The 70822-nt window shown below is 41.7% G+C and overlaps 4 protein-coding genes and 1 long non-coding RNA gene across 9 annotated transcripts; 2 read left to right on the top strand and 3 right to left on the bottom strand.

Annotated features, from left to right (window-relative positions):
- Nucleotides 1-2470: 2470 nt before the first annotated feature.
- Nucleotides 2471-9057, bottom strand: LOC101485352 (uncharacterized). Of its 3 annotated transcripts, none has more exons than XR_013096095.1 (5): nucleotides 8864-9057; nucleotides 8649-8741; nucleotides 4572-4904; nucleotides 4096-4336; nucleotides 2471-3982 (listed from the first exon to the last, which is right to left on the bottom strand). It is a non-coding gene; the product is annotated as an uncharacterized LOC101485352 (long non-coding RNA). The 3 variants fall into 3 exon arrangements; XR_013096094.1 differs by having other exon boundaries at nucleotides 2471-3985; nucleotides 4096-4333; XR_013096093.1 differs by having other exon boundaries at nucleotides 4096-4333.
- A 1311-nt stretch (nucleotides 9058-10368) lies between these two features.
- Nucleotides 10369-27738, bottom strand: LOC105940483 (low affinity immunoglobulin gamma Fc region receptor III-like). The gene is made up of 6 exons (XM_076881085.1): nucleotides 27662-27738; nucleotides 26809-26844; nucleotides 12038-12301; nucleotides 11713-11958; nucleotides 11515-11637; nucleotides 10369-11384 (listed from the first exon to the last, which is right to left on the bottom strand). Exons 1-6 carry the CDS (start codon nucleotides 27693-27695, stop codon nucleotides 11377-11379), a joined length of 711 nt encoding a protein of 236 aa, XP_076737200.1. The 5' UTR covers nucleotides 27696-27738; the 3' UTR covers nucleotides 10369-11376.
- Nucleotides 27739-36614: 8876 nt separating this feature from the next.
- On the top strand, nucleotides 36615-43256 carry LOC112431061 (Fc receptor-like protein 5). Its single transcript, XM_076881000.1, has 6 exons — nucleotides 36615-36656; nucleotides 39726-39761; nucleotides 41913-42176; nucleotides 42256-42501; nucleotides 42577-42753; nucleotides 42846-43256. Exons 1-6 carry the CDS (start codon nucleotides 36623-36625, stop codon nucleotides 42944-42946), a joined length of 858 nt encoding a protein of 285 aa, XP_076737115.1. The 5' UTR covers nucleotides 36615-36622; the 3' UTR covers nucleotides 42947-43256.
- A 10036-nt stretch (nucleotides 43257-53292) lies between these two features.
- Nucleotides 53293-58716, top strand: LOC143415701 (Fc receptor-like protein 1). Its single transcript, XM_076881089.1, has 5 exons — nucleotides 53293-53400; nucleotides 54040-54075; nucleotides 56462-56725; nucleotides 56805-57050; nucleotides 57126-58716. Exons 1-5 carry the CDS (start codon nucleotides 53334-53336, stop codon nucleotides 57341-57343), a joined length of 831 nt encoding a protein of 276 aa, XP_076737204.1. The 5' UTR covers nucleotides 53293-53333; the 3' UTR covers nucleotides 57344-58716.
- Nucleotides 58717-62699: 3983 nt separating this feature from the next.
- On the bottom strand, nucleotides 62700-70422 carry LOC112430840 (nectin-3-like). Of its 3 annotated transcripts, none has more exons than XR_003022197.2 (4): nucleotides 68870-70422; nucleotides 67790-68143; nucleotides 66521-67245; nucleotides 62700-63769 (listed from the first exon to the last, which is right to left on the bottom strand). XR_003022197.2 is itself a non-coding variant. In XM_076881094.1 (4 exons), the coding sequence occupies exons 2-4, from the start codon at nucleotides 68919-68921 to the stop codon at nucleotides 67001-67003; spliced, it is 651 nt and encodes a 216-aa protein (XP_076737209.1). In that variant the 5' UTR covers nucleotides 68922-68955; nucleotides 69500-70422; the 3' UTR covers nucleotides 65196-67000. The 3 variants fall into 3 exon arrangements, 2 of the variants coding, with proteins under 2 accessions (XP_076737209.1, XP_024655103.2); XM_076881094.1 differs by lacking the exon at nucleotides 62700-63769 and having other exon boundaries at nucleotides 65196-67245; nucleotides 68870-68955; nucleotides 69500-70422; XM_024799335.2 differs by lacking the exon at nucleotides 62700-63769 and having other exon boundaries at nucleotides 65196-67245.
- Nucleotides 70423-70822: the final 400 nt, after the last annotated feature.

The following is a 70822-nucleotide window of genomic DNA, read 5'->3' as shown; positions in this document are numbered from 1 at the left end:
AATCTACAATAGGCAAGCAGCTTGGTGTGAAAAAATCAACTGTGGGAGCAATCATCAGAAAATGGAAGACATACAAGACCACTGATAATCTCCCTCGATCTGGGGCTCCACGCAAGATCTCATCCCGTGGGGTCAAAATGATCATGAGAACGGTGAGCAAAGATCCCAGAACCACACGGGGGGACCTGGTGAATGACCTGCAGAGAGCTGGGACCAAAGTAACAAAGGTCACCATCAGTAACACACTACAACGGCAGGGAATCAAATCCCGCAGTGCCAGACGTGTTCCGCTGCTGAAGCCAGTGCATGTCCAGGCCCGTCTGAAGTTTGCCAGAGAGCACATGGATGATACAGCAGAGGATTGGGAGAATGTCATGTGGTCAGATGAAACCAAAGTAGAACTTTTTGGTATAAACTCAACTCGTCGTGTTTGGAGGAAGAAGAATACTGAGTTGCATCCCAAGAACACCATACCTACTGTGAAGCATGGGGGTGGAAACATCATGCTATGGGGCTGTTTTTCTGCCAAGGGGACAGGACGACTGATCCGTGTTAAGGACAGAATGAATGGGGCCATGTATCGTGAGATTTTGAGCCAAAACCTCCTTCCATCAGTGAGAACTTTGAAGATGAAACCAGGCTGGGTCTTCCAACATGACAATGATCCAAAACACACCGCCCGGGCAACAAAGGAGTGGCTCCGTAAGAAGCATTTGAAAGTCCTGGAGTGGCCTAGCCAGTCTCCAGACCTCAACCCCATAGAAAATCTGTGGCGGGAGTTGAAAGTCCGTGTTGCTCGGCGACAGCCCCAAAACATCACTGCTCTCGAGAAGATCTGCATGGAGGAATGGGTCAAAATACCAGCTACTGTGTGTGCAAACCTGGTAAAGACCTATAGTAAACGTTTGACCTCTGTTATTGCCAACAAAGGTTATGTTACAAAGTATTGAGTTGTATTTTTGTTATTGACCAAATACTTATTTTCCACCCTGATTTACGAATAAATTCTTTACAAATCCTACCATGTGGATTCATGGATTTTTTTTTTTCACATTCTGTCTCTCACAGTTGAAGTGTACCTCTGGTGCAAATTACTGACCTCTGTCATCATTTTAGGTGGGGGAACTTGCACAATCGGTGGCTGACTAAATACCTTTTTGCCCCACTGTATGTTATCATGTTCTGTTGGCATAGACTGCTTCTGTTTTTGCTTGGGAAATAAATTAAATTTTAAATGCCTCTAAAATGATGGGGTACTGAATTTTTGTTTTTGTGTAACTATAGTCACCTGGGACACTTTGGGCAAATATAGTTGATTAAGTAAAGACTGTGACTGGATAGAAGAACATGAATGACTGACGTATGCCAACTGTGATTTTTGTCTTTTCTCAATTTGTGTGATCAAATTGAAGGTCCTCACATAATTTAGCTTCCAGGTGGGAACACAGCTCTTCTAATCAAGTTTAAACTGAAGTAACAAACACACCAAGTCTGGATCTTTTTGAAAGTAAAAGTTAATAAATTATTGAATGCTTCTCATTGCTAAATTAGAGGGAGCGAAACATGACTCCCTCCAAAGCTATAAACTCACTGAGACATCTTTCAGGAGCACACAAAAAAAAACACATGAAACATATTTTTGATCTTTGAGTTCCAAAGCCTGAGTTTAACAGAGAATCACAAGAAACATTGGAGAGAAAAAAAAAGATGAACTATTCCGAGATCTCGCAAAAGGTTCATTACAAAATAAATAAGGAATAAAAACAGGCCTCAAACTCCAAATTGTGCTGTACCAAACAAATTCTAAAAAGCTCCACAAGATGGCACTCCAACACAAGGAATGAAATTATACCTGCTCAGGCAGGTCAGCGATCAGGTCCTCCAACTAACCTCTGTGCACCAGGAATACAGCTCCATAACTCCTCTGCTTAACAGTCACACAATTCAATGTTCCTGTTTTTGTATCCAGCTGTGAGGTCAGTTTTAACATTTTGGCAATCAGCCGTTTAATCTGTTTCACACCTACACACATAAATTCATTTGGGATTTTCATAATAAAATTATCTGTGTTAGCCATTGTGTTTTTATTGTACTCTTTATTAGTTTACTCTAATCTGTACTTGTGACAGAAAGGACCTTAGGCACATAACACTGCCGGCACGTGAATATTTTATGTACAGTGTGTTCACTCTTGCTTCTACAGCTTTCGAGCCCTCCAGTGCAGCACAGCTCAGCATCCTGCTCCAATAGGGCGGCATGATTACATGATGGAGGTCACTTGTGTGGGTCACCCTGCAGCTGAGCCACAAACCACCACAGTAAATTAACTTAATTGATAAAACATACAAAAAAAAATCTCAAATGCTACTTTTATCAAATCTTACTTCAAATTACAAAAGTTTGATGGCCTTTTCATTTAAGCACCTCCCACTAACACACTAAGGACTGAAAAAGAAATACAAAACACTGATACATCTTAAAACTTTATTTATAAAAACATATTTCTAAACAAACAAACAAAACACTTTTGATTTGGGGCAAACAGTCACTACTTGTACTCCTTGTATCTCTCTGTCATTCATTCACATGTATTCTGTGTTGTTTATACTGACTTTCATTCGTCTTCTCACCAGTGCATAACTCCACTTGCTTCCTGCTCTCACTAGAGATCACAGTGTTTGCAAAGTCATTTCACAGCATTCTTCTGAATTTACAATTAACTTGAATTACAGAGAAATAATAAGGCAGTGCACGCTGGTAAAGACACTGACAGAATGTGTTGTTGATCCAAAAACCAACAACACCACTAACAGCAAAAACTGAAAGACCAACTATGACTCCAACAGATCTGCCGTTTAGGGTTGGGCGATTGGACGAATACATCGACTATCCCATCGTCGATAGTTTTTACAAGAGTGATTTGTTTATTTATTTGCCCATGAGTACGTTTGCTAATAATGATAGAGCTAACAGAAGCAGTCAACAGAAAAATAAAATCAAAGCGCTGTTTTAACAGGACCCTCTTTCATCTGCAAGCAAATGCTCAGAGTGCGCCCAAATGCAACGAGTCATTTACTCAATCTCATAACAGAAAGGCGGTAGCCTCAGAAAAAACCAGTTGGATGGAGGACACGTACATGCTCATGCATCCAAACTGGCTACTTTTTTTTGGCAATTAGTTCGTGTTTGGACTTTTTCTGTGTTGTAAATGCTCAAATCAGACTGTGCATGATTACAGACGTGTCCAAATTAATAGGCTGGGTTTGAAAACGATGTGTCGGGAGTTTGCTGTTCTTACCAGCTCTAGTGACCCTTGAACCCCGGCGAGCTATCAGGCTGTTGAGTAACAGACATTTAATATGTGATGTCTTGATAAACCGAGCAGATATTTACACAGCTACATTCTTGCCTGAAAATATCTTAAAAGTTTAGTTTGTGACCCAGAAAGAGTAATAAGAGTTATATTAAAACTAAGCAGCTGCCGCCATTGTAGGAAACTGGGCCGTGCTATGAATTCTGGGATATGGTGGGCCACGCCCATCAAAAAGTCTGCGCATGCGCGAATGTATCACCCACCGTTGGTTATTGGACTTACGATTGCCGGTTGGAAATTTTTTACATATCACCCAACCCTAATACTATTCTCTCCCCCATCCTCCACTTTAACTGTTTTATACACAGTTTGCTTTTGCATTGTTACCTATCCTCAGAACATCTGTCACTCTGAGTGTTAAACGTAATGATAAAAACCTGGAACAGCAGCAGGACTCACAGGTCAGCTATTAAGACATTTCCATCTGCTGTCCTTGTTCAGAAGGAGACTGGTACTTTGAATTCCCATATTGTCTGTAGATCACAAAACCAACAACAGCAACAACAACAACAACAAGCACAGCAGAAATTGACAGACCAACGATCAGTCCAACAGATCCACTCTTCTCTCCTTCATCCTCCTTCCCTCCACTTTGTCCTCTTGGTTGATCTGCTGGTGAGAAACAGGTGTGAGGTGTCTGTGAGTCCACTGTTGGACCAACATCAGTCACTCTGAATGTTGAACTGGCTATTCATGAATCTGAAACAAGCAGCAGGACTCACAGTTCAGTTTGGAAGCCACTGATGGAATTTCAAAGCCCCTGATCGTCAGGGGGCTGGTAATCTTGATTTTGTCTACGTCTACATGTTCTGTAGATAAAAACAGCACCAACACCAACAATAACAAGCACAGCAGGAACTGACAGACCAACGATCAGTCCAACAGATCCACTCTTCTCTCCTTCATCCTCCTTCCCTCCATCCTCCTTCCCTCCATCTCCACTTTGTCCTCTTGTCTGATCTGCTGGTGAGAAACAGGTGTGAGGTGTCAGCTGTCAGGTAGGTGATGAGTGAAGAACAGAACAGAATCCATTTCCTCTTCAAACTGCTGTCAGACATTATCTACTGCACTCTGATCACATCACTCAGACCAGCTGCTTTCTACAAAGTCTCATCAACAACATCTTTAGAAACAAACATCAACAAGCAGGAAGCAGCTTCACCTCTGATCACACACACACTCAACTCTACTCACTCACCTGGAGGATCAACTGTCAGGCTGGTGCTGTTCAAAAGGTGAGCTGCCTCTTTGTTGTATGCTGCATAACATTCATATGTTCCAGAATCGTTCAAGGTGACATTCTGGAGAATCACTGAGAAGTTTCCATTCGTCATCCATTTTGAATCCTTCAGCTTCACCCGGCCTTTAAACAACTTATGCTGGAGGTCTTTCTGAAAATGACCGTCTTTTAAGTAAATGACATAATCATCTGTCTGCAGGTCAGGTTTGGTCCACCTTAACATTATTTCAGTAGCATCACTGTGGCCGTAACACTCCAGAGTGGCATCTTCTCCTTGTCTGACTTTGACCTCTTTTTGGCCCACAGAAGGAAAAGATGAGAAAAAAAGGAAGAAAAATCAGTAACACAGTTCTAACAAACTATTTAATTTCAATACAATAATTCAAGCAGTGTTCTTACTTTAAACTGAACATATCACAAAACAGATGATAAGATGATGGAAATAGAAAAATATGTATGAGAGTTGATAAGTGAATAACGAAGCTTTACTTGCTTTACTTTACTTTTAAAGCAGTGATGATATATGTTTCTGTCTTTAGATGATGAAAAAAATGTCTAACCTTTAAAAAATAATGTTTTGCTTTAAATCTAGAGACATTTTTGAAAATTAACTTTAAACACGTTGTTGCTGATTTAAATAAAAATAAAATGCATATTAAAAATGGTCTACACATAAATGTACCTTTTAATCAGAATCAGAATACTTTATTGATCCCTGGGGGAAATTATTTTTTTGTTACAGTGCTCCATAAAGTCATAAAGTCAAAGTCACAGTCATAGTGCTTTCAGGTGTTTTCACAGATACAGGATGGAGCCATGACATCGAGTTAAAATTCGGTTTGTTGAACAGTGCTCGCCTAAACGGAACCATGTGATTTATGAACCATAATGAGATTAACATTTGTTTGAGTTTAAAAAAAAATCAAACAAATGTTAAAAAAAAAAAAAATTTCTACATGAATAAATCATTTCATGTCTCAGAAATGAAAAACCATTATAACAGTGATTCTCAGTGTTTACAAATTTACAAAAGTTTGTGTTTTTTCCATTGTTTAAGCACTGCTTCCAGCCAAGAGTGATGCCATAAATCCCCTATAGCTGCAGAAAAGGCTAACATTGTTGTCTTTTTACAAAAAACCAGCTGAACATGAGAGGTTTTTGGACCAATTTTGTGTTCTCCATTCTTTAAGCACCGGTTTGAGCACCGTTTAAGCACCGGCACCATTTCAAAAGTACCGGTTTGGCACCGGTATCGGATAAAACCTAAACGATACCCATCCCTAGTTAAAATACTGATATCCAGTGTAAATGTTACAGTACCATCTATGAACTATTAATTGGATTGTTTCACAGATCAGTTTCATGAGACTCGCAGTTTGTAGAGAGTTTTAAGCAGAAGCTGCCCCCACGTGAAAAGTCTGTATGTTTGACTGAGTCCATGTAGTGGTCTCTTCTATTCACGGATTGTAATAAATGTAGATGTAGCCACTGTGATGCACCCATTTGCTTTTAATGTGTTTTTTTTTGTTTTGCTTTTGTTTTTTTGTTTGTTTTTTTACTAATAATTGTATTAAAAACAAAGTTCCTCTTGCTTGAAAATCCAGGAAGGACTAATAAAATAATGTCTGCACAGATTTGAATCCCTGACAGGATGAATATCAAACAGCTCAATAATGAAGGGAAGTTTATAAAATGTATTTATATTCACAAGCACAAGTCACAAAGTGCTATACAACAACAAAAACACAACATCAATAGAGAATGCAGCAAATGCCCTACCTATGGAAACAGCGACATCTGCAATACCATAGAACAAGCATAAGCTTTAGTTACACCTTTGTGTACAGTGGAGAGCCAACAGCCAAGTAGTCATTTCTCTTAAGATCCCATTATATTCACTGCAGTAGACACGAGTGTGCTGAGCAAAAACAGCAATGAACATTATTGTCTGGAGTCACACCCACGATGTGACCACCATCTCAGCCCACAACACCTACAGTCAGTTTGGATTTCTGGACTCATGTGGGTTCTTATCACCATTCTGTTTTGACTCTTTTAATCCGGGTGACACTGATGGGTGTGAGGGTGTCCGCACAGCGTAAATCACCACACTGCCTGTTATTTCTGCATGTTTCTAAATCGTTGCTTGGGGGTTTTGTTTCTAGGATTCATGGTGGTGTAGTCTTATCTCTTTGAAGAGAACCAGATAGTAGGAATACTCAGGATCGAATACTTGGAAAGACCAACTGAAAGCAGCTGCAGTAAAGGTCTGGCAGGGCATTAAAAAGGAGGAAACCCAGCATGTGGTGATGTCCATGGGTTCAAGACTTCAGGCTGTCATTACCAGCAAAGTGTTTTCAACCAAGTATTAGAAATGAACATTTTACTGACAGTTATTTAATTTGTCCAATTACCTTTGAGCCCCTGAAAAGAAAGGAACGTGTTAAAATATGCTTTAGTTCCTCACATGTTTATGCATCTCTTATGTACCTTTCTGTTTAACTACCTGAATTAAAGCTGAAAGTCTGCACTTCAACTGCGCCTGAGTCATGTCATTTAAAATTCATTCTGGTAATGTACAAAACCAAAATTAGAAACAAGTTGTCTCTGTCCACATAATCATGGATCTAACTGTATTGCAGTCAGTTTGCAACCTGCTTCAGCTACAGGACCAGAACATGTCTGTTTATTTCTCCTAACTCTTGTTCTGTAACTTTTATTTGGTTGTTTGGTTTCTTGGTTTCACTGTGGTGTACTCTCAACAACTCTTTTTGAAGAGAAATAGATGGCTTGGATATTAGAGAAAAGATATTGGGAAGTTCACATGTTCCCACTCTAATAATACAAGATAAGCGATGTCTCAATATGTAGCTGGTGGAATGACATGCCAGTTTGCTACTTGTTTCACCTACAAGAGCAGACTGGTGTTAAGACTTTCCTGAGCCCTAAGAAAAACAGACTCTACCTGTGAATAGTGGTGTCTCAAAAAATATAGTTTTAGAAAAATTAGAGGCAAAAATCCACAGAAATTACAACATGGGATGTGTAACATGTGTACAATAACATCAAGCAGGCCTATGAAGTGATAGCCCACCCCCACCTTGGACAAGCTGATCATCTCCATCCCTCCCTGCACCCCTCTTAGGAAACAAACCCCTCCAAGCACCCGGGTCATTAAAACAGGACTGTTTTGAACATCTTTGAACAGCCGGACCTGGAGACCTGCACTCAGTCTGTTACTTACATTTTTTTTTAATTAAGATTATTTGCAGTCTGTGTTTTTAAGGCATTACTGAAAGCACTGTGAATAAAAACAGGCAGGTAGAAAATAATTAATTTGATAGATTTATAACACTATATTAATATTATTTATATTCCATCAAAACAGCAATAAATAAAACTGACTGGTGTTTAGCATGCACTCTGGTTTTTGTTTGTTTTTTAAGCATCTCCGTCTGTGGAAAATTAGCGCTGATAACACTAGTGATAATACACACTTCCTTTTTCACTTAGAAATATACACACAAAAGTATAACTACATACACTTCACTGTGATATATTAAAAAAAACTATTTTGGATAAATGCATTTATTACTCTGTCTTCCTATACCCACATATTGTAACTGCCTGCTGGCCTCTTATGGCAAATGGCTGAAATGTAAATAAATCACGTGGCGATGGTGAAGAGGGGACTTTCTTCTAGGGTGGAGCATTGGTCTTTGATTTTATATCGATGGTAAATGGCCTGTATTTGTATATTTCTAGCTAAAAAGTTGCTTTGCGGTAATGTAATCACTCAGCTCTAAAACAAATCTACTGTTAAGTTTAAGTTAAAATTCCACTTTTAAACTTATTTTATTCAGCAGCTGCGCCATTGGAAGTGAAAGTGAAACCACGACTTGAATTAGACTTTGACTTAGAAGTTGTGACTTTCACCATTACAGAGTTACATCGATCCACGAACTGTTACAGTAACTATATAAACCTCCCAACTCCGCACATTACAAGGATAGCAGATGTTTAAACCCAGGTTACCTTCACAGTCAAGATGTCCCAGCAGATAGAAGATAAATACTCCCGTCAGGACAGTCCATGGTCGTAACGCCGCCATTACAGTCGAAAGGGACTCTATAACAAATGTTACCGAAAGTTAACGTGTTTGTTTTGATATTTACAATGGAGCATTACCGATGTTACACATCGCTGACAAAATACGCCAGGTAACAAGTGGGCTTCACTAATGCGGTTACCTGAAAGAAAGAAGCAGAAATTTCATCGGGGCGCTGGTCATCCAGGCTCAACTTTCACGAGAAACATCGGACTCAACTCAACTCTGCTTTCTTCTTCTTCTCACTTCTTCTTCCGAGAATGGGAAGTTTGATATGTTTATGGCGTTTTGACGGTGTGTCGAGCCTCCGAAACACTGCTCCGAAGCCTGGTTTGAAACGCCCACAACTCACGTCATCACGACTAAACAGACACCCCTGGATTTATTGTGATTCATCATTGTGAGGCGGCAGGATCATTTTTTGTAATCAGTAATTACTGAATTAATCTTTTTCATGCAACTGCTTCTGTTTTTCACACAGACACACACGCGCGCACACACACATACACACACGCACACACACAATTGCACTTTACACACCACTGCCTTTGTAATGCAGATGCTGCTCTACAAACAATTCTTACTCTCAAGAATTTTCCTCACGCAGAAAGTAATCCTCAGTATCCTGCCTGAATGACTACCATCTCATCGCCCTGACATCATCATGAAGTGTTCCGAGAGCCTTGTCATGGCACACGTGAAAAGCAACCTCCCCTGCTCACTGGATCCGCTGCAGTTTGCATACTGGCCAAACAGGTCGACCGAGGATGCTTCACTTCTCTCTCTCCCACCTGGACAAGAAAAACAGTTATGTCAGAATGCTGTTCATAGACTTTAGCATTCAACACCATTATCCCCCAAAAACTGTTTAACAAACTCAGCAAGCTGGAACTGAGCACCTTTCTCTGCAACTGGATACTAGATTTTCTGTCAAGGTGTCCTCAGTCCATCCGTATTGGTGACAACATCTCCAGCACCATCAGGGTGAGCACAGGAGCTCCTCAGGGCTCATGTAAATCTGTAAATCTCTCCCTTCTGGTTGACCTTTTAACTTCTGGAGTTTAAATTTCAGAAGCTCTTTCACAAATTTGGCATCCATTCATTATCCATTATCAAGAACAGCTTATGCTCCACTGCACAACAAACTCAAAAATAAAAACACAGTACTAACCATTCAGCACACCTCCATCACTCATGTCACACACACAATCAATACTCATTCACGATGTCTCTAATTGTTCTGCTGTCTCCTCACTAAATCCAAAATGTTTACATTACCTGAGCCAGTATGTAACTACCAATCCACTCCAAGTGTGCTGATTAATTATGTGTATTTGCCCCAAATGTTCCTGACACACACTTTATGATTGTCGCACATGACTGAAATTACACCAATGAAATATTAAAAGGCACTACTCATTCATTTCAGATGATTTTCAAATTTATTTAATAAGCAAAAACAGACATTGTGCTGAATGCCAAACATTAGTGTATAAACTTTTCATGAATACATAATTTCTTGTTATTGAATCTATTTAATTTGAAAATCATCCTGAACAAAAGTAGTGGTGATTTTTAAAATTTAATTTTCATAATTGGACATTTCATCAAGCTGAAAATAAATACACAGGGACATTTTATTTAGGTAACAGTTTATTTGCAAGAAGCAAGAACAGAAGAACATTATTGTGCATGAAGGAAGTGTCATGATAGAGCCAGGTGCCGGTGTGTCACGAGTTAATCCCGTCGTAGACTGTGAAACGTTGCCACAGGCGGTACTAGTGGATTGCAACGATTGGAAGTCAAAATTTTAAAAAAGCTACTCCTACTGCTGCAAAGTATCATAATAATTGATTCGATTCCGATTCACAAGGTCCCAAATCGATTTGATCCCTGATTTCAACTCAATTTGATTCTATTTGAATCTGGGAAATTTTTGCCTCACACAGTCAGAAATATTATATTTCTGATCACCTATGAGTAAGTACATATCCATATTTTTATATCTATAAAATCAAAGCTGACACTTTATCAGAGGTGTAAGCATCACAGCAGATGTCTTTGTGTCAAAGTAACTGAGGATAAAACACAGAAAAACATGAAGGAGACGGAAAAAAAACAGCTTTGTGTTTACGTCTTTGTGTGGAATCCATTTATCTGATTTACTGTTTTTGCTGTTTGGTGGTTTTGGAATGACAGCTTTAACCTGAGATTCTGGCAAAATACATTTATATTTAAAAATGATTCAGGATTTTAATGAATCAATAACAAGTTATTCAAGCTAGAATCGATTTTAGTTGGAAAATTGATAATTGAAACCCCACCCCTATTGCAAAGAACCCAGAATTTGGTTAAACATTTACAATTCATGATTTACAAAGACTTTTTCAAAATCCTTTATCCTAACAATGAACAGCAACGATGGGTGCATTAACACCCATATACAATCTAATCAGAAGAGCCAAACGTAAATAAATATGGAACAGAGTTGCAGTCAAAAGTTTATGAACTGGATCAGAGAACAAAAGCAAAGTGAAAACAGTTGATAAAAACACAGAAATAGATTAGCACGAGCCATAAGGTGACATCATTAACCTCCTTGCCCAAATCCTGCTCACCATTGGTGGATCTGGTTATCATCTGGGGGCAGGCAGCTCAGTTACCTAAAATTGGAATAGAAAGGATTTAACTTTATCATGGTTTCAGTTAGAGACAGCTCATAATCATCAGATTGTTAATAACTGATTGACAGGTCAGTGTGTTGCCCATGGCTGTGTGATGTTAGAGATTCACCTTGAGGAGAGTGGAGATGTACTATGGACAGAACAACAAACACCAGGTAGCCCATCAGAGTAAACTCAAAATGCAGGAGGGATATTGCGGGGGGCGGAGCTCCAGATGTAATTTGAGGTTTTTCTGCAGAGAGAATCCCACATGTTCAGGTTAATGTGTGGATGAAAGAAGAGGTGAAATCAGAGTGAAGCTCCTCACCTGTGACAGTGATCCAGCTGGATGGAGACTCTCCATGACCGCTGATGTCACACTTGTAGAGGCCTTCATCAGACCTGGAAACATGCTGGATGGTCATGTGACCTGTAATCTTGTTTCCAATGAAGATGCCATTTTTAAAGAAAGCAGCTGTGAGGTTGGAGGGAGTGGTCTTTGTTTTACAGAGCAGAGTGACATCATCTCCCTCCATCACAGGGAGGACAGGACTCTGCAGGATCACTGATCCACCTCAACACAGAGACAAACTACAGCATTTCATCCATTTATACACAGCTTCATCAACACTAACTCCACACACTCAGCTTACCAGCGACTGTCAGGTTAACCATGTTACTGATGGGACCCTCTCTGGACTCACACCAGTAAACTCCACTTTCAAGTGGGTCAATGTAACTGATGTTACAGTTAGAACCAGCTAGTTTCCCCCACCCATCTCCACACTGAGTGTTCTGCTGTCTGCTTGTGTTTCTCCTCAGAGTCCATCCAGGAGAGCTGTCGTCCTCCTCACAGCTCAGAGTCACAAACTCATCTTTAAACAGCTGAGAGCTGCTGGGACTCACAGTCAAACGAGCTGTGAGGGAGAGCGGATTATGCAAATTATTAAGAAAAAAATGGTTCACATGAAACACACTCTACAGCCACTTTTTTTAAAGTAAGCATTTCATATTTAATTCAGTCCAATACATTAGCACTGGCAATTAGATTTCTGACTATCCCTAATATTCCCAAATGCATCATTTTGTGAATATTTCAAGTTACCAGTTTTGGGCTGTTCCATAGGATTACTTTTACCTATTTAGAGTACACACTGTAAGCTGTAGGACTGTGCTGGATCAATAATAATAATAATAATAATAATAACAACAACAACATGTCGTATGGGCAGAAATCTGTGCATTTTATCCTTTAAAAATTCAGAATAATTTCAGTTTCACTTCTCACCATTCAGTTTCAGTTCTACAATTCAATTTCAGTTCCAAAATTCAGTTTTTTGGAACTTACATCCGGTTCCGGTTCAAGCACAGATTAATAGAACTACGTTTTACTGGCGGACCGAAAGTGTTACTGACGGGAATCTACAGCGTCTTGAGCTGAATTAAGACTTCAGAAGTCATTCGTCATGTCGAATGACCAGCGGATAAACTCTCAGGTTGGTATTAAATGTATTACATGCATAAGAACAAGCGTCATGTTAACAAATGATAGCCGTAAGGTAACTGTTATGCTTATTGTAGCTGTTAGCTAAAAACGCTAATTTAGCGTAGTTTGCCCTGAATTCAGCTTTGACAAACAAATATGATCGACTGTTTCTAGGAGAATTCCAGAGTTGTCATCTTGTACCCTCTCAGAGTACCCCCTCTGTATGCTTGCAGAGACCCCTGCAGTAGGGAAACATGCAAAACAGTGTCCAAACCTTTGTATTTTAGCTTTATTTATGTCTTACACAGCATCCCAACTCTTTAGCTAACTTAATAACTTTGGACAAGCAGAGGAAGACACCCATAGTGTTAGACATGGTGAACATGAGAAAAAAGGAACACAAGAAGCAGGAGAAATACCAAGGACTCAGAGAAGAGCTCAAGAAGATGTGGAGGTTGAAGATAGCAGTGATCCCAGTGGTAATCGGAGCACTCTGTGCAGTGACTCCCAAACTAGGCGAGTGGCTCCAGCAGATCCCGGGAACAACGTCGGAGATTTCTGTCAAGAAGAGCGCAGTCCTAGGAACAGCTAAGATACTGTGCAGGACCCTCAAGCTTCCAGGCCTTTGGTACCTTCTGGGAGGTCCCGAGCTTGAGCTAGTAATGGCAAAACTCTAGTTTATTTTAACATTTAGATTTAGGTGGTTAGAATTTCACTGACAAAATCTAGCCTTTTTTTCTTAGGTAAAGGTCAATATGACCTGGTGTTGCTCGTTTAACTATGTTATCTGCTAATTGTATGAAAATTCCAAGGGAGACCAGCGTCAGGTGCTTCATGAATGCTCCCTGCCCAGCAACAGCCCAGGTGGGACAAAGAACTGTTGTAACTGAAAAGATACAGAGAGTCGTGTGTGAGAGTATAAAAGAGGCGCTGCGATGTCTCAAGGGCAGAGCTCTCATGGCTGTAGAAATGGGATGTTTGCTGTTTGCTCTCCCGCTTTGCAGAATTTATTAACAGAAAATTCCACCACAAGCTTGGCGTCACAAACAGTATGGTCTGAGTGTGGGTGCTGAGGAACAACTCCAAGATGGCTGATGTCCCCGAGAGAAAAAAAATCAACCCTCTGTCTCACCAAAGCTTTAAAAATGGGGAGTTGTGAGGCAAGTCCTCAGTGAAACACCGCAAGGTGGGGCGATCGTGGCTCAAGAGTTGGGCGTTCGCCTTGTAATCGGAAGGTTGCTGGTTCGAGCACCGGCTTGGACAGCCTTGGGCAAGACACTTCACCCATTGCCTACTGGTGGTGGTCAGAGGGCCCGGTGGCGCCAGTGTCTGGCAGCCTCGCCTCTGTCAGTGCGCCCCAGGGTGGCTGTGGCTACAATGTAGCTTGCCATCACCAGTGTGTGAATGGGTGGATGACTGGATATGTAAAGCGCTTTGGGGTCCTTAGGGACTAGTAAAGCACTATATAAATACAGGCCATTTACCAAGGTGGCAAAAAAAAAAAATTACTACCGCAGTGGGAAAGAGAGATATTTTTGGAGAGAATGTCCTGATGAGAAATGACAATTAACTCTTCAGTTTGGAGGACAACAGATTAATTTTTTGAGACAGAGGGAAGTGACTCTGGTGTTACCAACCACTGATTAGAAAATAAATTTAGTTAAACAATTCACCCAGACACTGGGAAAAGGGTGGGTGTATGCACTTATTTTTTTTATATTGTATGTATCAACAACAGTTCGTTCAACAGTAAGTTACTTTGACATATCTAATGAATTCTGGCCTGCCTGGGGAGCCTTCCAGCAGCCATTCTCCCCGCTCAGCTATACAGTCTGCTATATCCATTTCTCAGAATTCCTCTCTCCACTCGATTCACTCTTGATCCCCCAAAACTATAACCTTTTAACTTTGATTAGAGGAAGATTACACCAGCAAAAGTTTGCAGCGCATCTCCACTCCTGATTGCGTCTTCAGGCCTACAGACCTTCCCGGAAATCTGAGCAATCATATGTCTGTGAAGGTTCTCAGTCATCCAGGTCATCGTAGTCAAAGGAGCTTGCAAAGAAAAGCATCTGGACTTCTTTAAGTTACTTGAAGACGTTTCACCTCTCATCCGAGAAGCTTCTTCAGTTCTAAGGTCAAATGGTGGAGAGTCCCAGATATAAACCTAGTGGGAGAGACCCCCCACAGAGGGACAAAAGGACCCCCTGATGATCCTCTAATTGCCTGAGCCAAGGTGTGAAATTGGGTGTGGGCCCCAATCAGCCAGAGTTTCGGGTGGGTTCATTGTGAAACCTGGCCCCACCTTATCATGCGAATTCCTGAGATCAGATGGCCCAGGATGTGAGTGGGCGTTAAGGCGTCTGGGAAGGGATCTCAAAACTGGATTATAGATGGCAGAGAGTTGGTGTCGTAAACCCCCGCCTCTGTTCAAAGGTGGTCGCTCACAGTGGACATAGATGGCTTCTTTCACTCCTCTTTCAAACCATCTGTCCTCTCTGTCCAAAATGTGAACATTGGCATCCTCGAAAGAGTGTCCTTTATCCTTAAGATGCAGATGGACTGCTGAGTCTTGTCCTGTGGAGGTGGCTCTTCTATGTTGTGCCATGCGCTTGTGAAGTGGCTGTTTGGTCTCTCCAATGTAGAGGTCTGGCCATTCCTCGCTGCACTGTACAGCATACACCACATTGTTAAGTCTGTGTTTTGGCGTTTTGTCTTATCCTTTTATCTTATCCTCTTCACCCTCTACACTGTAGACTTCTTCATCAACTCCCCACGCTGCCACCTACAGAAGTTCTCTGACGACTCTGCCATAGTCGGCCTCATCACAGGTGAGGATGTCTCAGAGTACAGACAGTGGACTCTGTACTTTGTGGACTGGTGTCAGCAGAACCACCTGCTGATCAACACCGGTAAAACCAAGGAGTCGGTGATGGACTTCCGGAGATGTAGACCCACCACACTGACACCGGTGAACATCCAAGGAGTAGAGATTGAGATAGTGGACTCTTATATGTACCTGGGTGTTCACCTGAGTAATAAACTGGACTGTAGCCACAACACTGATGCTCTTTACAGGAAGGGTCAGAGCAGACTCTACCTGCTGAAGCAGCTGAGGTCATTTGGAATCCAGGGAGCGCTGTTAAAGACCTTCTATGACTCTGGTGGCATCTGTCATTTTTTTACAGTGTTGTATGTTGGAGCAGCGGTTTATTGGCAGCTGAGAGGAAGAGGTTGGATAAACTCATCATGATGACCAGCTCTGTTCTGGGATGCACCCTGGATCCAGTGCAGGTGGTGGGAGACAGAAAGACTCTGGCCAAAATAACATCTCTCCCACCCCATGTATATAAATGTTGCTGAACTGCAGAGCTCCTTCAGTGACAGACTGTTGCAAGCGTTTCCACAGGTCCTTCCTCCCTGCAGCTGTCAGACTGTACAATAAAAACTGCTCCCAACAAACATAGATGTTTACATCAGTGCTGTAACAACTTCTACTGCTATAACTTGCACATTACTTTTCACAGTTTATATATATACACTAACTTAATGGAAGTTACATGTCCACTTTTTAATGCACAGGTACAATACACAATCTGCACTTTTCTAATTATTCTAAATATTCTTAACTATTTAAACATCTTTCAGTATCCTGCTCTGTTTGCACACTTACAACCTAAGTTTGCCACTTATCTGTACTTTAATTTTATTAACTGTACAGTACACTGTTTGGTAACTAATGTCCATGATATAAATATGTAAAAATAGAGTATGTTTCTGTTCCGTGTCCTGTTCTGTTTGTATATGTGTGTTTTTGCTGCTGATACAACCAAATTTCCCCTTGTGGGACGAATAAAGGATTATTCTATTCTATCCACCATCGCTCATTGTAACTGAGGAGCCAGTCCCAGCTGGTGAAATGATATTTGTAAATACCTTTTGGATACTTTAAATAAACTGATTACCTTAACAGTAAAGATCACAAAGCACTGTATAGATAGAAAATGGTGATCTATGACTCTGCTGTAAAATTTGATGTTTGATGTGTGGTGGCTCCATGAAAACACATGACCCCATCCATCCATCCATCCATCTTCATCCGCTTTATCCGAGGCCGGGTCGCGGGGGCAGCAGCCTAAGCAAAGAGGCCCAGACCTCCCTCTCCCCAGCCACCTCCTCCAGCCTGTCCGGGGGAATACCAAGGCGTTCCCAGGCCAGCCGAGAGAAATAATCTCTCCAGCGTGTCCTGGGTCTGCCCCGGGGCCTCCTCCCGGTGGGACATGCCTGGAACACCTCGCCCAGGAGGCGCCCAGGGGGCATCCTTGTCAGATGCCCGAACCACCTCAGCTGGCTCCTTTCGATGTGGAGCAGCAGCTGCTCTACTCTGAGCCCCTCCCGGATGGCCGAACTTCTCACCCTATCTCTAAGGGAGAGGCCAGCCACCCTTCGGAGGAAGCTCATTTCCGCCGCTTGTATCCGCGATCTCGTTCTTTCGGTCACTACCCACAGCTCGTGGCCATAGGTGAGGGTAGGGACGTAGATCAACCGGTAAATCGAGAGCTTCGCTTTTACACTCAGCTCCCTCTTCACCACGACTGACCGGTGCAGCGTCCGCATTACTGCAGCTGCAGCCCCAATCTGTCTGTCGATCTCCGGCTCCCTTCTCCCATCACTCGTGAACAAGACCCCGAGATACTTGAACTCCTCCACTTGGGGCAGGAACTCATCCCCGACCCGGAGTGGGCACTCCACCCTTTTCCGGCTGAGAACCATGGCCTCAGATTTGGAGGTGCTGATCCTCATTCCCGCTGCTTCACACTCGGCTGCGAACCGTTCCAGTGCGAGCTGGAGGTCCTCACCCGATGAAGCCAACAGAACCACATCATCTGCAAAAATCAGAGATGAGATTCTGAGGCCACCAAAGCGAAAGCCCTCCGCCACTTGGCTGCGCCTAGAAATCCTGTCCATAAAAATTATGAACAGAACCGGAGACAAAGGGCAGCCCTGGCGGAGCCCATCACCCACCGGGAACGAGTCCGACTTATTGCCGGCAATGCGAACCAAGCTCTTGCAACGGTTGTATAGGGATCGAATGGCCCGTAGCAATGGGCCAGACACCCCATACTCCCGCAACACCTCCCACAGGACACCCCGAGGGACACGGTCGAATGCCTTCTCCAAGTCCACAAAACACATGTAGACTGGTTGGGCAAACTCCCATGCACCCTCAAGTATCCTCGAGAGGATAAAGAGCTGGTCCAGTGTTCCACGACCAGGACGAAAACCGCATTGTTCCTCCTCTATCCGAGGTTCGACTAGCGGACGAACTCTCCTTTCCAGCACCCTGGCATAGACTTTCCCAGGGAGGCTGAGGAGTGTGATCCCCCTGTAGTTGGAACACACCCTCCGGTCCCCCTTCTGAAAGATGGGGACCACCACCCCGGTCTGCCAGTCCACAGGTACTGCCCCTGATCTCCACGCAACATTGCAGAGGCGTGTCAACCAGGACAGCCCTACAACGTCCAGAGCCTTCAGGAACTCGGGGCGGACCTCATCAACACCAGGGGCTCTGCCACCAAGGAGTTGTTTAACTGCCTCAGTGACCTCGCCCCCGGAAATTGGCGGGTCATTCCCCTCAAACCCCAGACTCTGCTTCGTCCTCGGAAGACGTGTCAGTGGGATTAAGGAGGTCCTCGAAGTATTCCTTCCACCGCCCGACAATTTTCTCAGTTGACGTCAGCAGCGCTCCGCCAGCACTATACACAGTGCAGGTAGAGCACCGCTTTCCCCTCCTGAGACGCCTGACGGTTTGCCAGAATCTCTTCGAGGCTGTCCAAAAGTCTTTTTCCATGGCCTCTCCGAACTCCTCCCACACCCGAGTTTTTGCTTCAGCCACTGCCCGAGCCGCATTCCGCTTGGCCTGTCGATACCTGTCGGCTGCCTCCGGAGTCCCACAGGCTAACCAAGCCCGATAGGACTCCTTCTTCAGCCTGGTGGCTCCCTTCACCTCTGGTGTCCACCATTTGGTTCTGGGATTACCACCACGGCAGGCACCAACCACCTTGCGGCCGCAGCTCAATGCAGCAGCTTCGGCAATGGAGACGCTGAACATGGTCCATTCGGACTCAATGTCCCCAGTCTCCCTCGGAATGCTGTTGAAGCTCTGCCAGAGGTGTGCGTTGAAGATCTCGCGGACTGGGGCCTCTGCTAGACGTTCCCAGCACACCCTCACTACGCGTTTAGGTGCACCAGGTCTGTCCAGCGTCCTCCCCCGCCACCTGATCCAACTCACCACCAGGTGGTGATCAGTTGACAGCTCAGCCCCTCTCTTTACCCGAGTGTCCAGAACATATGGTCGCAGGTCTGGTGATACGATTACAAAATCGATCATCGACCTACGGCCTAGAGCATCCTGGTGCCACGTGCACTTATGGACACTCTTTTTTTTTTTTTTTTTTTTTCTAAGTGACTTATGGACACTCTTATGTTCGAACAGGGTGTTCGTTATGGCCAAACTGTGATTAGCACAGAAGTCCAATAACAAAGCACCGCTCGGGTTCAGATCAGGGAGGCCGTTCCTCCCAATCACGCCCCTCCAGGTCTCGCTGTCATTACCCACGTGAGCATTGAAGTCTCCCAGCAGGACAACAGAGTCTCCAGGTGGAGCACCTTCCAGCACCCCCCCCCCCCCCCCCAGGGACTCTAAGAAGGCTGGGTACTCCGAGCTGCCACTCGGCGCATAAGCGCAGATGACAGTCAGGACCCGTTCCCCGACCCTAAGTCGCAGGGAACAAACCCTCTCGTCCACCGGGAGAAACCCCAACGTACCGGCAGCAAGCCGAGGGGATATTAGAATACCCACCCCAGTCCGCCGCCTCTCACCAGGGGCAACTCCAGACTGAGACAGAGTCCAGCCCCTCTCCAGGAGACTGGTTCCAGAGCCCAGGCAATGCGTAGAGGTGAGCCCAACTATATCTAGCCGGTATCTCTCAACCTCACGCACTAACTCAGGCTCCTTCCCCACCAGAGAGGTGACATTCCATGTCCCTATTGCCAGTCTTGGCAGCCGGTGGTCAGTCCGCCAGGGCCTCCGCTCCTGGCCGCCACCCGGCACACAATGCACCCGACCCTTATGGCGCCTCCTGCGGGTGGTGGGCCTGCGGGAGGATGGGCCCATGTCTCCTCTTCATGGACTAAGGCCCGGCCACCAGACGCTCGACCTCGGGCACCCTCCCTGGCTCCAGGGCGGGGCCCCGGTAACCCTATCCCGGGCAGGGTAAACTGTTCCCTCGATATTCTTTTCATAAGGGTCTTCTGAATCGCTCTTTGTCTGACCCAACATAGCAAAATTGGTATGGCCCGGATCTGGCCCACACAATGTGCTTACACATGGCCCACATACCACAAAGAATGACGGCCCTTTGGTTGCCCAGATCAGGTTTGCCAGAGGTGGCCTACGCATGGGCCAGCACAAGGCCAGTTGCAGACACAGTGCTGGTCCTGTGCTGGCCAGTGTATGGATTACCTCTGGTAAATCTGATCTGGGCCACCAAAGGGCCGTCATTCTTTGCGGTATGTGGCCCATGTGTAAGTCGTGTGCAGCCACGGGCCAGTTGGAGACACACAGCTGGCTCTCTGCTGGCCCAGAACAGTTTCAGCTCTGGCCCCAGATGTCAGACTAATGTGTACCTTAATCAAGCCATGCAATAACAACATGTGCAATAGTGTAAAAGTAACATGACAAAACTCTGCTCCCCACATAGCAAGGAGGTCTGCCCAGGACCAGGTATCAAGCCAGCACTGCTGGCTGACTTCTGGCATGATAAGATGTATGTCATCCAGATATGGCCTGGCATAGATGGCACTGTCAATGTGGTGGCATGCCACATCTGGCTCGACTGTGGTTTGGTTTATGTGGCCCAGTGTTAGATTTGTATTGTTGATTATCATTTATGCTTAGAAATATCTACTCATATATGCTTAGAGTTGTATAATCAATGTCATGTTGGTAGAGGGTTGATCCTTAGTTGTCTGCAAAGACTTTGTGTACATTCCAGAGTGTTCTGGCATTCACACCCACGTCCTGGGAGCATGGGAGAGGTTGTACCTTCTCTTATTGTTTTGTGGTGTCTATATCTGTTTCAGTCTAAGTGCCTTTTGTTTAGATCAGGTGTGCTCACACTTTTTCCGCATGTGAGCTACTTATAAAATGACCAAGTCAAAATGATCTACCCACTACAAAAATCCAAAACATATACATATAAGTCGTTTATGGGATCACAATCTGACCCCACACACACACACACACACACACACACACACACACACACACACACACACAACGCACAGGCAAGGTACTCTTTGTTTGTATGTATACATCATATGTTAATGAACCTATGCATATTCATGTAACCTAAATAAAAGATCAGTGTTATGGGGGAGCGGACGAGAGCAACTGGGGTCAAGCAAAGGAACGGCGCTTGTCCAATTGGTCTCCCTCTTATATGAGAATCATAAAGAGCTCTTCTAGGTGTCAATGCTTTTTGCTGTGTAGTTGAATTGTCTTGAACATTCCAGCGAATAGGTTTAAGCTACAAACCTATAACCCAGGCTCATAGAAAACAGGCCTGGCCCAGATCTGGCATCAAGCTGGCACTTCTGACAGACTGGTGACATGGCAGAGTGTATGTCAACCAGATGTGGGCCAGGTCTGGCAATGACGCCACTATTTATGTTCCTATTTTCCTATTTTAGCTAGTTAGTTTAGTTAGTGTACACTTTATCCAAAACCTAGTGAGGGTTTACTCATCTTTGCCAGTGGGTGGCTGTAGCTCAGGTGCTCTATACCAGCGGTCCCCAACCCCTGGGCCTCGGACCGGTACCGGTCCGTGAGTCGTTTGGTACCGGGCCGCAAGAGTTTAGGCTCAGGTGTGAAATGTATGGTTTTCAGGGTTTTTATCATTTTTCAGCGTTATTTTGTTATCGATTTTATCGTTAACTTGTTAGGATGCCTGGGTCGTCGACCCAGGGTTTTTTGAGTTTATAATATTATGTATACTTTCTAGTTTTTGGTTTCTTTGAGTTCTGTCTTATGGCTTATGTCTCTGTCTTCTTTAGTTGCTCTGTCTCCCCTATCACCTGCATCCCCTTGTCTAGTTCGCGTCTATGTGTATCCTAAGTTCCTATATCCCCGTGTTCAGTCAGTGTTTGTGTCTGCCCTGTTCCCACGTCTCTGTTCCCTTTGTAGTGCCTGCTTATGAGCCTGTGTCTTTGTTCAGTCTGTGTTATGTGTTTCCTGTTTTACTTTGAAGGTCTCTGTCTTTTCTCAGTGTGTTCAGTTTATGCTTCTTTGGTCTCGTCAGTTCTGATTTGCCCCAGCTGTGTTTCCCTCCTGTTACTCATTTCCTGATTGCTCCCTCTGTGTATTTAAGCCCTGTGTTTCTCTGTGTCCGTGTCGCGATCTACCGTTTTCTTAGCTGTGTGTTCTGCCATTTCTCTAGTTTAAGTTTGTTTTGAGTTTTTTCAGTTATGTTATATTTGGAGTATTAAATTAAAGCCTTTTTTGAGTTCACGTCTGTCTCCGGAGTCTGCACCTTGGGTCCTATTCCTGCCTGCACACAGCCACACCTAACATAACTCGGTTTTCCTGGGTCTTTTCACGTGTGTTATGAATAAATCTTCTTATTTTGGTACCGGTACTAGTTTTATTTTGTTGTATTTATCCGCGACACCTTAAAGGCCTGTCTGTGAAAATATTGTCGAGCATAAACCGGTACATGGTGCAAAAAAGGTTGGGGACCGCTGCTCTATACAACATGCCACATTCACCCAATCACACACTTTTTCTAAACTGAGTGCTTCCTAACTACATTCATACACATTCACACTCTCTTAACATGCAGAGTGAAGGAGCCAGGGATCAAACCACTAACCTTCTGACAAGTAGGTGACCTGCTCTACCGCCTGAGCTACAGCCACCCAGTGGTAAAGTGCATACTCACAAAACTGTCAAACCTGCATTTGAAACATTGGCTACCATAGCAGTATAGTATTGCAACATGGCATTTGGGTCTTCCAACCAAAATAGGAAAATGGGAACATAAATAGGGATGGGTACCGGTATCCGGTGCCATTATGGCACTGGTTCTGACATAAACGGTAGTAACCAGACCGAAAAGCAGCGCACATTTCGGTGCTTTTTTTCCCTGAGATGTCATACACTTTGGATTCTAGCCAATCATTTTACCTTTGCAAGCATAGTAGGCAAGCCCAGGTACGTACGTCCTACAGATTAAAAATGCCCAAGGCGAAGCGGTCAAAAGTCTGGCTGTACTTCACAGCAAAAGATGCAAACTCAGCAGCCTGCAACAAGTGCTTTAAGGTGATACTGTGCAAAGGAGGTAACACCTCAAATCTGACCTGGCGACATATAGCATTTTGTTAAAAGCCGAGAAATGCACTGTATTTGATAGCTTGCTGCAAGATATCACACCGAGCACATCTACTGCAGGTGTGGTGCCTGTTATCGGACCCGGAGTTAGCAATATCCCCCAAGAACCCGAAGAGTAGAGTCCTGGCCCCTAGCCCTGCCAGTGTAGCAGAAATGATGACGGATGATGATGCAGCAGCAGCCGTTCTTCTCTGCGTGAGCAGCTTAATGTTGTTCGTGTGTAATTTACATTGAGTAGGCTAACCACGTTATTAAATTAATGCATGTAAGGTGAACTAGCAAACACCGTCGTAGCTACATGCGGCTGTCTTCTTGTTTGATGGCAGATACTCCGTTCACCCTGGCCAAAAAGGCTAAAATGACCAAAGAAAAAGTGGGAAACAGCTAAAGGTGTTTAGGCAAAATTGGTGTTTTTTCCATTGTTTATGCACTGCTTCCAGCCAAGAGTGATACCATATATGCCCTATAGCTGCAGAAAAGGCTAACATTGTTACCTTTTTACAAAAAAACAGCTAAACATGAGAGGTTTTTGGACAAAGTGTGTGTTCTCCATTCTTTAAGCACCAGTTCGAGCACCGTTTAAGCACCGGCACCATTTCAAAAGTACCGGTTTGGTACTGGTATTGGATAAAACCTAAACGATACCCATCCCTAAACATAAACAGTGCCATCTACGCCAGGCCTGGCCCATATCTGGATGACATACGTCTTATCATGCCAGAAGTCAGCCAGCTGTGCTGGCTTGATACCAGATCTGGGCCAGACCTGTTTGCTATGTGGGACTGCTTCAGGGGTTTATCAAAGACTTTGAAAGGCACTAATATCAAAGTTAGATGTATGTTGGAATAATTCATCCACAGGTTGAGTCGTGTTCACTGTCCCTGACGGCAAACATCTAGACATGGCAAAATAGAACAGCACAAAAGAGTGTGTGTCATGTTTGGTGATGCATGTGTATTTTCATCACTAAAAAATACTGCTGGTAATTGCTCCTTTATGGAAACAATCACTAAATTGGAAACATTGGATAATGGATGAGTTTGATAAACAAGTCTCACACAGAATGACTTCCTTATCTTAACAACAGTTTTTCATGCCCTCCTGGGTTTTAATTGCACCTTAGAACACACATACATCAACACTACAATGAGCGGGTGGAGGGAGGTTTGGAGTCTTCTCTCACCCCCATTCTCTGCGACCTGCTGGAGCGGGGGGGCTAGGAGGAGTTGGCCGTCCGACTGCGGTCTGGGGTGTGGGGCCTCCCTGCTGCTGCGGAGTCGGGGCGGTCTGCCTCTCCCCACCGCAGGGAAAAGGGTAACACCACCTGGGTCTGGGTGCAGTTCCCCCCTCCAGGGGCAAGGGTACCTAGACCCGGTTGGTAGAGTACGCTTGGGGAGTGTGATCGTGTGTACAGCGTCTCTTTATGTCTGTCTCCACGTCGGTTGAGTGTGGTGTAAGTGCATATGAGAGCATGAGGGTGGGAATGGATGTTTGTGTCTGTGTGTGCCTGTATGTCTGTGTCTATATGTCAGGTTGGGTATCAGACGCCACCTCTCTGGGGACATCTCAGGCCTCCAAACCTTGGAGGGCCTATCTCCACCCACCACCACTTCCCCTGCCGGTGGCGGACTCCCTCAGGTGTCGGTGCGTTGGTGGTTCTTTGTGTCTGGGGGTGGGCGTCCGGGTACACACTGGCTCACTCCTTGGCGGCTGCTTACTGGGGCTCGCTCGGGCCATTTCGGAGGTGGGGTGCCCCCGGCCTCTCGGCCTAGGGCTCGGTCACTCAGGCACAGCTGGCTGCCGGCGGAGCTCACGGGCAGGTCACTGCAGCTCCCCCTGGCTTCTGCTCCGCGGCTGCTGAATGAGCCCTCATCTGGGACTCTCCTCAGCTCTTACTAGAACAGTGGCGCGGCTGCCCCTCTGTTGGTCTTCCTTGGTCTCTTGTGCTCTGGGGGCCTCTGGATGTCTGGAGTTTTGATCTCCTCCATACCTGCTTCATACCATAGAGGACAGGGCTGTGGCTCCCCACACTCCCTAGCAGATCATTACATGGAGAAACCTTTGGAATGCAAGCATGCTGATCCACACAGGTATGCACACAGGTGTACACACGGGTATTCACAGACGTGGACTACAGCTTTCTTGGCTGCTGCCTCAAAGCACATTGTGCGCTGTCTATCTTGCGTGCTGCACAATATCGTTTATTATTTAGTAATTATTGATATCTATTGCTAGCTAGTTTATTGTGATGGTGCTTTTTTTTCTTATTATTATGTTGCTCTTTGTTGTTTGTTTTGTTTTGTGATCCAGGTGTTTTGTTTTTTTTGTTTGTTTGTTTGTTTTTTCTCTCTTCCCCCCCTTCTCACTGTCTCTTCTCCCCTTTGGTTTTCTTTCTCTCCCTCTCTTTCATTCTTTCCCCCTGTCCTATCCCACAGTCATGTCTGTCCCGTTTGTAACAACTGAAAATAAAATAAACTCATAATTATAATAAAGGTCAATCAAATGGACCAATATGGCAAGGCCACGATGATCCACTTGATAAAATAAATCCGCTTGGCATCTTTCTTGGCCTTAAGACAACAATTCTGATGGCTATAGATCCAAACGGGACGAAAAAGAAAAAAAAAACAAAAAACAGTTTTTCATTAATGAACAAATTCATTTAACTAAAATGTTAAAGCTCTCTCTTTTTGCAGGTGAACAACTAACACTGTTTCACACTTTTTCCATCTGTAATCTGATATTCTTGGAAGTTTTTATTTTTCCATTGTACCGTTAATAATATTTTGCATATTTTGCAAAGTTTAGACTCAGATAGAGAAGAGGGAGATAGTGAGTGTGAGGATTCCCAGGGAGGCCTGTGCCAGGTGCTTCCTGGAGCAAAGATAGTGGGAGCCCTCCTTGCCCAGCAACAGTTTTAATGGTGGTAGATAAGCAGAAGAAGACGGCCGTAGTGATAGATGTAACGATCCCAAATGAGAGCAACACGAAGAAGGAACGCGAGAACTGGATATTTTTGTTGTTCCATTTCATCTTGAAGTGTGCAATGAATTTCTGTTAGCACTCAAGAAGTGAGCTCTTCTCTGAGTTTTAAATAGCCTCTCCGAACACCAGCCATGTTTTCTGTAGTTTCAGCCATCTCCTGAATCTCTATTTTGGACACTACTGCTGCACCAAACACACATACACACACACACAGAGCAAACCTGCCTGGAGGCCTGTAGCTCTAACACAATGACAAATTCTGAGCTAACTTATAAAGTTGCTCACCATCATGTAACTACTTATCCTTAACATTGGTAATTAGGCTAAGTAAAACCATCTAGCAATATTCTGGATATGTTGAACTTTCTTTCTAGTCCTGAGCCCAGTATAAGATAAATAAGAACTATTTTGGGATATGAAATTTGCAAAGCTACTCGATTAGAGTCCAAGGATAAAAATATTTAAAGGAAAACTTGAAACTGTGATTGAAGAAGATTATTCACCTTGCTTTGTTGAACAAGTCAGCACTGAGTTCAGAACTGCAAAGAAAGATAGAAGAAGGATAGTCAGGTGAATTTTCACAGAAAGAAAGAGCAACAAACAAGTGTGAATAACATGCGTGCGTTTCGTTAGTTGAGGTTAAGGCGACTGACAAGAAGCAGGAAACGTCTTCCGTAGAGCAGGCCGGATGTTTGCAATTACAAAAAACAAGTAGGCAGAAAGGCTTCTTCACATTTAAACAGTTTATATCAACCTGTTTTTCTTTTACTGGCCAAACTGAGAACACGAGACAGTAGACTGGATATTTTTGTTGTTCCATTTCATCTTGAAGTGTGCAATTAATTTCTGTTAGTGTTTTCCTGGCCTTGCACACGATCTAACATAAAAAAAAAAACTAAACAAAACACTGTGTGGTTTTGAGCACAAATCAAAATCTCTCAATATTATATATATATTTTGAATAAAAGAATAATGGAAAGTGTCTTAGTAATTGTGTAAACCTTTTAGAATTCTTCTTCTTTCCACATCTTATGACTTGCCACTCCTCAAAAAAATCACCATCACCGAATATGTGGTTGATTTGTAACTTATCAAATTAAAAGACCTATGTGAAACCTAAAGAACTTATATTACCAGCAATAAAAAATATTCTGAGTGTGTTATTTGCATCTTCTTTCTTATGTTCCTTATTGTCACATGATCATTTAGAGTCGTTCTGTAATCCCCTACTGAAGCACTGAATATGCCCAGTTACTAACCAACTGCAGCTTTATTTCCTAATGTAGTTTAAATCTAGAGTAATTTAAAAGGCTTTATTCAAATCTGAGTCTGGATATAAAAATAAAGACAACTTACAGAGCAGCCACAGCAGATATGTTCCCTCCATCATGCTGATTGATGATGCTATAAGATCTTAGCTGCGTTCGCATGTGTGACAAGAAACATACTGTCAGGAAGGACTGGGTTTTCAGTGGTTTCCTCCTCAGAGAAGTTGCAAAGCTTCTCAAAAGTAAGGATGGGTAGAAGTTCACTAAAGTTCACACCTTGGCTCAGGTGATTAGAGGATCATCAGGGGGTCCTTTTGTCCCTCTGTGGGGGGTTACTCCCACGAGGTTTATATCTGGGACTCTCCACCATTTGACCTTAGAACTGAAGAAGCTTCTCGGATGAGAGGTGAAACGTCTTCAAGCAACTTAAAGAAGTCCAGACGCTTTTCTTAGCAAGCTCCTTTGACCACTAAAGATTCTAGTAATCTGACAAAGCTCTGTGCACAAGGGACCAAAGATCACAGTTGGAGGCTTATGATCTTTAGGCCCTCAGGCAATGCTGTATTGAAAATTGGGATGATTCTGTTAAAGAAATCACTGCATGGGCTCAGGAACAGTTTAAGAAAAAACTTCCACAGATGTAGGTTAAAGCTCTCTCATACAAAGGAGAAGCCAGATATACCTTTGGAGTCACAGGCTGAATATCTGAAAAAGCACCATTAATGTTGAAAAGTACATACAGGTTTTAGAGCAGAATAGCCTGTAGACATGTCCCTGACAAATGTCCCTTTCTGGGAAGGCCTTACATTTTTCAATTGCACGATCCTAAACCATATTAATGCATCTATTACAACAGCATAGGTTAAAAGTTCAAGTGTCAAACTGACCTACCTCAAACTGACCTATGACTTTTACCAGCCAAAAACATAATTAAATGAAAAATCGGACAAAGACATGGATGTATTGAGAGGCTAGAATCCTCTATCAGACATGAGCTAGTTGGGTATAACAAGCTTTCCAAGTTCCAACTGGGACCACAAGAGGATGACAAACTATATAAAACAAAAGAATATTAAACACACTCAAAGTATACCAGCACACTGCCATCAGAGTGCATTTGGTATCTAACATATCTCTTTTTAGGGTAGGGTAGACTATCTTTAAACAGTATGTATGTGAAGGTTCTCAGTCATCCAGGTCATCGTAGTCTAAGGAGTTTGGAAAGAAAAGGATCTGGACTTCTTTAAGTTGCTTGAAAACGTTTCACCTCTCATCCGAGTCCCAGATTTAAGCTCTGTGGGAGTAACCCTCCAAGAGGGACAATGGACCCCCTAATGATCCTCTACCTAATCACATGAGCTAAGGTGTGAGAATGGGTATAGGTCACTATCAGCCAATATTTGGTGAGCTCATTGTGAAACCTAGCCCCACCAAACCAAACAGCCACTTCGTAAACGCATGGCACAACATAGAAGGGCCACATCAATGGGACAAGACTTGGCGGTTCATCCAAATCTAAAGGACAAAGGTCACTCTTTCGAGGATGCCAATGTTCACATTTTGGACAGAGAAGATAGATGGTTTGAAAGAGGCGTGAAAGAAGCCATCTATGTCCACTGTGAACGACCATCTTTAAAGAGAGGTGGTGGTTTATGACACCAACTGTCTGCCATCTATAATCCAGTTTTGAGATCCGTTCCCAGACACCTTAACGCCCACTCACATCCTGGGTCATCTGACCTCAGGAATTCACATAATAGGGCGGGGCTAGGTTTCACAATGAGCTCATCCGAAACCTTGGCTGATTGTGACGTACACCCAACCGTGCCAGAGGCACGAAGGGCAAACTACATGTTAAGCCCTAAGCATCAGCAATTAAGTGAAGGATCTCCAGCCTTTTGTAGCCAAAGGCAAGTACAATCAACCACTCATTGCTTCCTAGAGCACTACAGGATCCAGGTAGCCAATTGTCTAGGAGGGTTGACACACTGCAATCTGCATATAGGAGGGCTGGCACGGGTCTCCAGCTAGCCAATCATCGGTGAGTCCTGGCACTCTTGGATTTGCTTGAAGAGAAAGGCGATCTCACTCCCTAAGAGGTCCAGGGCTGTAACAACAAAAAACAATATAGATTCAATTAATATAAACTAAGAAAAATAAACTAAAAAGCAACATCTCACTAAAATCAACATAAGGCAGCTCAGAGAGATAAGAAAATTTTGCACCCTCTGCAGATGAGTAATGTATGAAGCACTGACCTCTATATAAAGGGCATTACAGTAATCCAAGGCGTGGATAACTGCCTCATAGTGCTGCCGTAAAAGAATTGGCTTTATTTTAGCCAACTGTCTCGCCAAAAAGAAGTTTGATTTTATTACTGCCTGAATCTGACTGTTAAGCTTCAGTTCAGACCCCCTGGTTTGACCCCCAGGTTCATGATAGTTAGCTTATTATACTGGGCCAAAAAAATCTAAATACACATTGCAGGTCTCAGTGGGTCTACCAAAAATTAACTCCATTAATTTTTGGTACAGTCACAGAGACTGACACAAAGAGGTCACTCTGCCAAGTAGGACCTGCAGTGCTGTGTTCCTAATACAAACCTACTGCTGCAAACGAGACAGTAAAATAGCATGATCCACTTTATCAAAGTCCAGCTGTCAGACCTAAAAGCATGAGAACAACACAGTTGCCAGCATCAGTAGCTAAAAATATGTCGATAAGAATTGTTAAAAGGGCTAATTCGATGCCATGTAAGGATTTAAAGCCAGACTGGAAAACCTCTGAAACATTTTGATTTTGCAATTCACATATGCTGTTCTTTATTCACTATAAATAAACTTAACCCTAACCAGGAAGTCTTGCGTTTGGATCCTGTTTTTCCTGTTATTTCCTGTTCTTTCCCTGAACCTGGCACTTGACCTCTAACCTTGACCTTAAAGTCAATCAGATTCAAACTCTGAGACTTTAGTATATATGTTATGAATTTCAAAATCCTACTTTGCAAGGATTCCTTAACAGAGGAGATAGTAGTCATATGAAAGTTATCCAGGAGGAAATGAAGGTTAAGGGAGGAACTTGGCTTACTTGGCTGGTGGAGTCTTTCGGCTTAAAGCGAGAGATCTTGTTCTTAGCATTCAGCTGACTCCTAAGGACTTGTTAATGGTAAATGGACTGATTCTTATATAGCCCTTTTCTACTCACCCAGAGTACTGAAAGTGCTTTATACAACATACCACATTCTCAAGAGCACTGTTTTCAATGCTTTTAAGTGCCTACGAACTACAATTCACACACATTCATCCACCGATGGATGCATCAGTGAGCAACTTGGGGTTAACCCTTCAGAGCCGGTCGGAGCGGGCACGCTCTGTTTTGCGTAACTATTTTTAAATCCCGGTAGCTCTGCAACCACGTAAGCTAGCGCAATAATTTTTTTTGCATATGAAACCGGAGGAGTTGTACTTACATCTTATGCCATCAGCTTGTCCCAGGTCACAGTTTCCTTCCACATATAGCTTTGCAAAAACTGCATAAAAAGCGCTTGCAGCAACAAAAACATAATATTCCAGAAACACGCTTTGCCGATCCAATCAGCTGTTCATAACACTTCCTACTTTGGAATAGACGTCAGCACGAACTTTTGCATGTCCACCATTACCTGCCCGAAACCAGAAGTGACGTCGTTTTCGCGGAAATGTAGTTTTTTTTTACCATCAGGGCCACAGGGCCTATTCTGGTGTTTTTAAAAGTTATCTTTGACTTTATGACTTTCTGTGTCGTTTCTGGGATGCTTAGGACTCATATTGCACTGCTGGAAATAGTTTATTTTGATGCACATGCTGCTTTTTTGCAAATTTGCAGTTTAATATTTATTTTTGTTTTTCCTGCAGTATATAAAAATTGGTGTATTTCAAAAATAAAACTATGAAGACACTCAAACTAAATTTCCTGTGGTAGGAAACTATTTTGTGCAACTTTTTTGTATTTACAGTTTTGAGGGATAAGCCTCTTAAATTTCTCTAACTAGAAATACATGTTAAAAAAGCAAAAACGATTTTCAATTTTTTTGTAGTTTATTGCACTTTTTTGCAATTTATGTAATTACTATGCACTTAATGAATACATATTATTAAAATCTGGGCTATAATTGTTGTATTGATGTATAGCAACTTGAAATGCTCCCAAAAATGGCACCACACCACCGGACTTGGTTCTATGGTAGGTCTTAAAGGGTTAATATCTTGCCCAAGGATATTTGAAATGCAGACCAGCAATCTTCTGATAAGTAGATGATCTGCTCTACCTCCTGAGCTACAGCCACCCCTGTCTGACCCTCTGCAGGTAGTTGGTGATTGCAGCTTTCCTAGCAGTGTCTTCATGGTTCCCATTTGGTTTCCAGGTCTGCAATGTTGCCTTCTAGTAGTTCTTTCCCCTCAGTTCGGACTACCTTCCCTCTCTTTGTTATCATCTGACCACACTTCTCCAGTCCGAATGACATTCTGATGTCCTTGCTGTATATCCTGGTGGTGTGGATCAGTGAATCTATGTCTCGTTCACTCTTGACATACAGCTTGATGTCATCCATGTACAGGAGGTGGCTGACAACTGCTCCATTCCATGGTCGGTATCCGTAGCCAGTCTTGTGTTGTGGAAGTTTTCCGTTAAATAAAGCCTGCAGACGAGCGGTGAGCGGTAGCTAACATTCTTTAATCAAAACACAAAGAACAGAAAAACCAAGCTTGTGGAGAGGCTGCATGATCGCGGGACAAACGGTCAGCAGAAACTCTCCTGAGCCTACCATGGCTCTCAGTTAAATACCTTCTCCAGGAACAAAAGGCAGTACACGGCTGTTTCACACCTTAAGATTCACACTCCCTTGCTACCTCCCAGAGACCTCAAAGAGACAAAAGATTCTTCCTGTGGAGTTGTCTGCTTCCCCCAACTTCCTTACTAGACCCCCACCATTTGTCTTACTGTATGAGTGTGAGACAATCCAGTGGCACCAAGGCATTATAGAATAAAATAATGTGATGAATACATAAGTAAAAGAAATTCCTATACACTTGTTAATGATCTCACTGAGGGGGTTCAAGCCTATGCATGAACAGCAGCGGGGACAGAACCTCTTTGATATATTCAACACTTGATGGTGACCTGTGCTATGGGCTTGAAGTTGGCCTCTAGTGTTGTTCGTTACATCCACATTGAGTTCCTGATGAAGGCTCTTAGGGTTCTGTTGATCTTGTGCAGGTCTAGGCATTCCAGGATCCAGGTGTGGGGTATTGAGTCATAGCCCTTCTTGTAATCAATTTAGGCAGAGCACAGGTTGGTCAGCCTGGTCTTGCAGTCTTGGGCGGCTACTCTGTCTACCAGAAGCTGGTGATTTGGTATTCTCTGGTATTCTTGCCAATTCCTTTCTGTGCCCAACTCATGTATTGAGCCATGTGCCTGTTCATCTTAGCCGCTATGATACCTGACAGGAGTTTCCATGTGGTACCGAGGGAGGTTATTGGCTGGTAGTTGGATGTGACCGGTCCCTTCTGGGGATCCTTGTGGATCAGGACTGTCCAGCCTTCAGTTAGCCATTCTGGGTGTTTCTTATTGACTAGCAGCTGGCTCATTTATGCTGCCAGATGCTCGTGAAGTGCAGTGGGCAGATATTGTCTGTAGTGCTGCATTCACATCATCTAGTAGAAAAGGTACTTCATGTAGTCTTGGTAACCGGCTCCAGAGGATCCAGGTTTCAAGCTTCGCCATGATCCTGTCTTTCAAGTTAGTTCCTTTCACACTCAATGATCCTTCTTCCATTGGATTTGGGACTTGGTACCCAATCTTGGATGGGTTCAACTCTTGCCCACTGATTCCATCTTGTTCCAGTAGCTCTGAGCTTTGAAAGAAGTGGCAGTTGTTGTATTTGAACCCAAATTGGGATCTTTGTATACACTTAATCCAGTAGTTTTTAATCCCTAACCTTAACCAAGTTATAGTCAGTGTTGGGACTAACGCGTTATTAAGTAACGCTTTACAGTAACTACGTTATTATTGTGGTAACGAGCACGGTAACTAGTTATTATGCCAAAACCAAGAACGCGTTAGTCGTTACTGGGATTTAGATAGGGTCGTTATTCGTTACTTCGTGTGGTGGCTATCGCGGAGCTTCCACAGATTCAGTAACATTAGCAAGTGGTGGAGGCCAGCAGGTGGATAGGGGAAAGGGGACAGACTCGAGGCGGCCGCTGGTCCGAGAGTGTCAGGTGAACTGAACTTCAGGTAAGAAGTTATGATATGCAGTCCATCTGGGTCAGATATGAACCAAGTTTAGGTGGAGTTTATTTTCATTATGCTGACTTTTTCTTACTGCGTACTAGCTAGCATGACGGAGTTTCTATACAGCTGGGTGGGTGCTATGATGTTACTGATGTTGAACTTTATTTTGTTCATAAGGTTAATTATTAGAGTTGCCAACCGTTCCATAAAAAACGGAATGGTCTCGCATTCAGAGAAAATATTACGCGTTTCGTATTGAGGTGAAAAGGAGCAGTTTGTCCCGGACTTCAGCTACAATGAAAAAGACACAAAGCTGGAGTTACTGTGTCTTTGCTGCACAGCTGCCTCTTCTCTCATTCTCTCCCCCTGCCTCTCCTGTTTCTACTTCAATCATGAAAAAGATCAATGATCAGCTGATCGGCTTTTCTCTCTTGTTTGTTTATCGCCCACTTTGCCCCAGAAAGAAGAAACCAGCGGAGGTCTGTTAAACAACAGCAGCATGTTTAAGCTTGATCAGCTTTTGTTAGAATTGATTTAATATTAATTTCTACTATCAGCTGATGTTTGCTGGAGCCACAGCTGTAAAGCTGCTGGTCATGATACGGTTTGGTTATCTGGTGAGAGGGAAACATGAGGATGAAACCAGGAGATGTCCTTACTGAATCATCAGAGTTGTGATGGAGAAACAGGTTTACCTTTTAGGTGACATGAATGAGTTGAAGGGAAGTTATGAACTGTTTCTGAGAGACAAATAACCCCATGATCGTTTTTTTCTTTACGTAGCTGACAGCTGGTAACTGTGCAGGGGCGAGTCTAGGAAAGTGTTGCCAGGGGGGCCATGTAGGGCATTAACAGGAAGAGGGGGGCGCAAAGAAATACTTTTCTTTCTTATTCTCATTTAAAATATCAAGCTTTTAAAAAATAATTATCTGAATCTTACAATAAACGATTGATAGATTGATGCATATATACCATCAAAACAGTGTACATCACTGTCGCAACAGCGTTTGTGTGCATTCAAAAGCTTAATGATTTTTCCTATAATGGTGGGCCGGTCTCTAGTCAAAATTAGAAATTATACAAAAAATTACAAAAAAATGTTATGAGTCAACCTTGAGGTTCTAGCAAATCAAATCAAATCACTTTTATCAAATCACTTTTATTGTCACATCACATGTGCAGGTACATTGGTACAGTACATGTGAGTGAAATTCTTGTGTGCGAGCTTCACAAGCAACAGAGTTGTGCAAAATACAATAATGTAAACAAGCAAAATACAAGAATGGCTAAATCTGAAACTAATAAATATATGTACAATATATAATAGTATATGCATTTCTGGATGTGTATACTAAATATTTTTCTACGTGTGTGTGTGTGTGTGTATACACATATTTTACAAATTAAATAGAGTAAACAATAAATAAAATATATAAAAATATACAGAGTGAGACATGTGCAAAACAGTGGCATTACTGTACAGTATGGAGTGCATAATGTTGAAGTTCCAGTAGTGAAGCTGAGGTGTCTATGAAGTGTTCAGCAGTCTGATGGCCTGATGGAAGAAGCTGTCTCTCAGTCTGCTGGTTCGGGACCGGATGCTGCAGAACCTCCTTCCTGAGGGAAGTAGTCTGAACAGTTTATGGCTGGGGTGACTGGAGTCCTTGATGATCCTCCCCGCTTTCCTCAGGCAGCGCTTCCTGTAGATGTCTTGGAGGGAGGGAAGCTCACCTCCAATTATCCGTTCAGAGCACCGCACTACTCTCTGGAGAGCTTTGCAGTTGTAGGCGGTGCTGTTGCCATACCAGGTGGTGATGCATCCAGTGAGGATGCTCTCAATGGCACAGTGATAGAAGGTCCTGAGGATGCGGGGGCTCATGCCGAATCTTTTCAGTCTCCTGAGAAAGAAGAGGCGCTGCTGCGCCTTCTTCACTGTTTTGTTTGTGTGTACTGACCACGTAAGATCCTCAGCCAGATGTACAGGGGATCTTACGTGGTCAGTACACACAAATAGCATGACAGTTTAGATGATCTGCTTCATTACAGAATATACAGAATTTGCTTTGTAAATGTTGCAAATATTATGTTCTGGCATATATGTGAAGGGCATATTAGTCCAGACTGATGAGAACTCACAAATTAAGAAAAAAACTGTAAAACCATGTCCAGAAACACAGCCATGAGGGAAACCAGCTGGTTCTTCATGCACCATTACTTGTCTCTTGGCTGGGTTAAGAAAGCATTGATGAACCTACAGAAGTTCTGGAGAAAGTCCACCTGAATAAGCTGCAGAAAGCAGATGGGTGATAGATGGGTGGACTTTCAATAGTTAAGCATTATAGCATGTAGTTAAAAAAAAGTTTGTGGTTAAGGTAGAGCAGAGGTCTGTGTGAAATGCAGAAACAAAAGGCCTTGTGTACAGCTGAAACACTGACAGCTACCGCAAGACAAAACTTGTTTCTACCAATATGAAACAGGAACTATCTAATCTGAATTTTAGTGCAGATATGTGTCATTTTAGCATTAACGATAAACATATACTGGTTATACAAATATTCTCCTTTGATTTTGATTTCAACTTCTAAATATTTTCATCTTTGTGACATATTCCAGTCTCTTGTTTTAATAATATCTCATCTCTATAGAAACAAACAGAAAAAAAAAAAAGAAAGGTGTTGAATTTTCTCTGAAAAGGAAACCACAGTGCTGACAGCGATGCTCGGTCAGGACGGAGGAGGGTTGTCTTATCTGATGTGAACTGATCAAAGACATAAACAGCATGATGAACAGAGCTTCTCTACTCCGACTGCTCTGTAAGTTCACTTTTTGATTTTATTTTTGGGTTAAGATTAGAAAATACATTTTCCGTTTATACTGGGCCAAAATCCTAATAAATATGCCACTGAACCATGCTTTGATCGGATTTATGAATATATTTAGTGACTCAGCACTGGTTCACAGAAAAAATCTAACTCACTATGTTGCAGCAGTAAAAGAAATAAGATACCAAAACCAATTAAATTTTATTCATATATTGCCAAATTACAACAGTTACCTAAAAGTGCTTTATATAGCAACATAAAGACCCTCCAGAGAAAAGAGAAAACCTGAACAATCAGATAACCCCTATAACCAAGTTGACAGTGGGAAGGAAAAACTTTCTTTTAACAGAAAGAACCCTCTGTCAGAACCAGACTCGGGGAGCAGTGGCAATCTGCTGGAACCAGGCTGAGGCCAGGCAGGAATCTCTAGACTTTGATGTTAGCAGGCAACATTTTGACCTGTAGTGAGATCAGGGAGCAGTTGGAAGAGAGCCTGCAGAGGTGGCCATATGCTCTGGAGAGAGGAGGAATTAAAGAAAGTAGATGTAGGAAAGAATACTTGTGTGGGTGAGAGGGAGGATGGTGAAAAAGTGAAGATGTACAAGAGTTTTAATACTTAGGGCCAACCACTCAAATCAATGGACAGTGCACAAGAGTGGTGTAAAAGAGAGTACAGGCTGGGTGGTATAGGTGGAAATGAGTATCAGGGGTGACAGAAGGATAGCAGCAAGAGTGAAAGGGAACGTTTACAAGATGATCGTGAGACCTGCTATAATGTATGGTTTGGAGATGTTGACACTGACAAAAAGAAAGGAGACTGAGCTGAAGATGTTAAGGGTTTCATAGGGAATGACCGAGGTGGACAAGAAAAGAAATGAATGCATCAGAGGGAACGCTTAGGTTGATCAATTTACAGACAAAGTGAAAGAGGCAAGGCTGAGATGGTCTGGACATGAGTCTGGTCTAGCCTTCAGATTGGCATCACCGCTGTGTCGGTGGAATTTAATAAACTCGGCTGTCTGCTCCTTGCTATCTAAAATATATCAGGACACTGGCGTAAATTGTCAACCGCCTCACACTTCTGTTTAATCAGTTTTCTGTTTAACGTTTATTCAGCTGTGTGAAAACCCCGGAGGAACCCACCCGATGGATTAATAAAGTTTTTTTTTAATCTAATAATCTAATAACTTTGATCTCAGCCAAACCAATTTACTCCGGAACAAATAAAACACAGAAAAAAGGCAAACAATTACATTTTTCAAGTTATCCGAGTGACTTATATATCATGTTTAACCTGAGTAGCGAAAGACCGGGGGTCGGAAAACGATGAAGCCGGGAGTCCACTGCTCTCGCCGGCTGGAGTGACCATTGAACCCCCCGGCTTGCTATCAAGCTGGTGGGTAACAGACGTCTCCGAAAACGTCGGCACACTTTTGCAAATATGCGATGTCTTGATAAACCAAGCAGATATTTGTAATTTACACGGCTACTTTCTCGCCTTAAAATATGTTAAAAGTTTATTTTGTGACCCAGAAGGATTAATAAGAGTAATTTTAAAACTTAGTAGTTGTTGGAAACTGCAGTTTGGCTGGGCCGCGCTATGAATTCTGGGATATGGTGGGCCACGAAGGACACACCGACCCATCCTTCAAATTTGGGGAAATGAAGGACGCATTTGTCGCAACAACAGGAGCTTGCAAAGAAAAGTGTCTGGACTTCTTTAAGTTACTTGAAGACGTTTCACCTCTCATCCGAGAAGCTTCTTCAGTTCTAAGGTCAAATGGTGGAGAGTCCCAGATATAAACCTAGTGGGAGTGACCCCCCACAGAGGGACAAAAGGACCCCCTGATGATCCTCTAATCACCTGAGCCAAGGTGTGAAACTGGGCGTGGGTCCCAATCAGCCAGAGTTTCGGGTGAGTTCATTGTGAAACCTGGCCCCACCTTATCATGTGAATTTCTGAGGTCAGATGGCCCAGGATGTGAGTGGGCGTTAAGGCGTCTGGGAAGGGATCTCAAAACTGGATTATAGATGGCAGAGAGTTGGTGTCGTAAACCCCCGCCTCTGTTCAAAGATGGTCGCTCACAGTGGACATAGATGGCTTCTTTCACTCCTCTTTCAAACCATCTGTCCTCTCTGTCCAAAATGTGAACATTGGCATCCTCGAAAGAGTGTCCTTTATCCTTAAGATGCAGATGGACTGCTGAGTCTTGTCCTGTGGAGGTGGCTCTTCTGTGTTGTGCCATGCGCTTGTGAAGTGGCTGTTTGGTCTCTCCGATGTAGAAGTCTGGGCATTCCTCGCTGCACTGTACAGCATACACCACATTGTTAAGTCTGTGTTTTGGCGTTTTGTCTTTCGGTTGAACCAGTTTTTGTCTGAGCGTGTTGCTGGGTCTGAAATACACTGGGATGTTGTATGTAATGATAAATGACATCTGAGTATGTCATTTATCTCTACACTGTATTGGTATTGGTAACACAAACACACATTTATTGGTATTGTGTACTTCTTTTGTAGAAAACCACACAGCCACAGGAATTGAGCTGTGAGAGAATAAAGATCCTCAAACCAAACATCAAGCTCCTTCTTCTGTACTCTGGGATAATTTGGCCTTAAGTGGTGTTCTGGCCGACACACCAGGGTGAATCAGTGCCAACCGTGTCTATTCCTGATATCCCCACTATACTAGGGATAGGGAGAGATTGAGGAAGCTGACCTGCTATGATGATCCCCAAAAAATGAGTAGCTCAAAGATCAAGGAGATTAACAGAGTTAATGTGTTTTTACAAAACCAGGGAACACTACTGATGATAATACATTGCACCCTTGAATCAATAAATTGAATAAATAAACTGTTCTTTTTTTGTCAAGTGGCTCTCTCAGTTTAGTCTGTGAAAGAAAACTGTGTGTACGTTTAAAAAAAGACTTTGTCTGCACTTTTTCCATACATGCTTTTTGCTTTGTACATACATGATTGCGGTTTGCATGGTTTTACTTCCTCTGAATGTTGCACACACTGCTGCAAAACCTCAAGCTAACCCAGCTGTCTTCCTTTGTAGCCGTCATCTCCCTACTGTGCTGCACAACAAAGCAAGGTCAGTAACCTTCTTCTGTCACACTCTAAAGTTTTCATTTTCATAATTCTTTATTTTATACAGGGCCTTGGTCCTGTATTCTCTAAATTCATCCTCTGTCCTAAACTAGCTGTTTTTTAGCTCCTCCCCTTTAAACCAACTCACTTTAAAATAAGCTGTCCTTATCAAACACAAGCTTGAAAGACAGGCAGGTGCTGCTTCTGTGCCTTACCTAACAAATGTGTGGGGGCAATGTGGGCAGACCCACAGAGCCCCCAGTGGGTCCACACACGCTACGCTCCTCTTCTATTCACAAGCCACACTCCTTCTGGCACTCATGGTCCTTCTCATGTATGACTGTATGATCAGGCTTACAGTGTCCCATGGCTGCTGTAAAGTCGCTAACTGGTTTCACTCCCAGCTCTAGGCTAAGGTGTCTGTGTAGTTGCAAGGGTAGTCCTCCATAGTTAGCTGTCTGCTGCTCTGCTCCAACATACCTGTACAGTGATGTCTGCCTCAGGTTTGTTAAATAAAGGATCAGGATCAGCTGCCTGTGCAGCTTGCTGATCTCCAAAACTATGTTACAGGCCTTTAGCTGTGTTATACAGGAAAAGTAGGTACAGGAGACATGAGGGGTATTCCTTTTACAGGCTCTTCCTTAGCTGTTCATTAAGCAGAATTTTAGACCAATCTTTTGCTCATTTACATGTTCCTCCATCTTTTCTCCATATGTTCTCTTGTAACACAAACCATGACATTAAATCAAGTTTACATTTTTGAGGTATAAATACACAAAATAATAAATACCCTTTATCTGTATTTTTAAGCACTATAACTAAATTCTGCTGTCCAGTTTCATAGCATTAACACTGTGATTAATCTACTTATTGTTATCTTAGTAAACTCTCTTTATATCTTAACATATGCAAAAATACTTCACATCAGAAAACCATAAACAAGTCTTATTCTCCCATCTCCCCAAATCAGTATTTACTATACAGTCCATAAGCAATATGAGTGAGAAATGGACCAGGGTGAAGTTATGTTATCAATCATAGAACCTTGTCCAGGAGCTACATTTTTAAATAAATAACACATATTCAGTGTGGCCCATCATTTTGTTAGATAATAGCAACTCTCATTTCAACCAGCAGAGAATCTGTGAAAATATACTTCTTTCAAAATTCAACTTTCATTGAACTAACATGAACAAGGTTTTATGCCTTTAAATATGCAATTTGACAACTCAGAGTACCAACAGAAAAAGTAGAGACAGGAGACATTTGTTGCCTTCAGTCTAGAGTAACTTCCTCATTAAACAGATGGGGGCTTTGGAGCAAGCTACTGCATTCAGTTGTGTCCCTTTTGTGGCAAAGCCATACAATTACATCTGTATAACCCTAACTAAGAATCAGTGCAATAATTCAGTAAATAAGTCATTTTATAACAATAAATACTCAAAAGAAATTACAATTGTGACCATACATTTGTAGGTGTCACACTGTGAGGTGCTCATTTAGTGCAATTAGCTTCTTTAGCCAGTAGGCATTAGTCAAGTCAGGTCCTTGGAGCTGTCCAGCCTTCATGCTTTAGACTCTTTCTTCAATGTCTGCCACTGTGATGGATACTGGACCCTGTTCGGGGAGTTGCTGTGGTCTTCTCTGAGCCACCCCTTTCTTTATCACAGCTTTCTGTAGTTCTGATAGTTGGCTAACTTCCCTCCATGCTGCCTTGACCTTAGGCTGTGGTCTCAATCTCTATGGAGGGTACAGCTCCTTGTGGCTGTTGTTCATCTTGTAGCCAAGCATCTCAAAGATCGCTGTTGCTGTGGTATAGATGAGTTAGTTGTTTTCATTGATGCCAAAGCCACAGTAGAAATTTATACTGCTGCATTGGTAAAAGTAAGCAGGTGTAAACTTACCAAGTAGTTACTATAGATAGATTGCAAACATGGAGTCTGTTAAACAGCACAAATTGATGCATTAAATGGGAGTGTAAAATATTAGAAATGCAATCCTTCTTATTGATTTGCATAATCCACTCTCCCTAACTGAGTTCAAAACACTCAGGTCAGCAGGGTCACAAAGTTTCATAACTTCAGTTGATCTGAAAGGTGTCTGATTGCTGCAAAAAGGAAATAATGCACTGTATATTTCTTATTGTTCTTCTCAGCTCGTCTGACTGTGAGTCCCAGCAGCTCTCAGTTTTTTAAAGACGATTTTGTGTCTCTGAGCTGTGAGGAGGACGACAGCTCTCCTGGATGGACTCTGAGGAGAAACACAAGCAAACAACAGAGGACTCAATGTGGAGATGGGTGGGGAAAACCAGCTGGTTTTTCCTGTAACATCAGCTACATTGACCCACTGGAAAGTGGAGTTTACTGGTGTGAGTCCAGAGAGGGTCCCATCAGTAACATGGTTAACCTGACAGTCACTGGTAAGCTGAGTGTGTGGAGTTAGTGTTGATGAAGCTGTGTGTAAATGGATGAAATGCTGTAGTTTGTCTCTGTGTTGAGGTGGATCAGTGATCCTGCAGAGTCCTGTCCTCCCTGTGATGGAGGGAGATGACGTCACTCTGCTCTGTAAAACAAAGACCACTCCCTCCAACCTCCCAGCTGCTTTCTATAAAGATGGCTCCCTCATCAGGAAGCAGCCTACAGGTCACATGACCATCCAGCATGTTTCCAGGTCTGATGAAGGCCTCTACAAGTGTAACATCAGCGGCCATGGAGAGTCTCCATCCAGCTGGATCACTGTCACAGGTGAGGAGCTTCACTCTGATTTCACCTCTTATTTCATCCACATATTCACCTGATCAGGTGAAATTCTCTCCACAGAAAAACCTACAACCACACCTTCACCAACCACCTCAGCTCCTCCCTCTTCCTCAGTACTGTCCCCTGACTCCTCCTCCCTCCAGTTGGTATTCCGAGTGGTCCTCCACCTTGTGGTGTTCTGTCCATACTTCATCTCCACTCTCCTCATGGTGTCTTTGTATCGATGCAGAGCCAAAGGTAACACTCTGATCGGTCAATATGCTGGTCATTGATCAGACTGATCATTTCTTCCTGTTTAAGCAGCCGATTTAACTTTCTAACATTTACAGGAAACTACATGCACGCCTCAATGGTAAAGACCCCACTCGACGAGGCTGAGCAGGGATTGAATAATGACTATGAAGATGTCACTATAGAGCATCACTTCTGAAGCAGATCTCATGTTCAGCTTGATATTGATGAAAACGTATTCCTGCTAAGGATTTATATCATGTGCTGCCTATGTATCACTGTAGCTCTGTGCAATAAGTAATGTACAAGGCAGTTAGTTTACTTCTAAACCAAACCTGCAGTTGTTTTCAGATCATATTGGAAAAGACAACACATTTTCTGAGCAACTATCGTACCCTTTGACTGCAGATTTATTTATTTCTCATTTTAGGAAGACATTCTTTGTTTGCTGTCTCAGTGTCTCACTCATGTCTGAATAATGAGCTTCAAAATAAAAGATTTTAAAGGGAGACTGTTAGCAGGGCCACATAAAGACTCCTTTTTTAAACTTGAATACTGTGCCATGCACATGAAAGACAACATGTACAATATAAAACTATTTAATTTAAGAACCACTTAAAGAAAATGTTCTTTATTGGTGGATACGGTTGGTAGAGATCATTTGTAGAAAAGTGTTAAAGCTACAAAGTATTGAAAGATGTAATAACATACTGTCTGACTCTAAACCTGAGGATTAGTGATAATTGAAAACAATGTACAATGACACCAGAATTTACCATTCATTTAAATTTGAGTCTTGTTTATATTTTACTGCTACTCTTACATGTTTAAATGGATGCTGCAAATCCTGTAAAAATAATGTTGTTCCTTCATCAAAGAAGAATAACATCTGTAATCAAGACAACTGGTTTAATAATGAGAGAACTTAAGAACTTGGAAGAATTAAACATTATTTATTGTTTATTTATTGAGATAGCGAAACTAATGTATTTGGAGATTAGATTCCAATGAGATACAGAAAGGGATCCCAGCAGTGATAGGATTTAGGTCAGGAGCACTTGGAGTCTAGACTCTGGTGGTAGTGAAAATGAAGACTGAGGCTTGGGTGGAGCGCTAACTGAAATGTCACTAATGTGGAGGTGAGGAGGAGGTGGGTTGCACAAATGAGAGTCTGAAAGTGAGAATGATGGAGAGCAGAAATGTAAACTACGAAAAGTGGAGGCTGATGGTTCCAAAGAAAGCAGGCAAGAAGGTGATTCCACAAGAGTAATGATGACAGTATTGACACTGACGGCTACCACATGGTAGTGATGTAGAAAATGGAAAAGCAACCCAAACAAACAGGCAGATGAGTGATGACAGATCTTTGTTATTGAACTCATACAAAAGCTTTATAACTATCACAATGAAAATGCTAAATTATAGACATCTTTACAAGATGAGCAGTTTTTTTCCTCCTCTCAGTGTTTCCTCACATCTCACAATGCTAACGTGTCCTAATAAAATTAATTAAAAATGCAACACACATTTTTTTAACCAAAAAAGGAAACTCTTTACTGGTTAAATACTGCTGTCAGCATTAGCGTTAACGTTAACGCTGACAGCACTAGTTAAAAATGTTACAACTTTAAGGAATTACATTATCTTATTTGTGCTTTAAGGGGGCAGAATATAAATTCTCAACAATTCTCATAAGCAGCACAAGATCGTGATCGAACACAAGGACTGAAATCATTCCTGCTCAGGCAGGTCAGCAGTCACTACTACACATCTAATTAACCTCTGCGCAGCAGAAACATGGCTTCACAACGCCTCCACTTTACACAGCCACACAATATAATGTTCAAAAACACATTCAATATTTAAGGAAACAAACAAACCCCCCAAAAGATAAATAAGCTCAAATAATGAGCCAATTTTAGTGATAATTTCTAATTTGTATTTAACTAAAGTGTCAAAATAGAGATTCACTTAGTTCACAACAGTGCTCTTCTTTGGAGTCGGACAGTGTGTTAGGATGCAATCCCATGACTGAGCAAGGGCTGCTGGGTAATGAAGTCACAATAACATAATCTGGACTTTTTATGCAACAAAACCGAGCGAGACTTTTGTCTTGAACTCCAACTTTATACCAAACCAAATATCTAGCACAGAGAAAGTAAACAGTGTAGTGTCAGTGTAGAGGATGGAAATCAACCAGGATGGCTGTGAAACATCTGCTGACATCTTGTTGAATTTAATGGTGTAAATTCACAAAGAGCCACTGGTCTTGTGATCACATCATGTACATTAAAAAAACAAATCAAAAAACAAAGAAACAAAAAAGACCAACTACTGAAGCTCACATTAGAAATTATTATGAGTTGTGATTTTTTTTCCCTTTTTTAGGGTTCCCCATCTGCTGAATCCCAATTTTAACCTTGACTGTAGTAATTTTACTGTTTAGGTGTGGAGGTGAAGTCACCCTTTGCCATGTAGGCAACAGTAAATTATTTTTGTTTACTGCATGTCTCCTACAAACTAGCCCCATTTATTTAAATTATAGTTTAACTTGTAACAATATTTGTATTCTTAAGTAGTAACATTATTATATTAATATTGCACAGGTTTAGTTACCTTTGTACAATATGGTCTTCCTTCAATCTTCCTTCAAGGATCACTTTTTACTTTCTTACTTTGACTACATTACAGAGCATGTTCTTTTTCACTTTCACTCGAGTAATAAACTTACTTTGCTAAACTGAAGAAGATCTCTTCTCGGCACAGTAGTAATACAAAGTACTACTGTCTATTAACACTGCTACATTTGTATAGTGCTTCTTTGCTACACTACCTACATTCAAATATTGTACAGGTGTGTAGTTTAAGCTGCTTAAATTGCAATGCATTGTTTGTGAGACATGTATGCCACCCCAAAATGATAACAGCTCCATCCTGGCCATCCTGTAAAAATTATTTTGTTTTTATTGCAGTTTAGCGTCACTTTAAGTTCAAGTTTTCTTCAGTATTCTTTCTTTGTGTATATACTGGATTCAAAAGTTCAGAAAAAAGATATTTCTTTACAACCACACACAGTTTGAGGGCAGATCCTCTCACCCATGTTTGGTTGATAAATCTAACCAAACTGAAACTATTTTTCATGATTTGTAAGGTCAAATGATGGTTTTAGTGGATTTTATTTTTATTTTCTAAAGTCTAGTGTTTGCTTTTAAAGATAAAAGAGAAGATGAGTATACATGAAGATAATAGGCTAAATTTGTGATTGTGTGCCTCTAAAAAATTTGGTCAGAGTCGACAACTAACTGTGATGAAGGGTGCAATCCAAAAAAAAAAAACATTGGAAAAAAATGAAGTTAAAAATTGAATTCTTTTTATTCATTCATTCATTTACATGTCATGTGTCCCCAAGAAGCATTTAAGACAGAAAAATAATTAACAGAACAATATCATAAATCACTCACTGATTTAAAATAAGATTAATATTAGATGACAAAACACTGAAGCCTTAGTGGATAATAATCAGAAGTTGAGTTGAGTGTGTGTATTTGCGCTAAGATTGAGGTGTGGTCAGGGGTAGGTGGAAGAGACATCAAAGTGGACACAGCCTGTTTACAGAAGTCACAGGTGAGCAGGTAAGAGGAAGGACAGCTAGAAGGAAGTGAGTTTTTCCACTGTCTCAGCTGTTGGTCACGTCATGTTTTCTACTCTCTGTTTTTACAAACATGTTTTATCTTTAATTCACTGCCTCAGACTTTTGTAGATGTTTTTAAATCTAAATGAAAAATCAAGTTTTAAAAGTAGCTGCCATGAAGGACCACATTTGTTTTTTACCATCAAGCTAGAAATTAAACCCACTGCTGTTTTTCCTCAAGGAGTTCTTTTTGAGGATCAGATTGAAATTAAGAGTCGAATTTAAAAAACAATTAGACTCAAACAATTCAATTCAATTCAATTTTATTTATATAGCGCCAAATCACAACAAAAGTCGCCTCAAGGCGCTTCATAGATACAGAGAAAAACCCAACAATCATATGACCCCTTATGAGCAGCACTTTGGCGACAGTGGGAAGGAAAAACTCCCTTTTAACAGGAAGAAACCTAAATAAACTAAACACAAAACGCTGGGTCAGCAGACCCAGGATTATGACATACACACTATAGAAATATAAAATGGTTTATTTTAAACTAATGAAATCACAAATCTAGGCAGCTTCAGGTTTGTGCCTCCTGATAAAATGCTCTAATGTTTCTAGAGAAGAAAAATAAAACAGTAAATCAAACAGGAATTCAAATATTATGACACATTCTGGAAAAATCCTGTCCCACGTTATCAGCAACTTCAGTCTACTAGAAATTACTGTTTTAAATTTTCTTTTAAAACATTCACAGAGGAGTGAACTGAAAATGTAGCTTAGTAATGGTATACGGTGGGTGTATGTTGAGGTTGTATTGAATCAGACTTCATGTTTGGGTTCAAAGACCTGTTAAACCTTCTGCCTGGGCTCTTTTCATTTAAGCACCTCCCACAAATACACCCCCTGTTCTCAGTACTGCTGAATCTGCTTGGGCCCTAAAAAAGTCCCGTCCTCTAACATTTGGTTATTCAGCACTTTATTCTGACTGCAACAACGCTGCAGGCTTCAAACCGTCTGTTTCACAGGGACAGGCTCAGACAGGTTTCACTTTCACTCAGTTACATTGTTTTTCAGGTTTCTGTGTTACACCTGTTGTTACCTGCAGGTTCATTCACATCCCCAAACATCAGTGTTTAATTTTCTTTAGACTGATTTGTTATAGAAATGTTCACAATAACCTGCAGCACTCCCTTCAAGAACATCATTTGAAGTGGGTTTAATAAACACATTGCAACATGGAGAGAAACATCCCAGCCAAACACCAGGGTGATCTCTGAAATTTGGGTGGGGTTGCTCATTTTATATTGTTTTTACCAAACTCGCACACAAATAAAATTCCTCAGCATGTCACATGAGTCTATACCTTCAGCTCAAAACGTCCTTGAAACCTTCCCTGAAAAAGAGAGAATTATGACCTTGTCTTCTGCTTAGCCATGGCCTAATCATTTACATCCCTGATAAGCAGAAGGCGTCTCAGTTTAATGTCTCCCATGTACTTATAATGCCCCACTATGTGTAGGTGTGATAGAGCATAAGGCCTGTTTGTGGTGGGCATGTATACAACTGGTGACAGTGTACAGTGGGGCAAAAAAGTATTTAGTCAGCCACCGATTGTGCAAGTTCCCCCACCTAAAATGATGACAGAGGTCAGTAATTTGCACCAGAGGTACACTTCAACTGTGAGAGACAGAATGTGAAAAAAAAATCCATGAATCCACATGGTAGGATTTGTAAAGAATTTATTCGTAAATCAGGGTGGAAAATAAGTATTTGGTCAATAAGAAAAATACAACTCAATACTTTGTAACATAACCTTTGTTGGCAATAACAGAGGTCAAACATTTACTATAGGTCTTTACCAGGTTTGCACACACAGTAGCTGGTATTTTGGCCCATTCCTCCATGCAGATCTTCTCGAGAGCAGTGATGTTTTGGGGCTGTCGCCGAGCAACACGGACTTTCAACTCCCGCCACAGATTTTCTATGGGGTTGAGGTCTGGAGACTGGCTAGGCCACTCCAGGACTTTCAAATGCTTCTTACGGAGCCACTCCTTTGTTGCCCGGGCGGTGTGTTCTGGATCATTGTCATGTTGGAAGACCCAGCCTCGTTTCATCTTCAAAGTTCTCACTGATGGAAGGAGGTTTTGGCTCAAAATCTCACGATACATGGCCCCATTCATTCTGTCCTTAACACGGATCAGTCGTCCTGTCCCCTTGGCAGAAAAACAGCCCCATAGCATGATGTTTCCACCCCCATGCTTCACAGTAGGTATGGTGTTCTTGGGATGCAACTCAGTATTCTTCGTCCTCCAAACACGACGAGTTGAGTTTATACCAAAAAGTTCTACTTTGGTTTCATCTGACCACATGACATTCTCCCAATCCTCTGCTGTATCATCCATGTGCTCTCTGGCAAACTTCAGACGGGCCTGGACATGCACTGGCTTCAGCAGCGGAACACGTCTGGCACTGCGGGATTTGATTCCCTGCCGTTGTAGTGTGTTACTGATGGTGACCTTTGTTACTTTGATCCCAGCTCTCTGCAGGTCATTCACCAGGTCCCCCCGTGTGGTTCTGGGATCTTTGCTCACCGTTCTCATGATCATTTTGACCCCACAGGATGAGATCTTGCGTGGAGCCCCAGATCGAGGGAGATTATCAGTGGTCTTGTATGTCTTCCATTTTCTGATGATTGCTCCCACAGTTGATTTTTTCACACCAAGCTGCTTGCCTATTGTAGATTCACTCTTCCCAGTCTGGTGCAGGTCTACAATACTTTTCCTGGTGTCCTTCGAAAGCTCTTTGGTCTTGGCCATGGCGGAGTTTGGAGTCTGACTGTTTGAGGCTGTGGACAGGTGTCTTTTACACAGATGGTGAGTTCAAACAGGTGCCATTCATACAGGTAACGAGTAGGGGACAGAAAAGCTTCTTACAGAAGACGTTACAGGTCTGTGAGACCCAGAGATTTTCCTTGTTTGAGGTGACCAAATACTTATTTTCCACCCTGATTTACGAATAAATTCTTTACAAATCCTACCATGTGAATTCATGGATTCTTTTTTCACATTCTGTCTCTCACAGTTGAAGTGTACCTCTGGTGCAAATTACTGACCTCTGTCATCATTTTAAGTGGGGGAACTTGCACAATCGGTGGCTGACTAAATACTTTTTTGCCCCACTGTAAATCTACAGGGTGGGCCATTTATATGGATACACCGGAATAACACCGGAATGGTTGGTGATAATAAAGTCCTGTTTGTGGCATATTATGTGAGGGGGCAAACTCCTCAAGATGGGTGGTGACCATGGTGGCCATTTAGAAGTCGGCCATCTTGGATACAACTTTTGTTTTTTCAATAGGAAGAGGGCCATGTGACACATCAAACTTATTGGTAATGTCACAAAAAAACAATGGTGTGCTTGGTTTCAACGCCTTTCTACTGCAACTGCTTTGTAAGTCCACTTTTTTATTTTATTTTTCGGTTAAGGTTAGAAAATATATATTTTTTTGTTTATACTGGACCCAAATCCTAATAAATACACAATGAAATGATGCTGTAGCTGGATTTGTGGGCATATTTAGTGCCTCGGTAATGGTTCAAAGAAACAATCTACACCGTAAAAAAAAAAAAAATCCTAAAAAAACAGTAATATCCCGGCAGCTGGGGCGCCAAAATAATACCAGAAAATAACTTTCCCATGAAAATACGGTTATTATCAGTAATGACAATACAGTTTGTTGCCCTAATTTTACATGGGATTTTGCCTTTTTCAAGTGCTTTTAAACATTAAATTAGGAACATTTTAACGTGATTAAACAATGAAATTACTTATAAACAATGAATGCGGCAATATGAATAATAATACTTAAATGTACAGAAATATACAGTTAACAATTGGTTTAAATAATAATGGATTGCATTCATATACCGCTTTATGAGACCCTCAAAGCGCTTTATAATTCCCCTCTGACTATCACCAGTAGGTGGTAGGTGAAGTGTCTTGCCCAAGGACACAACAACTGAGAGTGTCCGAGCCGGGGCTCGAACCGGCAACCCTCTGATTACAAGGTGAACTGCCAACTCTTGAGCCACGAACGCCCTAAATAACAATAATAATAATTATTATTATCTGATGTAAAAAAAGTTTATAAGAATAATTTTATACATTTTTCCATATTATTACATTTGAATTTAACAGTTCAATCTTTCAAATAACGGACAAATATTTGTGAAATTATGATACATTTGTAAATGTATTTTAACAATCTAAATATGCATATGTGCAGACAAATACATAAAAAACAAGAAAATTATGTTTTATTACATTTACAGTGATTTTACGTTAATTTACATTAAAAGATATGCTGGGGAAGAGAGCCAGAGATTAATAACAAATTTAGAAGAACATCATTTAGCCTGGAGAAATAGTTTGCTGCTTTATAAGAAAGTCCCACGTAAAGTTAGAACATCTTACTATTTATCACTGATTGAAGAAATAAGAACCATAAGAACAACCCTTGATTTCAGTCCAACATTGTTTTGACAAAGTTACACACCGATTCAATATTGATTTTAGTGACCTTCCGATGATCTAACCAGGTGTCATTACCTACATTTAGTAAAAGTGCCATTACTGCTGAAGTAGGATGAGGAGCAATTAAACACAATGAGCAGGAAAGTGTAGGAGGGATAGGAGGCAATGCTGCTAGCGAGTTGGCTATGTGCTAGCAAATCCCTAAAGACACAGTGAGTGAATACTGTGACTATAAGTTAGAGAGTCTATACATAGAGATCTTTGCATGAAGCATATGAAGATTACAGTATAAAATAAGAAGTTATCTATAAGCTGTTCAGTTACACAAAAACACCATTGTGTATTGGAACAGAAATAGTAAATGATACTCTACCGCAGAGAGCAAACACCAAGTGACAGTAACACCCCAGTTGTTTCTTTGCTTTTTGGTGGTGAGTAACTGCCACATGGTATTGGATAAGAGCAAAAATAATATCATGTAGCAAAAATCAATAATATCTAGTGGGCCTGTGCTTCAGCAGGCCCACTAATTCAGAAACTCATTACTCATGAAGAAAGCAAGACAACGGCGAAAATGGTTTTTTACTTGCTAGCAAGGGAAGGCTGGTCGGAACTCTTGGAGCTGAACGCTCCTCACCTATCTCCTAGCCAACTTCAAAGAAACACTTGCAGCGTTTTATTCGGTGAATACAAGCACCACCCATTGTAACACCCACAAAAGGTCACAAAAGGTTAAAACACTGTGTGTGTGTGTGTGTGTGTGTGTGTGTGTGTGTGTGTGTGTGTGTGTGTGTGTGTGTGTGTGTGTGTGTGTCTGCACGTGAGTGCAGACACACACACAACTTCATGCTGACAAAAGGGTCATCTCCCCTCACCCTGTACATTGCTTACCTTCCCTTAACAGTTGACCATATACACAGGTGAGGACGTAAAGGGAAGGAAGTAAAACATCCTCACCAAATAAGGACACACAGAATCTTATTTGCAATGTCTGGAGTTAAAACTACAGCTAATTGCCTCCCACACCATTCAACAGGATGGGGAGGGGAATTGAAATAGAAGAATGTCTTTGATCTTTGATAAAATGGTTTGGGCATCTCATTGGGATATCTCCTGAGCAAGGTGTTCTGAGCCTGTCATAGAGTAAGGAGACACTGAGGTGGACTCAGGACACGCCTAAGAGATTATGTATCTTGGATGGCCTGGGAAATCGCTGATGTTCCCCCAGATGAGCAGCAGGATGAGCACCTTTATCTTAAATCATTTTTACTTCTATGTGATGTTCTTAATTGGTGGCTTACACTGCCACCTAACATGTTCAACCTATTCCTGCATGGATTTATGGCAGGTACTTCAGCTTCCCCCAGCAGGCTGACAATATGCAAGTTAAGTTAAATGGTGATTCTAAGCTGTGTTAGCTCTGGTCAGTGCTATTTCAGGCTTTATTGTGTAATAGCCTGAAGTAGGCTGGGATAACCGCCACTGCCCAAGAACTTTGGATAGTGTGACAACCCACTCCATGTTGCCCTTCTGTCGGCCTGTTTGTTTTTCTGTTTTGTGCCTCGTTTGCAGGTATTAGAGGAGTAGAGTAGTTCATTTCCAATTAATGACAATGGCAAGAACTGGGCCTAGCGTGCCAGTGCTCTATAAAGGCCATCTGAGCTCAGTCACTAACATGTTCTAATCCCAAAACTTAACATACCGACGCCATGTGACAAATCATTGGTACTGCATGTTATGCATTGGGAGTGAAAAGGGTCTCCAGTCACTATGTGGTGCTTTCCTCTGAGATACCCTGTGGTTTTTCGTTCTGTTTCGTTTGGGTTAGCACTAAACAATGTTGTGTATGCCATTATTCCACCGATGAACTTATCGACACCACTGTTTGTACTGACCACAAAATCCATGGTTTGTATAAGGCTTCTGTTTTATTTCTTCATTTCAAATAAATAGCTTTTTGAATGATACCATGCGGCCTGGTTTGCGACAATAGACGGGAAAAGGATGTTTAATGTGGGTCAGCTGAGCAAAAAGGTTGAAACCAGTTTGAACCAGACAAGCTGTACCCTTTTTTTTCACCACATTTTAGTGGTTAAAGCAGAGAGAGGCTCTCTGCTTCAGGTTAAAAAAAACACCTCAATCTCATTTCCTCTTAGCTGAACTGACGTCACAAACAGTGGAAAGAAACAAGCAGTTTAAATTTTAGGATAAATATTAAAACAAAGACTATCATGACAAGAGTAGTTTGGGTCTTTCTGGTTCGTAAAACAACGAAGCATTTCTCATTTCCTCACTTTATAGAATCATGAAAAGGAACATTTCTCATAAAGCTAAAGGGGGGCAAAGCCAAACCACAGTGTCTCACAGAATCAGGAAGGAGGAGTGTCCAACGAGATGTGACTATGATGTTTAACTATGATCAAAATGTCAATAACACCATTAAGAGAAAGAATGGAAGAAATATCACTGCTGTGGCTGCTCTGTAAGTACAACATAATGAATTATTACTACACTAGCTGACATCTGCACTGCAGTTCTGTTGAGTTTGATTCCAATAACATTTAATTTCATTTAAGTTGTTCTGGTACTCCTATAGCATTTTTCAGCTCCCATGATATTCTTTAACAAAGTCTAAATAGATTAAAAAGAGAATTTAAGAAACAACAGTCTTAACCTCTTAAGCCCCAACGCCCCCTGATACGGGGGCAAAAGGCAGGAGATCAGTTAGGCTTGGGGCTTAAAATGTTAAATATTATTAAGGTCCCCACAAACTCTAAACAACATTTTAGCTTCATTTTGTGTTTTTAATGTAAAATTATTTTTTTTAAATTGACATTTTTAAAAAGCATGTTATTAAAACACTTCTGTCAGCTTAGATTGCTTTTAAACTACAGTGTTTCCAGTTTTGAAAGATGACGTTTAAAGGATGCTTTCTGTGAAATAGAAATAGGTTCATGGTGAGATGCCAAAGACCAAACTCTCCACTGCATTTGATCTGCGATACTGTGGAGTTAAAAGCTTTAAAAGTGGAGTTTAGTGACTTTAAAAATTCTTTTTATGCTTTGTGCATGCCTTCTTGAGTCTAAAACCTGAAACTAACCTGAGTATCATTTTTCTTTAGTTGTGACCTTTTTACTGATCTGCACAACAAACCAAGGTCAGTAAACGTCTGTCAAAGTTGGAAACTCAGCAGCTCTAATAAAAGAAAAGTCTGTAAAGTGCTTTAGAAGAGCTCATAGAGGCTTTTCATTGGTGGGTTAGATCAGATTTTATCTTGCCTGCAGTTAACTCCATATGAAAATGCATTATTTTTGGGATCTTTGTCACATTTTTAATTTTTCAAAGTAATGGGATCCAGAAAAGAGAAGTAGTTACATGTTACTGTTGTGCATGTTGTGGTGAAACTCAGAGACATCACATCCTGTCCCACTTTCATGTCATACTGAGACAGTACAACTTTAACTGCTTAACATCCAGAGCCTTTTTTTTTTTCAAAAAACACAACAAAACAAACAAACATGATATTCTTGGAAACATTGTGTTTGTTTTGATGCACCCAGATTTGGATATTACAGTTTTTCTCAGTCACTTTGGTGCTTTTCTCACATCACTATTAACATTTGCACAGCAGTGGAACCAACTGTTTCTCGAAACATTTGGTGCAAGCTGCAAATCCTAGTGGATAACCTGCAAAAGCAGTTCACTTGCTCAAAATCGATAATCCAGTCCTCAAAAGCAAGTATTCATGTCAATGAAACTGCCAGTGTCATCAAAATGAGAAGTCTTGACACCATCTTGATGAACAAGATAGTCAAGTGGCTTTGTCATGTTTCCATTATGACAGTGTACAGTATTCTCTCAGTGTTTTCCAAAAAAGGTCAGAACTTGGTGACACTACCTGAAAGTGCTCAAGACAGCACTATACACTTTTTGTACAGCCGTGTACAGTAAAATTACAGTAATGTACACTAAACATGAGATATTATGAGATGTTGCCTTACTGTCCAACACTATACATACCTGTTCTCCCTACAAAATTTTTGACTGATTAAATTCACAGTGTTCTTCCAACATTTGGTTGGATCCTCTGACCAGCCTCATCCATTTTAAGACAGTGATTGACAACATGGTCCACAAGTTTGCCCTGATTTCATTAGGGATCTGCCTATGTATTTGGCGTCTTCTCCCTCTTCCCCTGTTTTGTCCCCCCCCCGCATACTCACCCCTCTTCCACGATGCTGACCTTCCATTTCTGTGTCACAGAATTGTAGACATGGTACACACTATGTCCTGCTTGGTTCATATATGCTTGCCAATTGAGGGTTCTTGGGATCGATCCATGAGTGACTGTGAACAAGTGGCTTGTCATTGGTTACAACTATTACTTCACACACCTCATTGTCAGCGAAAGCTCAAGTTCACCTGAGAGAAAATGTTCAATTTAGAGGACATTTCCAGGAAAAAATAATAATGCTGGACAGCATTTGAAAACTAATTTACCAATTTTGTATGTAATGATTCAAGCAATGAAATGAAGACTATTAGTTTTATTGGGAACAACTATTCAGCATCCAAAAGTATAGTTCATTTTGACTGACATGACATAAGCAAATAATAATGTTGTCGACAGCAGAGAACTGTATGAAAGCAACCGATACAACTGTCCAAGAGCCTTTGCAATTTGTTCAGAGGAAGGAGAAATTGCAACTATGATGTGTACAAATGACAAATGTTGTAGAGGTTGCACTAATGGTTTTGAGAATTTTCATTCTGATCTGACCTGGCATCTTGATTGCTGTTTTTGTGCTTGACAAGCACAACTATGCAAACTAGTTTGTTGATCAGGAAATGTAATGAATTGGTCATCTGTAAAAATGCTCTTCAGATTGTCTGTTTTGAGTATTGTTTTGTACATCATTACAAAGTATGTAAGTTCTCCAGTTTATGTTAACTGTTAAGTTAATTTTAGTACATTTTAAAAATATACATAGTTACTGTATGTATCGTGTATGTATCATACACAAACGCGTGTATGATACAATCCATGGTAGCATATAACACAGTAACGTGACAACATGTACCATTGGCGTATAATTTGAAATTTAGTCACTATTTTCTAATAATAGTACCTGTTAGGAGCATCAAGAAAGTGAAAAGTGATGGTCTCAGTATAGAACCCTGTGGAACTCCATGATTAACTTTTTTTGTGTGTGTGAAAAAGGCAACCACTGTTGTGTTTTGAATATATATAAATAAAACTTAATTAAGTTAAGCCAGCCAGTGGATATAGAGCTCCAATGCTCTCCCATTAATTCAAATGAGTGGGAATGTCAGATGTTCCAAAAAGCAGCAAACCAATCTGGAAACCATAAACGAAATGTCAATCCAAGTCAATAATTGACAATTTAGGAATGGTGCTACCTGCACACTGCTAGGAGTCGCAAGCTGTCATACAGAGAAGCAGCCAATCACAGTGGTTAGAGGTTTTAAAAGGTTTGCAATTGTTAAGAAATATGGAGGATGTATTCTCCTCTCCCTCACAGCTCATCTGACTGTGAGCCCCAACCGATCTCAGTTCTTCGAAGGTGACTTTGTATCTCTGAGCTGTGAGGAGGACGACAGGTCTACGAGATGGAATCTGACAAGAAACACAAGAAAACAACAGAGGACTCAGTGTGGAGTTCGGTGGGGAATACCAGCTCGTTCCTCCTGTAACATCAGTTATGTCTTTCCACTGGACAGTGGAGTTTACTGGTGTGAGTCCAGAGAGGGTCCCATCAGTAACATGGTTAACCTGACAGTCACTGGTAAGCTGAGTGTGTGGAGTTAGTGTTGATGAAGCTGTGTGTAAATGGATGAAATGCTGTAGTTTGTCTCTGTGCTCAGATAAATCAGTGATCCTGCAGAGTCCTGTCCTCCCTGTGATGGAGGGAGATGACGTCACTCTGCTCTGTAAAACAAAGACCACTCCCTCCAACTTCCCAGCTGCTTTCTTCAAAGATGGAGTCTTCATCGGGAAAGAGCCTACAGGTCACATGACCATCCAGCATGTTTCCAGGTCTGATGAAGGCCTCTACAAGTGTGACATCAGCGGTCATGGAGAGTCTCCATCCAGCTGGATCACTGTCACAGGTGAGGAGTTTCACTCTGATTTCACCTTTTATTTTATTTATGTATTCACCTGAACAGATGGGATTCTCTCTATAGGTAGACCTCCAATCAAAGCTCCACTTCCTGCCTTAAAACCACCCATCTCTTCCTTGAGCACAGTTTCTGTCCAGCCCACATCTGGAGCTCCGCCCTCTGCCTCAACACACTCACAGCTCACGCTGACCCTGCTCCGGTACCTGGTGGTGTTCTGTCCATACTTTATCTCCACTCTCCTCATGGTGTCTTTATATTTATCCAGAGCCAATAATCAATAATCAATGACCTAATAACCTAATGATTGGCAGCTGTTAATTGTTTAATTCTTTAAATAGAATAAATCAAACTTTCCTTTCTGACCTTGCTGGACTCCATGAAATGCCTCCTGTGACAGTGATGATCCCGCCTACACAGGCTTAACAGGGACTGGACCAGGAGATTGATGATGTCACAAAGACAGAGGGAGTGTCATGGCTCATTTTTTTACTCTGTTGCTTTTGTTGAAATACTTCCAGAGCAGGTTCACAAAAGTTTGACTGTAGATTTATTTATTCTCACTGGTCTGCTCATCTCTGATTAACACAGCAGAAGCATGGAAGTCGCAAAGTACTATATGACCCATTAACACACTCTTAGTATCAAACTTACCCTGAATAATGATGCAGATACTCTTTAAGGTTTTATTTAATGTTTTAGTGCTGTGCTCTCTGATTGGTCTTCTGATCTGGAAAGGCTCATGCATAGCTTTGTTTGATTTCAATTGGACTATTGTTACACACTGTATACCAGAGTTACTCATTAATCTTTTATCCATTTACATTGACTGAGAGAAGAGATCACATTAGTACAGTGTCAGCAGGCTTGCACTAGCTCCCTGTGAATGATAGAATTCAGTATTAAGACGCTGTTTGTGTTTAAAGCCTAAATGGTGTCAAACCTGCATATGTGGTAGAAATAGTGTGTCTGTATTTTCCCTCCAGATCATTAAGGCCTTCTTAATCACTTGTGATCATCCTGCAGTTTAAGCTCATTTCAAAAGTCGGTGTTGTTGCTATTGTTCCACAGTCTCTTCAATCACCTCCCAACCGACCTCAGATAACAGTTTCAGACTCAGCTGAAGATGAACCCTTTCTGTCTCTGTGTTTTTAGACCTCTCATTTCTGGAACTGTGATTGAAGGATTGGGTGCTCTTGGGTTATTTCATATACAGACTGAATATGTATATTCTCTTTTTTTATATTTTCTAGACAGAATTATAAAATCACTTTGGTTTTAAATGTGTTATCAATGAAATTTACTCACAAATTAACTATTAATTTGTTACCGGCTAGTCAGGGTTGTGTGCTAACCACATCATGGTTGGGGAAATTAACATGTTCATAGACTAGATAAATATGTTCATATTTTATAAATACTGTTTGTATATTTCTGTTTTCTTTAAAAAACACAGCAGACAGCTGCAGGTAATAAGCTAAAACTCTAGATTACAATAGATTGAGACTGTTGTGTGTTTTGAAGAGGGCTGTTTTTGGTTGTCCTTTGGTTCCCTCTAGTGACTCATGGAAGTATAAGCATTTCTCTTTTCCAGCAAAGTGTTTCAGGAAATTTGTCCAGTTTGGTTCACAAAATAAAATCATGGCTTAAACATAAAGTGGATATCTTGTAATGGTGTTTACCGTAATACTGTGAATATCAGCATATAGTGTAAGGTAGAGGGGGAGCTACTTTGATCAGACATTTTCAATAGGCCCCTCCTACCTTTAGGGCCCCAAAGTGCAGTGACATGTGACTGGTGCTGATCCAATAAGAAGTAAATACAGGACTAGTGATGTTACGTCTGACACTGAAGCCTGTGTCCTGTAAAGGTCCAGTAAAGTCGCATGTCCAAATAAAGCCTGTGTCTGTTTTTAGAATATCACGTGACCAAAGGCTCAGTTTCTCTGAAATGATGTCACTGCCTTGTTATGCGATTCGAGCTGTTTAAAATGCAGAAATTATTTTTTCACATGAACAAGGAGATGTAAGCAGGTTAGGCGGACAAATATCAGCAGTTAGGAGCATTTTGACATGCTATTGCACAATAATAACATAAGTCAATCAATAAATCAATCAGTCTCAAAGAGGATGATTAGTCGTGTGTGTGTGTGTATGACACACACGATCACTACACAGGCCAGTACTGCATTTAACAAGTACTAATACCAATTCTTTTAACTTATAATGGAGCTTATGTAGGAGAGAGCAATGTTTATGCAATTAGGTATGAAGTGTATCACCAACTGTTTCACTGTTAAGCCTGTATTTCACAACTATGGGATAAAACAAAAGCTCTTATTTAAATTAGTACAAAAATACAGTTTACTCTTCATGTCTTTTGTAAATGTGGTGTAAATCTACCTGATTTTAAAGCATTTGGGACAGATTCTGTGGATTTAAATCTGCTACACAAATAAGAATGACTTTACAATTAAGACAGAAAGGTTAATAATGTATATTCACATATACATCAATCCTCGTGTCTGAGTTGTGTGTTTTTCAGGTCTGATAAAATAATTTTTGGCTCAAGATACCATTTTGAATAAAGGCTACAGGTAAACAGTCTGCTAACGTGACAGCTATGAAGACTAATAACACTTTGAAAATTAACATTAACTAATTTTGAAGATCTAAGATGGCCTGGTTGGAGTTCTGTTCAAGATACTGAACCCTGAATTGCCCACTCACTGTGAATATTACTAGTACTAGTAGTATTTGCGCATGGATAAAAATTATTGTGATTTTTGGTGAAAGAGAACATGGGAAACAGAGGGGGAGCTATACAGACAGGCAAAGAAAGACAAAGGTAAATGCACAAAGGATAATGAGGGGATTGGGAAACAGGAGGGAAACTGGAACTAATCAGACACAATGAGACAGGCAGGAAGCAAAACTAAATAAACTGAACACTAGGCAAGGGACTATAAAATAAAACAGGAGACATGACTGACTAGGGAAACAGAGAGGGAACATGAATCATAGAGACAATAGTAACTAAATGTGGAACACAAGGAAGACAGTGACAAAACTAAAGACTATGAACTATGAATATAACACAAGCAGAAAACAATAAAGCCATGAAAAACAACATGTCAAGAAAATAACTTACTTACACATAGTGAGTCACAGACCCAGTACCGTGACAGAGTTTCTCATCCTTAAACTGAGTGTTAGTCAGTGTGAAACTGAAGTAACTGATTGCTATCAGTTACTTCAGTTTCACACTGACTCAGGACACTCAGTGAGAAAAACTGAATATCATTCCAGATTATATCTATACTGCATCATAGAGGGACAGAATTCCCTGATTGTGTAAAGATAAATTAGAGATATTTCCAATTTTGTTTTTAACCACAAAAACAACAACAATTTGGATTCAATTTGTTGTTTTTGAAATTAAAGTTTTAAAGGTTTATGTCAGTTTTTTCAGTTTCAGTCATAGGTGACTTGCAATGACGGAGTCTTCGCATTTTCACAATTCCCACATAATTTGTTTCTCTACACTAACAAATAAAAGCACATTTTTCCACCATATGAATTAAAAAAAAATAAGACTTTTAGCAAGTGTTTCGGAGACAAACTTAATGCCTTCTTGTATCTTCTGTGGTGATTTGAGTTGTTACTAAAGCTGCTCTGCTTCCACAAAATGGAATTTAATAGATTCAGTTTAACAATCAATCTGCAGATAAGCAAGTGTGAACTCAGAGTAACCAGAACAGCCTGCTGGAAAAGCAAAGAATCCTGATAAAGTACGGAACTGCTGGCAAAAGACTCCATTTCAAGTAGGCGTGTCATGACCCTGTGCCTTCTCGGCTGACTCTGTATGGCTACAAGTGTTTTTGTTGTGTTGCGTCTCTCTCTCCTCCCGCGCACTGCGCTCTACCAGGGCGTAGTCATGACGACTTCAGCCCCTGGCTCAGACACCTGCAAGCAATCGTCTCATCACCACGCTCACTTCTCAAGGCGGCTGCCGAGAATGCTTCTTCGCTGGATTATTGTGTAACACTCGTCAGTGTCATTGCAAGTCTGAGCTTTTCCACGAGTTTCTTTCGTGCCGCAACTTACCTGTTCTTCCTCCCTGTGCCAGACTTCTCGTCAGCCTGAGGACCGCTGTTTGGTGAGCTAAAGCCGGAGTCCGAGCTAACTTGAGCATCAGCGAAGGATTGTGTACATAGCCCCGTGTGTCCCCTTCCCATGCCTGTGTTCCCCGGAGACCCTCTTCCCGTACCCCCTCACCTGTATATATATGCACCTGGTGTCTGTGTGTAAATAGATTAATGTAAATTGTGAAACTTAGAGACGGTCTGCCTCCGAGTCTCTCCTGAGCCTGACAAGGCAGGCACATCCAGTTATTGGTTCAGAATTTCACAAAAACATATGATGGTCAAAGCTGTCATACGGATATTTAAAGTACTTTGAGAGGTCGAAAGGTAGAAGTCAATGATATTTTAGTTATTCTCTTGAACGGCAGGAGTTGAGAGGTGGTTGCTGCCCCTCTATTAATCATGAGGAAAGATGCGGGCCCTTACATCGGAGGAATCTCCAATTTTGAGGTCTGAACACTCCTCACTGCAGCGCACACATTATCTATTTAACTATCTACTAACTTAGGAGTTTTGTCTTTGGGATAAATCCATTTTTGTCCAAGGGTGCAGCTGCCACAAATTGTCTTTTTGAAACACTGTAGCATTTTTATTTATTTATTTTTGGTTCTTTATGGCAGCACTCATAGAGATTTGTGGAAAATGATTCATCGTCTGTAAAAAGCCCCTTAGTCCCATTAGTCTAATGCTGCCAACAACACCCCTTTCATGTGAAAGTGTAAGGCAACAAAGAGAATATAACAGGACTGGCATGGGAGGCAGACACTGAGGCAGACTAAGACTAAAGACTAAACAATCATAGACGAGGATAAAAAAATAAAACAAAGTGACAAAGTAAAACTGAAAGTTAAATAATTTGCTAAACACAAAGGCAGGAAGCTCATGGTGAACAGGATACAGGGGAACTCTGGGTGATTCATGAAGCACAACACAATGAATGAAACCAAATAGCCCTGCCTGCAACATCCAGATGAAGAGAATCCATTTAATGCGATTTTCTTACCTGGATGATGGAGCATCCATCAACATAAATCGCCCAATTCATGGCGCCCGATGCGCCGATCGGCACGGGAGGATCTTAATGCTCAATTCCGATTTTTTTGATCAAATCCGATTTTTTGTCTGCTTGTTCACACTACAACTAAAATGTGACAGCAAACGCGCTCCTGTGTGAACGCTCAAAGCGGCCCGCATGCGCAAAAGAAGACGTCACACACAACGCACTCTGTTTAAACCCAGAGCAAAGAGTATTGTTTGACTGATGGCCCTTAATATAAAGACTTCGGACTTTACGTTTCCCAATTTTTGCTTTAAGTTATTTTGTTATTTACATAATAATGTAAATAACCTAATAATGATCCTTATTGCTGTTTTAGAGAGGAGCGGTGCTTCAAAGGATAGTTGCAGATTTCTTTTCCTCAGATATTTTTATTAAAGTTTCTGCATCAATTTTTACAAAAGGCAAATTGAACAATATGCCGTTTTCTTTTTGAAGAACATAAAACAATATGAAACATACACTCCCAACCTCATAATTATAGGAGTACCAGTGGGTGTAAAAAGAAAAAAAGAAAGATAGTTGCAGATTTCTGTCAGAATCTGCAGATTATACAGTACAGATAAAATGTTCACGTTGTCTTCCCAACAGTTTCACTGGATGGCCAGGAAGCGTTCGCGATGTCTTCCCGGCGCTGATAATTGGCGTCTGTCTTGTGTCAGTGACGTAAAAGACGGATTTAATGCGACTTGACCGTTCAAACAGCAGTCGCTTTCTGAAACATCGGATATGTATCGGATTCAGTACCACATATGAAAGTGACCCAGATCGGATTTGAAAATATCGGATTTGTGCCGTTCACACTGTCACACCATGATCGGATATGGGTCGCATGAAAAAAATCGGATTTGATGCGCTTTCGCCTGCAGTGTGAACGTAGCCTAAGTGAGTCAAGATAAATCAAAGAGCCAACTGAAAAAACTGAAGGCAAAGGAACCTTAAAGACTGAAGTGAGACCATACAGTCAGAATGAAACCGACTAGAAAATGCCCAATAAATGAAAGAGGATACTCCTCCACTTCCTGCCCCAAGTGGAGGAGTTTAAGTATCTCAGGGTCTTGATCGCAAGTGACGGGAGCAGGAGATCGATAGACGGATTGTTGCTGTGATTACAGTGAGGTGGACACTGTACTGGTCTGTCATGGTGTAGAGAGAGCTGAGTGTAAAAGCAAAGCTCTCAATTTACAGTCACTCTATGTCCCTACCCTCACTTATGGTTATGAGCTGTGGGTAGTGACCAAAAGAATGAGGCCTCACCCTTAGAGATAGGGTGAGCAGTTCAGGCATCCGGGAGGGTGTAGAAGTAGAGCCGCTGCTCCGCCACATCGAAAGGAGCCAGTTGAGGTGGTTTGGGGATCTGGATGCCTCCTGGGCGCGGTGTTCTGGGAGATTATATCTCTCGGCTGGCTTGGGAACGACTTGGTGTCCCCCCGGACAAGCTGGAGGAGGTGGGCGGGGAGTGGGAGGTCTGGGCTTTTCTGCTTAGGTTGCAGCCCCCCTGACCGGCCCTGGATAAGCAGAAGAAGGTCGATAGATGGATAATGGATAACCAAAACAAAGACCCCAAAAAACATACAATCCTCAAAACACAAGTCTCCCCATTATTATTATTATAAAGAAAAGAAAAAAAAAAGCTTAGACAGAAACCTAAAGTCAGATGCTTTCAAGAAATCCAGGGACCATCCCACTGGTATATCCCATCATATTGTTGCTCAAAACTCATTATAGAAACAATGCTTAACAAAACTTGGAGGGAGAAGCTGATCTGGTCGCAGCTTTGAACAGAGCTTAAATGAGAATTTCTACCCTGAAAATTGCATATGTACGTACATGGTATTACTAGGAAAACAAACTGCATATGACAGCCCATGTTCTGGGAATTTATTGCCTTGTTACTGAGTAAAACATCAGCCTTTTCTGAAGGGTCAGGTGGGAATTTTTTTTCAGACATGATGAAATAAATCATTTTCCTGTTGCTGTAAGACCTGAGGTTCTCAGCTGATATTTTGACATGTTTTTGAAGGATTTCAAAATGTATACTCTTTTGCAAAAGTGGTTTCCTCTTTATTTTCTCAGATCACGGAAACAAACTGTTTCACTCACACGGTTAATCACAGGATTAAAAACACCAAATTAAAAAAAGAAAACAACACACAAAAAAGTGACACAATGCTAACAATAGTTTTCAAGACAAGTTTCCTGATCAGACTTTGTTTGATGCTTGAAAAGATTCAGTCATCCTAAAGTTTCAGTGAGCTCACTCAGTAGAAGAAAGACAGTACTGGTATATAATGAGTTCAATTTTTTAGTTAAATTTATTGAAAAATAATACATACAGACAAATAAAACAATAGAAGCTTTAGGTACGAATAGAAAAAGATGTGTTAAAAGAAAACAAAGATTTGACAAAGATTTTATGCTGGGTGCCTTTCCTTTGGTAAATGGTAAATGGACTGGTTCTTATACAGCGCTTTTCTAATCTTCTGAGCACTCAAAGCACTTTATACAACTTGTGTATTCACCCATTCACATCCATTTGCATAAGCAAATGTTTCTAAGTGCTTTCTAACTAACATTTACACACATTCATACTCCGATGGATGCATCGGAGAGAAATTTGGTGTTAGTATCTTGCCCAAGGATGGCATGCAGACTAGACCAACCTTATGATCAGTAGATGACCTGCTCTACCGCCTGAGCTACAGCCACACTCCTCAGTTAACATGGGTATTGAGTTAACCTTTATTCTGCTTTGAGGTTGATGGAAATGTCAGAGTGTGCTGATGTTACAGTGGTTAGAACTGCCACCTCAAAAGGGGCTGCGATTCTCAAGATAGCAGTTAACTGAGGCGTTGTCACTGTTTCTTTCGCTTTGAACATACGTCTAAGGAACGGCAACCATTTCTTCACCGTGAAGAAATGGTTGCCGTTCCTTAGACGTATGTTCAAAGCTGTCTTTAGCATCTTTTCAATGAGTTTTGCCTGAGCTCCTTTCCTGCTTTTTTTCAAAAGAGGTGATTGAATTGAATTGATTTAATTGATAATACTTTATTCATCTAGAGGGAAATTGGGTTAAGGCTGCCAGCCGTGCCAGCACCATCTTACCGTTCCAGCCATACATACATTACACAAACATCACATGGGGTTGACAGGTCAGAGAGGTATAACAATGGAAAATGCACAACATGAGGAAAGATGAGGAGAAAAAATAACTCCCCCCAGACTGAGCTCCAACAGGGAGATCAGTTTGAGAACAGAAAAAAACACCTCAGCACATGAATCAGCACATCTCACAACATAGAAGACATAAGCTTCGAAGGTGTTTGGTGGGGGGTGAGTGTAGGTCTGTGTCAGTGTACATGTGTATGTGTGTGTATGTGTGTGTATGTGTGCGTGTGTGTTCCATGTTCAACCGAGACAAAGTGTCCCTTCACCCGGTTAAGCAAAGTCAACAATCTTCGATCAACACGGAAGGAGGTACAAAGAGTTCTGACAACAATCCTGTTATCATGGAGAATTTTGTTGTTCCAGTCAGCTTCGACCTTGACAGGCCTTCAGCTGGCGCCAGTGGGATAGCCGCACGAGTGAAGATGGTGAATGTTTGGGTTTAGTGCGAACAACTGCATCCAATTTTTACAGCTGGTCTAATGTCCATCACTGGTCACCAATTCTCTCAATTCCCGTTGTTCTTCTCCAAGATCTTATCCATATTGCGTTCAAAACACAGTCTGAGTACTCACAGCCCTGCCCATCATCTATAATGTCGGCCAGCCTTGTTGGATTTTGAACAGCTGTAGCCGTTTATTGTACTTCGATAAGCCAGGTCCGAGCCAGCTCCAATCAGTCAGATTGTGGTTCCGAATTGGTAGATGTTGTTCAATGTCCTCCATCGAGAGTGTCGCCAGACACACGACGCAACCGACCATCGAGTATCCGGCAGCAAACGTCTCCTCAGGACAATCAGGCTCTGCCAAGCCCAGGAAGGTGTCAATTCCATTACGGGACCAGATGATCAAATCCATAATTATTTAGGTTTTAGAGAACAAAACTGAGAAACTCTTTGAGGGTTAGAGAATAAGCGAGACAATACAAAAGACATGAGAAGCCAAGCAGGAAAGATAAGGGAGAGGGAGAAGGAGAAAAGTGCCACCACCTCCGTCAAGAGCAAGAGAATCATGAATAATGCTATAAGAATGGAGAATAGAATAGAATAGAATTGACCATTATTGTTACTGTACATGTACAGTGTGTTTACTCACAGCCTAGGGGAGAAGCTGTTAGTGAGTCTGGAGGTGTTGGACGTCATTGACCTGTGGCACCAACCAGAGCGCACAAGGGGTCACCTGTGATGTCCCTGGTTTTCCTGATATAGGAGGAGCTGATGATGGCCCCCAGGGGTGGCAGAGGGCAGCCAATGAGTTTCTGGGCAATATTAATTACCCTCTGGCCAGCCTTCCTGTTCTCAGTTGTGGCTCCTGTGTACCAAACACTCAGGTGGTAGGAGAGCATGCTCTCTACTCAGGGGCGGGAACGGGCCAGCAGCAGCTTCTGTCCAGATTGTTCTTCCTGAGGACAAGCAGAAAGTGTAGCCGCTGCTGGGCCTTCTTTAGCAGGGTATTGCTGTTGTGGGTCCAAGTGAGATAGGCAGAGATGTGGGAGCCCAGAAACCTGAAGGTGGAGACAGTTGGCAGTTTATGATGTGCTGACAGGCTATCCACTCCATGAAACCGGTTTCAGTTCTAAATTTTAGCAGCAGGACATTTCAAATCAGCTGTGGTTGCCTCAGGAGTCTGCTGCTTCTTTCTTTTAAACGTCCGCAGTAGCACAGAACCACCTATAGTAACAACAAGGACAGCAGCAGCAACAACAGCAGGAACAACCATCAGGACAGTTGGAGTTTCTTCCTCTTGAACAAAATGCATGTTTCCACCCCCATGTTCTCCTTCTGTGATGGGCTGCTCAAACATGCTGTCACGTGTTTCACCTGCAGAGAAAACATTAATTGTTAGAGCCAAAATGCTGAGATACCAAAATAAGAAACCAACAAGAGTGTGTGTTCTGCAGGTGAAATTACTGACAACAGCTTCAGTTACTCATCTGGAGCAAATTATATTTTACAGCTGCGAAAACAGCAAAAAGTTTTCAAATATATACAACTAAAATATAGCTTTAATGACCAATGTCCACCAAAGTACATTTAGTATCCATGTGTGAGAGAATATGTCCAGAGAATATTCATGGATGTAATGAAGCAGGACATATAGAGGGTTGGTGTGACAGAAGAGGATGCTAAAGATGATCAGAGTGAGATTCTGTATCAAGCCCAAAAGGGAGCAGCTGAAAGAAGAAGATTGCTATGACTTTACCCTTCACACTCGCCATCGGAGTAGAAGTGAGCAGAGGGGACAGTGGGTGAGTTATTTTACCTACACACATATTGGTTGGTCATTTACTATATCACACAAGTACAGAAAATTCTTCTTAAAGTGAGCAAGTGCTGCAATTTCCAGGCTGGGGAAGAGACTCACCTGTGACTGTGAGCTCAATGAAGTGACTGATCTCAGTGTGAGCTTTTTTATTTCTCACAGGGTTCCTCACAGCTACGTGACACTCATACATCCCAGTGTCATTAAACGTGACGTTCTTCAGGATCACAGAAACGTCTCCATCGTTCATCTCCGGGTCCCTCAGCTTCACTCGGCCATGAAAAGATGGATGTTGGTAGTTTTCATAGAATCGTTTGTTCCTGTAGAAGTAGACGTAGCCGTCTGTGTTCAGGTCAGCTCTGCTCCACTTCAGCACTGAGATTATTTCATCTGTGGAAATCTGACACTGAAGAGTGACGTCTGCTCCAAACTTCACCTGCACATCCTGCTGCAGAGCTGAAGGAAAGAGAACAATCGGTAAGTATGAAGTTTATCTCGCTCTACTGTTACTTTAATACGTGTAGCTGCTGTTTATACAATGTAAGTGATAACTGAAATGATCAAATCTCACATTTGTCTCCAGTTCATGAAATCGCATGAATGAAGTTCAGAAAGCTTAATATTTAACATGCTAATTATCGCTCCTGTGGGTTTTTTTTTGTTTGTTTGTTGTTGTTTTTTTGCAGTTTGGGGGCATTGCACAGTGGGCTTGGGGTGTCTATCATCTCAACTCCTAAGAGGACTATGCCATTGCATATCAAACTTGTCTCTCTGACTTTGTCTCCAAACCTCTGATATAGTCATTCTAATTATGTCAATCCTGTTCACTCCAAATCAAACCTTAGCATCTTCAGTTCAGCCTCCTGCCTTTTCGTGGAACCAGCTCTAAGCCGTTCATCAAAGCAGGTCTCACAACCATCTTGTAGAACTATCATCTCACTCCTGCTGCTACCGTTCTTTCACAAGTCACCCCTGAAATCCTGCCTGCACTCTCTTCTTCATTGCTCTTTTTCACCGTCCATTACTTTGTTCCAGTCTTTAAACTTTTGGGTACTTTTTACCTCTGTTTCATGCAGCTTCCCTGTTACGCCAGTCTCCCTCTCATTCATATAAATAAAAGTTTTTTCTGGTCAGCCTTTAGTTTTAAAGAATAAAAATACTAACAAATTTTGTTTCACTCACCTGTTGATTCAGCAATTAGGAAGAAACCCAGGAGGACCCTGAGAAAAGCCATGTGTGACAACAGATTACACTGAAGTGCCTGCAGACTAAACAAAAAGTTTTATTTTTCAGTCAACTGAAACCTTTTATGTTGAGAGGAAGGGAGTGGTTTAAAGGAAATGAGTATTATTCTGAAAGGCAAAAGAAAGGGAAAGTTAGCTATAGCATGCCTTTTACACAGTTTCTTACAAGCTTCCCCTTTACTATTAAGCATTTGCCAGAACAAAGTAAAAAAACAAACAAAAACCTGATTCACAAAGTTTCAGTGCAAACTGCGAGTCAATAAAGAATACATATAAAAAAGATAAAAACCATTTATTCTGTGGTGTCACCAAATTACCTTTGCACAGTGAAATAAATCTGTCTCTGATTCACATGGCAGTGTGGTCCATCTTCTTAGTTTCACACTGTGAAGCCTTGACAATTTTAGTTTTCGAATGACCTGATGAAAATTTACATCTTTACAGCACTAAAAGCTCAAATGTCTTAGCATTGACTTTTAGATAAACATAATTATTTCAGATGAAACAAATTGAAGGAAAACCAGCAGAGAACAAATGTTAACTTCTGGGCATTTCTCCCAATTCTCACCTCTAACAGTGTCGTTGGGCTGGGACACATCCTTCCCTGATGACTCACTCTGTTAATCCCAGAACATCTTCGTGTGGTGGAGCAGCAGTAGAAATGTCTCCCTACCAGCGATGGGAATAACGGCGTTACAAGATGTTACCTGCAACACCAAATGTTTTTTAACTGAAATATCAGCACCTGACTTCCACTGGGCCGGTGTGAGCTCTCCAGCCTGCCTGTGTACATGTGGCTGACAGTTCTGCATACCTTTCCCTCTTTCTCTCATGAGAAGCCTCTGTCTGCTTTTTTTATGGGATAGTCAGCTCCACCTAACTATTCTGTCAGTGACTGGACATGTTTGGGTTCAAGGATAACATTGTGATCCCCACGAGGAATTTCAGCTGGTAATCAAGTTTGACTGCCAGCTGTCAAACTCCTCCAAGTGACAGGAGAGACCATTGCATCTTGGAAACTGACTATGCCCTTTCTAGAAAAGGCCACGAAAGCCGTGTGATTTTTTTACATCATGCAAGTTGTTTGGGAACTTTATGTAAAATTATTCCTAAGAGATCATCTTACCTGACCACTTGTTTAAGATGTTTTAACATACCAATCATCTTGTTCCAGTTTACAGCTTTCTGAATTTAAGAGTGTTAAACTCTGAGTCTGTTAGAGCATTATTTTGACACAGAAGGAATCCCAAGTAGAAAATGATCCTGGTGTCCAAGTGAATGGGACAAATTTGCATCCCTATGAAAGAATTAGCTTTGTGCAACTGCCTGTCCCACAGGGTGATGTGGGCCTTTAACATTCTCCCTTGTTTGCAGAGTGAAAATGTGTTAATATTTCTATGCTTCTGAAGCTACCTGGGGAACAAAAATAAGGAGAATTAAAAAGCTGAATATTTCAGACATATATTTTAAATCTCTGTATATGAAGGTAATTTTTTTTCCATGCCTCCATTAAATATACTGACCATTGATATACCGAATTTACTGACACCCCCCCCCCCCCCCCAAAAAAAAACAAAAACAAAAAAAACCAAGAAAACAACAACAACAGTCAATTCATCAGTTACACTGTTTGATATAAGAAGTGTTTTTTCAAACAATATTTATTTCTATTAGTCTTTGCGTTTGTTGCCTTCACTTTTGTTTTGATAGGATCACAAAGGTGCTGTCATCTCGTGCCTTCGAACTGACAGTGGTCTAAGTAGAAATGAGTAAAGAGGGCTCGCATTTGTTTAGTGTGTGGGTGTAAGCTTCAAAGACCACCCATGCATGCATGCAACACCTCACTAGCTTTTAGTGCCTGACATTTAAAGAAAGGAAACAAAGGGGGGAG

The sequence above is a fragment of the Maylandia zebra genome, unplaced genomic scaffold (genome assembly GCF_041146795.1).
Source record: "Maylandia zebra isolate NMK-2024a unplaced genomic scaffold, Mzebra_GT3a scaffold02, whole genome shotgun sequence".
In the NCBI taxonomy this organism is placed as follows: Eukaryota; Metazoa; Chordata; class Actinopteri; order Cichliformes; family Cichlidae; genus Maylandia; species Maylandia zebra.
This window is presented reverse-complemented; position numbering and strand designations above follow the sequence as displayed.

Excerpts from the sequence above, each read along its gene's own strand:
- LOC105940483 (XM_076881085.1), bottom strand. The coding sequence starts at position 27,695 with ATGATGGAGGGAACATATCTGCTGTGGCTGCTCT. Across the intron at positions 12,302-26,808 it reads GACTTGTTCAACAAAGCAAG|CTCGTTTGACTGTGAGTCCC; the intron begins GTGAATAATCTT and ends TCTCCCTCACAG. Across the intron at positions 11,638-11,712 it reads CAGCTGGATCACTGTCACAG|AAAAACCTCAAATTACATCT; the intron begins GTGAGGAGCTTC and ends TTCTCTCTGCAG.
- LOC112431061 (XM_076881000.1), top strand. The coding sequence starts at position 36,623 with ATGATGAACAGAGCTTCTCTACTCCGACTGCTCT. Across the intron at positions 42,177-42,255 it reads GGTTAACCTGACAGTCACTG|GTGGATCAGTGATCCTGCAG; the intron begins GTAAGCTGAGTG and ends CTCTGTGTTGAG. Across the intron at positions 42,754-42,845 it reads GTATCGATGCAGAGCCAAAG|GAAACTACATGCACGCCTCA; the intron begins GTAACACTCTGA and ends TAACATTTACAG.
- LOC143415701 (XM_076881089.1), top strand. The coding sequence starts at position 53,334 with ATGATCAAAATGTCAATAACACCATTAAGAGAAAGAATGGAAGAAATA. Across the intron at positions 53,401-54,039 it reads ATCACTGCTGTGGCTGCTCT|TTGTGACCTTTTTACTGATC; the intron begins GTAAGTACAACA and ends ATTTTTCTTTAG. Across the intron at positions 56,726-56,804 it reads GGTTAACCTGACAGTCACTG|ATAAATCAGTGATCCTGCAG; the intron begins GTAAGCTGAGTG and ends CTCTGTGCTCAG.
- LOC112430840 (XM_024799335.2), bottom strand. The coding sequence starts at position 68,921 with ATGGCTTTTCTCAGGGTCCTCCTGGGTTTCTTCCTAATTGCTGAATCA. Across the intron at positions 68,144-68,869 it reads CCTAATTGCTGAATCAACAG|CTCTGCAGCAGGATGTGCAG; the intron begins GTGAGTGAAACA and ends TCTTTCCTTCAG. Across the intron at positions 67,246-67,789 it reads CATTGAGCTCACAGTCACAG|GTGAAACACGTGACAGCATG; the intron begins GTGAGTCTCTTC and ends TTTTCTCTGCAG.